Source organism: Coffea arabica, chromosome 2e (assembly GCF_036785885.1).
Source record: "Coffea arabica cultivar ET-39 chromosome 2e, Coffea Arabica ET-39 HiFi, whole genome shotgun sequence".
NCBI classification, from domain to species: Eukaryota; Viridiplantae; Streptophyta; class Magnoliopsida; order Gentianales; family Rubiaceae; genus Coffea; species Coffea arabica.
This window is the reverse complement of record NC_092313.1, coordinates 8,798,950-8,853,383: the sequence shown is the minus strand read 5'-3', so window position 1 is coordinate 8,853,383 and position 54,434 is coordinate 8,798,950. Positions and strand designations below refer to the sequence as shown.

Sequence of the window (54,434 nt, the reverse complement as noted above, 5' to 3'; positions counted from 1 at the left end):
AATTCATTAAGTTTTTCCTTCTACTCTTCTTCTTTAATTCCCTTGTAGTATTAAGCCTCATGTATTTGCGGACCTATTGTTATGGTCCAAGTTCTCTACCGTCTTCGGGAAACTGACCTTTCAACCTTCATCCTTGAATTGAATGCCCTTCAACCCTGCCATTTTAAAATGCTCTTATTTATTAATTCTTTCGTCTGAGGCGGCTTGCTTTATTTTTGGCCATTCCAATTTGCCAATCCACATCATTGAGAGAACCAATAATGAGCTTTGCGGCATGTGAGATGAAATAATTGCACCTCAGTATTTTCCAATTCTACAATTTCAGAGCCTGTCTGAATTGCTATTTTTTAAAGTTTTTATAATAAAATATATTGTGACGATTCAATATATATAAAATAAAATAATTATTGAAAAGTGTGTTCATGAAAAACAACGGAAAAATCAATCTGATTTTTGTGACGATAACGATAATATTTTTATAATCTAATTTATCTTAATTTAGAGCAGCTATAGGAGCACGATAAAAAGGCTCACTGTGCTCTGGCATGCGTATCATTTTGAACAGCAGTTGAGGATCGTACAGTTTCTTGTCGAATCGGTAGTCTCTTGACCTTTTCTAAAAAGAAATCTAGAAATTCGACTTTTATAAATCTAATTTCAGAAGAAATCTCAAAAGCCGACAGCTCTTGAAGTCCTCCTGAGAACTTATAAACCCAAACCCAAACCCCCCAAACCCAACTCGAATCGGTAGTCAATTCCCTGCAAAATTAATGGATCTAGGCAAAGGTGCCACGTTGGAACCGAGCAATTATTCATTGGAAGCAGTCAAAATCAGATCATTTTAGTTGTTGGAAACTTGGCATTCTTCAATGGTGGGCTGGTGGTTTATGGTCTTAGTCTTAGACGATGGATAATGAATCTTTTGACCATTCCCAAGTCCAGTCTATCGCCACTGACGATTTCTTTTTAGTTTTTCCTTCCCTGTTAAGCTTTTTGTGCTACCTTAGCTTTTCAGTGAGAGGAGTCCTAGTTTCTAGTAAACATACTTTTCAATGCATTGAAAAGCCATATATAAGCAAAAATAATAGTAAGAAAAATTGAAAGAACAATCTCTGACCAAAGACAGAAACCTTAGCCACCATCATACGATTTTCATCCATTGGCTGACTTTTCTTGTACAGCTGTACAACAACTGGGTCAATATAAGTACTTGTTGTACAAGAATAACGTGTTAAAATGTTGACCAAGTGTAGAGAAATAAAAAAACTACGTGTGAAAATGTGTATTTGCTTATTCCAGATCTAGATACTCAACAAATTTGTGCACCTCATTAATATATTATTGTTAAATCAGCATTATTTGACAAGAAGAGAAGACCCCTCTGCCTCTGGAAGCGACAGCCCTTGTAGACGAGGTCCCATAATGGTTGGAAAGGTACTGGTCCAAATGGGTGTGCCGTGTACGGTTTAAAATAAAACATCACAAAGAAATTTTCCTTGTTTTTGCTTGTTAGAATGGATTATGACTATCAATTGATTTTTAGTACTAGTGAGTGTGTTTGGATAGTAAAAAATTACACTTTATTTATATCTTATTTACACACACTCGCTTGTATCATCAACACATTTTTCAATCATTTTTTTATCTCACATACATCACATCAAAAAAGTGCTACAGTACTTTTTTCACGAAATTATCTCAAATAATTCACAATCCAAGTACATTCATTATTTTTACCAGCAGTTCAATTCAATTGTTTGGTGACAATTATTAGAGACGGGTCAAAACCATTGGAATTTTCGAACAATTGTGCGATTGTTGAACATTTTATATAATTTGACGTATATTTATATTTCTCTATCATACACATAATTTTTGTTCTTATGTATTACTTTAATAATTTAATACAATCACGATTACAAACATCCAACAACTTCTAAAAAAAATTACAACAATGGTACTAACTGTATAACGGGCCCAATTGTACGAATCCCTTCTCCCCAGTTCATCTGCACTTTTCGCATTCTGACAGCAAAAGGGTGCATAGATGAATGCCATTGTGTGCCAGAGTAAACATCCAACTGCAACTGCTTGGTCCACTGTCCACTGAGGGTATATTATTAGTATTATTATTATTATTATTATTTCTTCGTTGGTCGGATTTGCATGTTAATCAATAATTGCCTACATCCACAGGATAAAATATTTCAAACCTACTGCCTACATATTATTTGGAGTAATTTTTTGAAAAAAATACACTGTAACACTTTTTTTTTTGATGTGATGGGATGAGAAGGTAGTTAAAAAGATAAAATTGTGGTCGAAAAATGAGTTTATGATACAATTAAATAATTTTTTGCAAATAATAAACTATCCAACCGCACCAATTATTAATGATAACTTAGGGTCTGTTTGATTGGAAGTAAAATGTTTTCCTTGGGAAAATATTTTCCGTGGAAGTAATTTTCCATGAAAATCATTTCCCTTTCATCATTTTCAGGTGTTTGGTTAGCTTATTGAAAATATTTTTTTACTTCATTTTTCTGGTGTTTGTTTAACTTTTGAAATATTTTCACTTTTATCTCTATCTTTACTTTCTACACATTATAACTACATACTTCTTCCCATGCAAAATAAGAAAATTTATCTCATTGTTTAACTTTAAAAAATCTTGGAGAAATGTATATATGAATAAAAAATATCTCCTTAAGCAATAAACAAATTGCTGGCCATTTAGTGTCAAAAATCAATCATATGCAATGCTTATTGTGACATATATCTTGCACTCTCACTGCTGAAAGTTTCTCTAGAAAAGAATGTTCCTATTATACATAATTAATTACTAGCATAGGATGAGCAGGATGAGGTTTTTTTTTTTTATTTTGAATATACTAGGGGGAGGGTTGGGTTGGGTTGGGTGGTACGGGGGGGGAGTGTAAGGAAGAGGTCTTGGGTTCGAATCCTCCTGTTTACATAAAAAAAAAAAAAAGAACATACTACAAGATATTTTCAGTAAGTTTGGAACATACTACAGGCGGGATGCATGCATTTCGGAAAACAACTTCAGTAAGTTTGGAAGGGAAGTTGTTTTCTATAAGATGAGTGAAAATATTTTACATAGGAAAATGTTTTCAGTAACTTTTGTGCAACCAAACACGGGAAATTAGGAAAATATTTTCCTGAAAAACATTTTCACCCGAAACAAACGGACCCTTAATGACTAATAACCTTTCATTTTCTATATGATAAAAATCTCCCAACGTATACAGGCACTTTACCGTGCTAAAGGTACACATCAGCCACTTTAGAATTAATGCTAGAATTAAATCGGGGAGTATCCATTCTAAGTTGTAGTAATAATAATGATAGCAACCACTAGTTCTTTCCATCTTTGGTGGTGCAATTTGGGAATTGCCAGTTTGCCCGTGTGCCTCAGCATAATGTGTAACAGCAGATTCTTGTTATTTTTTCAGCTAGAGAAGAGAGTTGGGGGTTGATGCCTTCTTTATACAAAGTTGTAATATCCACCAACGGATGTTGATGCAAGTGGAAGGAGCTTGCATCCCTTAACCCTGAGGTCTCGGGTTCGAAATTCATGGGAATTAAAAAAAACAACGTTGGGAGAGCTTCCCCTACAAGGAGCCCAACCCGATTCGAATAGGATTAATCGCAGATCGATAAGACGGATGTATGGATTATACTAAAAAAAAAAAAAAAGCAAAGTTGTTATATCCTATATCCAATCATGTTGCTTAACAACTCATTTCTATATATCTAATGAGCTAATTCAAGGTCTCAGATGCCAAGTTAAATTTATAATATGCATCAAAGAAAGAAATAAATAAATGATATTCATATCCTTGTTGTAAAGGCAGGAAAAGTATCCAAGAGAAAGTGGCGAATATTCAATTACTCAAATGTGTCCAACGACTCTCTTCTTTCTGTCTATCTATTTTTAGGCCCCGCAAGGCTTTCTACCGGTCTAATTCCCCATTAATGATTGATCACTATGGTAGAGTTGTGGGATAAAAGGTTGTGGATAAAATTCGATTGGGGGATCTCGCCACATCCACATATGGTGCTAAGTGTTTTCACACTCACTCAAGAGAAGAATATGAATAGCATTTCCACCTCTTTCCCCTGACATTTTTCTTTCTTTCGTTTTCTGAATTGAACATCTTCGCAGTAAGACTAGTGGGAATGTATGGAGACATCTTTATGGGAAAATTTGGTCGTTTGTATACTAATGACCATTTTATTTTGCGCCTACGGAGAAGTTAACGTCAACATCAATCATGCTTTGCCCTCGTTGTCTCACAGGTGACACTTTAGGCTTTGTTTGGATTGTATTTTTCTGAATTTTTTACAGAAAAATTATCGCAACAGTTTGATATTTATGAGATAAAAAAATAATTAAAAAATATGTTCACGAAAAACGTAATAATTTTTCTTTGAAAAATTGCAATCTAAACACATCCCAATATTTCTATTACTTTGGCTCGAGAAGCTACAATGCATTTTCAAAGTGTAGTTATTACTCCCTCCGTCCCACTTTGATAGTCTTGTTTTCCTTTTTCGTTTGTCACAAATTGTAGTCCACTTTCTAATTGAAGAGTGTAGTTGTATTTTAATTTTCCTAAAATACCCTTATTCAATGTAAGTTGTTGTTACTATAAACCTACTCCATTTAATGAGAGTTTATTCTTTTTTTACCATCAATTTAAGTTCCCATAAAGTTGTACTCTAATTAATGTGAGGGTATTTTAGAAAAATAGCTACCTAAATTGATTGTTATAACAAAGTTAACTACTTTTTATTAAACTGTGTGAAAAAAGAACCAGAAGTATCAAAGTGGGACGGAGGGAGTATTATTATTATTTTTTTGGCTCTAACACTTTAAACGTCAATTATTATTATTATTATCCATTCTTTAAATTGCGTAAATGCAAAACTAGAATCCTTTACACAAAAAACAAAGAAAAGAAAGAAACAATTAATATTTTGATATTCTCAATAGTACAAGTATGGGAAATGGTCGAGCCACCTTGACCTGTACGACGGAATAACAAGTTCTAGTTTGTTTCTTCACTGCTGATGACATGAATGTCTCCTATTCTGTCTCTTGTCTTGACTCTGCGTTGGCTTTCCTATAAGCCACATTTTGTCCTCCTATCATCTCTAAAACAATTTTGTGAAATTGTAAATACGATTAACCATTATATGTCACAAGAAGAAAATCGTTCTCTTTCCTTGTTCACTCTGTGCCTATTACTATTAAAGTCCGTTTATTATTGTTATTTTTTGATAATTTTGTAAAAAAAAAAAAGTGTTAAAACGATTTAATGTTTATAAGGTAAAATAGTGATTGCGACAAATCTAATAAATATTCCAAGACACTTTTGAGTGTTCAAGGCTATTGGAAAGAGAGAGATGAAAATCTTTAAAAAATTTTCCTCCTCTTCTTCCACTAATGCGTTAAAGAATTGTTGTCTATCCCAAATCAATAGGCATGTCCAGCCACCTATTTTGACAAATCTTTCAAATGGATCATACTTGCTAAACCTCGCTCAAAATATGCTTCGATTTGTTTTCAATAACAAGTGCTGATGAAATGGATCTAGGACCGTCCACCTAGAGAAAATCAGAAATGAGAGCAAATAGTTGTACATCTATTATAAAGTACATCAAGACGAAGAGATGATGCCGTTTTCATTATCAGCAGGAGGGTTTGAATTATGCCCATTGGATAAGGGCTGGGATGCCAGATGCAAATGCAGCATCCATTAAAAGACAAGGACAATAACAGTTAAATTATGTCAGCATTATTAAAGGGTTATCAGTTATGTGCGACCCCAGAAAGCGTTTAGTTTTATGACTTTATCAATTTGTTCAGCGGTAGGATAAGACTGAATCAAATTGTTCAAATCGAAACTTATCGTTTCAGGGGAAAAAAAAAGAGAGAGAGAGAGAGAGGATAAGGCTGAATCCGTGCCTAACTCTTTACAGAACCATCAATTGTTTAACATGGGTCTGGAGATACTTTCTTTTTCCAAATTAAATATCTATATATACAAGTCCATCAAGTAATAAATCGCATAATAATAGGGGTGTAAATGATTATAATCAAGCCAAACACTAATGTCGTAGCGTTCAAGCTTGTTTGATTATTTTTTCAAGTTTGAAATTTTGTTTGTTCAAAATTGGCTTGTTTATCTGCCGAACTAAGTTTGAATGAGTTTTTTTTTAAATTATTGAATTTGAATGTTATCGAACATAGAACATTGTCCGACTTTGGTTTGATTAATTGGCGAATCAAACATAAAACGAGTTCTTACCAAAGTCAAATCTAATTCGAATATCGAGTAGTTTGATTCATCGTTCGATTCTAAAAAATAATAGGTATACTGAGTTTGAAATGTTTGAGTTCTTGACCATAATCGTTTTATCGCAAAACCAAGATTTACGGGTCAAAAAATAATTGTTTTGGTTCGTAATTTCCTTAATCAGCTGGAATTCTCTCATCGATTAGTAACATAAAACAAGTTTACGGCTCCAATGAGTTTCCATAATTCGGTTGCTGCCATTTTTCCAACACGCACGCTTTTCAGAGCCCTGGATTCCGTCCGTTGTTAGGGAGCTTACGGTTTTACGTTCTTTTTCACTCATCGACGGGCTTTGTGTCACAAAAATTCAGTGCTTTAAGCAAGGTAATATGAAACAATTCCAAAAAAATTTTTTTTTTTTTTTTTTAACGAGCGGCTTTTCTCTGTTCTTATTAACAAAAAAAAAAAAACAAAGAAGAAGACTTTTAAAGTCCCTACTGCGAATAAACTAAAGAATATCCAATTTCTCCACTCCGAATGAGTTTTGCTACATCCTCCTTGTTTGTCAATCCATCAAAATAGAACAGGCTTTTTGCATAGAGTAAACTCTAATTGAATGGAAATGGAACTCGAAACTAGCATTGTTGATCAAGAAAAAACAATAGATTATTTGAAATAATGGAAAAGGTTTATTCCATTCTTCTTCTTCTTCTTCTTTTTTTTCTTTTTAACTTCTTGTTATATATATATATAAATATAAAATAATAACGAGTATGTTTAGATGAGAGATTATTTGAAATAATTTTTTTTTAAAAAACACCGCAGTTCTTTTTTTAATGTGACGCACGTGATATGAAAATGTTGAAAAATAAACAAAATTGTTTAAAAACATGTATTTATAATGCAATCAAATAATTTTAGGGATAATTTCAAAAACTTCCCTCTGACAATTTAAATTGGCACCACTCAGCTTTAAAAATTATTAAAAGAACGTATTTATAATACAATCAAATAGTAAGTTTTTTGTATGCATATAAGAAGAAGCCATCCTTCATCGTGCGTGGTGCATGCGTTAACCAAGAATGCACTATCATTTGTGCTTTTCTAATGAAAAAGTCAGAATCTCTGATCAAATCGGATTTAATCGTTGGAGTCTGCTGTAAATATATCACCCCCACCAAACAAAGCCTCCCCCAGTGTTCCGGATCACCATTTGTCTTGTTTGTCACGCCTGTGAATTTCTCTTCAAAAAGAAACAAAAATTTTTTTTTTCTCTTCTGCAAAGCGGAGTCGATCATGTGAATAAACAATTTCGACAAATATTTTAACCCTAAACCGTCCTCTGCGTGGTAGTAGTAGTAGTTGCTGTCAATCTCGGCCCAACAAATCGACTTTGACCGGCAACAGACAAAATTGACGCAACCGGCAGATGATAGGAATAGCTCATTAATTTACTACTATCCCCAATTACCAGCATCAAAAGGCGCAAGGGTCCCTAGCCCCTGGGGGGAATTAGTTTAATCACGATTCGATAATATATATAGTGGGAGAAATTAGTTTAATCACGATTCGATTAAAATACCTGTTTTCTAGATTTGCATGCGTATTAGGTTGCAGTAGACTTCAGCAAAGTATTTGATTGATGTCATGCCTAAAGTTATTGTGTCCATTATCCAAGAGACTAGTTAGTGAGTGACATTTAGTCTAAATTTGTTGGGAGCATTTATTTGAGGACGGTGATCGGATTTAGTGTTGCTTAACAATTCGAGTTGAGGTTGCGGGATATATTATATATTCGAGTAGAGGGCGGGAAAAAAATATATGGAAACGGAAAATAACTACGTATAATTAATTACTATTAGTGTTTAGGATACACATGATGTGTGTCCAACTATAAAAAAAAAAAAAAAAAAAAATTAGGCCTTGTTTGGATAGCAATTTTTCAGATTGCTGTTTGGATAGCAAATTTTTTCAAAAAAAATTTTCACTTGCATCATAAACACATTTTCTAAACTACCTTTTTTATTTCACATCACATCACAAAAAGTGCTCCAGTAATTATTTGAAATAATGCTCTATCCAAACAAAGCCAGTTTTTTGTAAATATATTTCTCAATCACCTTTTTACCTTACATATATCAAATAGTTATAATAATTTTTCTACAAAAAATCTAAAAAATGCAATCCAAACATGAGATATTTATTGAAATCAATTTTTTATAAGAATTAGTTTTAAATTTTTTTAATGCATTCATAGAAAACTCAATTATTAATTTCTTTTTATGTTATTAATTTAACATGGAAAGGGGTTTCGAGTCTTTTAACTTCCCACTTCCCAGCCAAGTAACCCGGAATAAATGAATTGAAACGTTCAACAAAGATTGGATTCCATATCTTATTTTATTTTATTACCTTCTAGAAAAATATAGGAGCCGCAATTTAAAATTCATCAACTGTTAGTCTAAAATATTTGTGAACCAATTGTTAAAGGTCTTTCTAGAATCCGCGATTAACATTTGACGATTTAAAATTGATAATTTAGTATTTAAATTTTTTTTTCTAGGGACTGAAAAGTGGAAATTTCCATGCAAGAGCCGAGAAGCTTGTATGCAACTTCGTAATATACTTTTTTTTTCCCCCTTTCCATGACAAACTTCGCAATGTAACCTTGGAATAATCCGCGGGTGGGTGCTGCGCCAAGATTTCAAAACTTGGAAAAACACGTCCAGCGCAGGCCCCAGCCACACCAGCCGGCACGTGATCCATAGACTCGGTAGGGACCCTGGAGACATTTCACGATTCAAAAATGGATCAAACCTTTTCCTCGCCCCAATTCGTAAGCTGTTGACCGCCGAATCAATTTACCCACCTACCCTTTCCAGGAAGATTCCAACCACATAATGGTGGCTTGGCTTCCCTCGTTCCCTTGTCGATCACTATAGCTCTGTTTGGATCGCTGTTTTGACATGTTTTTAGAAAAGATTTTGTCTTAAAATTTTTTTTTAACAAGCATACGTGAGATAATTTGAAAGTTAGATAAAATGATTAAAGGGATTCTAAAATCTTAATAATTATCTGTGAATTACTAACTAAAATTAATTGTCGATCGTGACAAGCATAGAATTAGCTCCGTTTGGATTAGCTATTTTTGGGTTTGTTTTTCAAAAACACCACTGTAGCATTTTGAATCTGAAAAACAAGTCCGCTTGGATTAGTTGTTTTTGGGGTTGTTTTTCAAAAACTATATGAAAAACTTTTACTGTAGATTTTTTTGGATTATTTTTAGAGGTATTTTTGAAACATATTTTTGAGTATTTTTAGAATATTATAATTTTTATATTTTTATATAAATATACATTTATACATTTATAATCCATTTATATTTACAAATGTATAGATGTATATTATTATAAATGAATATTATATAAATGTATAAATTATAAATTATAAATTTTATATTTTTATATAAACATGCATTTATGCATTTATAATACATTTATAGATATTTATAAATAAATATATTTATATATTCATATAAAAATATATAAATGTATTATATTATATATAATACATAATATAAATATATTTATAAATGTATAAGTGTATATTATTATAAATGTATAAATTATAAATATATTATAAATTATAAGTGTATATTATTATAAATGTATAAATTATAAATGAATATTATAAATGTATAAATTAATATATTATAAATATATATTAATATTATGTAGAAATGTATTTATATAATTAATATAAATGTATATATGTATTGATATTATGTATAAATGTAAAATTAATATTATGTATATTAATATAAATGTATAAATGTATTAATATATATAATACATAATATAAATGTATATTTAAATGTATAAGTGTATATTATTAAAAATGTATAAATTATAAATGAATATTATATAAATGTATAAATTAATAAATTATAAATATATATTAATATTATGTAGAAATGTATTAATATAATTAATATAAATGTATACATGTATTAATATTATGTATAAATGTAAAATTAATATTATGTATATTAATATAAATGTATAAATGTATTATATTATATATTATACATAATATAAATGTATATTATAAATATACATAAATATTTATATATTATGTATAAATGTACATTTATATAAATGTATAATATATTATACATTATATTATATATAATTTATATAACATTTAATATTTATGTAAATATATTATAAATATATAAAAATATATTATAAATAAAATAAAATATTTATAATATGTATGTATAAATATATAATATTAGAAATGTATAATATATATAATATACATTATTATTAATATAATTTATGTATAATATACATAATTGAAATATACATATTAATATATATTATAAAACAAAATTGAATAAATATATTTATAAATTTATATATAAATAAATGTATTTATATAAATATATAATATTTATTTCAATTGATATAATATATATAATATTATACATAATTGAAATAAATATATTTATATTAATATAATATATATATATATATAATATACATAATTGAAATATACATATTAAAATATATTAAAATATAATTGAAATATACATATTAAAATACATAATTAAAATATACAAATTGAAATATACTTATTAAAATATACAAATTAAATATACATAATTGAAATATATTTGGAGTTGTTTTTGATATATTGTTTGGATATGGTATTTTTGAAGTTGTTTTTGAAATACACATTACTGTAGCATTTGGAATGTGAAAAACAGTTTTTCAAAAACAGGTGCAAAAACACTCAATCCAAACGCAGCCTAGATATTTCAACACTCAAAATTGTGAGTCAGTTACTATAAAAGCTAATGCTTAAGGCATACTCAATACGTGTGCAATAATAAATAAATATTTAAAAAATTTTAAAGATATTATTTGAAATTATTTTTATGAGATTTGGTTATATATATATTTTAGTACATATAGAAAATTGACATTTACATAAATAAAATATATAAATAGACTATTATTTGACAGTGAATAGTTATGAAAAAAGACGTAGAAGTAGATATGATATTGGGCAGAAGAAATAGAGGTAAATATGATAGTGGGTTTGAGAGACAAAAGTAGATATAATAGGGAGTAGTTATACTTAAATGGGTAATTTAAGAAAATCATAAAATGACAACTTTTTATTTACATCAAAAGACTCCCTACTTCTTTATATATTGTATAGATAGAGATAAGGATAAATTTGAAAACATATAAAGTTAACACTAAGTTGGTGTTAACTATATACACAGACTTTATTATTATAAAGATAATTTCGTACAAAGTTATCTCTTCTGCTGACAAGATCTAGTTATACATAACCTTATGTGCATGGTAAGTAAAAAGAAAACTTTAGTTGAGCCCGTTTATATAAGATGACTAATATATTATATATTATATAAAATGACTAATCCACCCACGATTCTATGTATAGGAGGTAAATTTAACCAATAATTTACATTTATTTACTTAGATTCGTTTGGGATTTTGGTAAAAAAGTATTTTTAGATGCTAAAAGTACTTTTAAAGTATTTGGTAAACATCGTTCGATAAAATTGAGAATAAAACTTTTGGAGTTAAAAATATTTTTAGTAAAAGCTCAATTTTGAATTTTTAGAATAGTTTTTGTGATTTAAAAAATAAAACATCAAATTTAATCATCCCATCCGATATGATGAACCAAATAAAAAATAAACACTTCAAAAAATTTTCAAATTACACATTATCCAATATAATAAGTATCTATTGAATTATGTCTCTAAATAACTATTTAAAAACACTTAAAATAGTTGATAAGTACTTTTATTAAAAGTTATACTAGAGAAGTATTTTTCAATAAATTAGCGCAACCCCAAACGGATTCTTATTTTGAAGTCATAATGGAAGAATGTGAACTTGGGTATTCTTTGAAACATGATAAAATGAGGGGTTCCAGTTGTTTTTGTTTCAAAGGGAAAACAAAACATATAAACAAGAGTGTTGGATAAATCAAGTGAATAAATATACATATTGCAACTAATTGACTGAGGATAAAACCAAACCCAAAAGTGGCTAACGCGGGATGACGGAGTATTCGGGGCAGCCTCATAATTCTCCAGTCGCCGGTCAACACCCCTTCAAATCTTCCAATTCTTCCTTCTCCACAACCCCCCGTCTGTATATATATATATATATATAACAAATATATACAACGCCGTTACAGTTGGGATGGGGAAAAAGGGAGGATAATGGACCTATCTAGCCTGTTGAAAGGTTCCAGCTAAATAATTTATCTTTAATTGGACTCTAAAAGTTTTGGAGAAAAAACGCAGTCACGGGTTGGACTAATACATCAAAAATTAAGGCCTAATTCTTCCCCTTTATATCCACACATGCTTTCTTGCACGTAAGTAGACCCAAAAATAATTCTTTCTTATTAATTAATATAAATAATCACAAAAAAAAAAAAAAAACAAACAAACAAAAGAAGACTCCGAGTTCTTGAGTAGTGAACTAGTACTACTATATAACAACGAAGCCCACCAGTACAGCTTCTCTGTTTTCTCTTCGTAACGTTCTGTTCTGTCTCGGACAAACAGTCCAAAGAAACCAAACACAGCCCCCGCTTCTTCCTCCTGCCACCTTTTCCTTCCCCACCGCACCACTTTCTTCAACTCCCTTTCCCAGTTTTCCAAATTAAATAAAACGTATACCCAAATTCGAATTCAAGGGCTCACACCGGGACTGATATCCACTGGCAGAAAAGATAGAACCCAGTTGTCATTTCTTTTTGTTTTTTTTGCTGAAAATCACAACAATAACAGCTAGTTGAGATTTTCTTGCCTTCTTAAATATTTTCTTGATTGAAAAAATTGATAATGTCAGTTGACATGCAAAGCTACCCAGCAGCGGCCGTGATGAGATCTTAGCCGGGAGTGCCAGCCGCTTGAGAGTTGACTTTTGACTTTTCATTTTAACAAGGGACTGTTTTTCTGTTTCTTTTTTCTTTTCTCTGTATTGAGATGGGGTCCAGCCCAATTGTGGTGTCGGGGTCAGGCGGCGGCGGATGGTGGTGGTGGTGCAAGTGGCAGAGATTTTACGGCAACAATAGCAGTAGCAAGCATAATAGTAGCACTAGTAACACTCTTTTGAGTACCAGTAGTAATAACAGCGGGAATAACGAGTCGTGTGTGTTGTCATGGAGTTTTGGGTATTTTTTGTTTGCATTTCTGATGCTGGGTTGGATTGCGAGCCTCTACGGGAGGTTGATGCTGACCCCAAATGTCCGTACTACTCTCTCCACTTTAGGCTGTCAAGAGGACGGTGAAGGTTCATGGTCTATCGGTGTGTTTTACGGTGACTCGCCTTTTTCCCTCAAACCCATCGAAGATGTAAGCTATTTTTTTTTTTTTTTTCCTTTCTCCCTTTTCCTCTCTCCAACCATTGGTTTTTCTTTTTCTTTTTTTGTTTTCCTTGGGTTTTTGGTTCTGGCTGTTTGTGGGCCCTTGCTTGTTTCGTATATTCTTCTTAATTTCTGAGAAAGGTGGTTCCTTTAAAAAAGGAATAACAAAAATTTGTCATTCCTGCTGGATTTTATGTTCAGAAATTTTCTGGGTTTTTGTGGGCCCTTGTTAATCTTGTATATTTTTTCTCAATTTCGAAGAAAGTTGTTGACTTGATCACTAAAATTATCATTCTTGATGGTTTTGTATTTGGATTTTTTCTGGGTTTTTACTTTTATTTTGGTGCTTTAAAATGGAGAGATACTGATAGGTAGTTGATTTCATCATTCCTTGTGTATGTGGTGTTTCCCCTTTTCTTGAATTTCTCTTTTTTTTTTGATATTTTCCCTTGGATTTGTCCTTTTTGTTGATTTTTTATTGTGAAAATGGGATTGCAGATGAATATATGGAGGGATAAGAGTGCAGCATGGCCGGTTGCAAACCCGGTGGTTACTTGTGCATCAGCTTCTGAGGCTGGATTCCCCAGTAACTTTGTGGCCGATCCATTTCTTTATGTTCAGGTGAATTTTTTGGCATTCTGGCCGTGTTAGTTTAAGCGCAATGGTTTGTACCTTTCCAGAAGTCTGTTTACACTGTGTATAAATTGGTGTTGTGATATTGTGGATTTTTAACTGTTAAATCACTGTACAGTTGTGACATAATATATATGACAGTAAGCATGAACAGTGGCATTGATAAGGAATGTGGGGGATAGCGTTTGTGGTGGCTTATATAATGGTCATCATCTTTGGCTGTTGATGTCATGTAGTGGAATTGTCACCCCAGGTTGAGCTAAATAATCCCTGTCAGTTGCTTTGTCATATACTTTGGCCTGGGTTATCACTACTTTCTTTTGGCGGATGGGGTCAAGGGATCAAACAATTGTATCCGGTTTTTGGAGGGGAGACAAATTTAAATTAGGGCAAGTGGGTTGAAGATGGGGAAAAAGCAGAAGAATTTTTTGATTTATTTTTTATGTGAAAACTTTTGTATGTAAAAGGCTTATTAGGGCAATTTCATAATTGTTTGCTCTGAAAGCTCTCATACCGAATAATCTTATTGCTGCTCATACACTTGGGGAAAAAAATGGAAGATATGTGGCTTTCAAAATATGATGAACTCATGGCAACAAGAGGAGAACAACTGAATCTTGTGGCTGGTTGTAGCTGTAAAATTGGTGCTTTGCTTAGAGTTAAGTATAAAATGATTGAAAAATTTTGTCACAAGTAAGTTATGGCGAAAAAGAGTGGAGTTGTCATACCATGAGAAATTTGGGATTCTAGTCAACAACGTTGTCGTAAAGCGATAAATTGAATATGAACCAAAATAGAGTACACAATGTGCGAGATTTCGAAGTTCAAGCAGCTTCAATGCACTACTAGGTTGGCCCTGATATGCTAGATGGTAACAGAAGGGTGGCACTTAGAATTTATGTGAGCACACAATTCTGATACTGATATAAGAGGTAAGGATATAGAACTGGTACTGGTTTTCTAAGGATATAGAGGTTACCAATGTGAGGTAAGGATATAGAGGTTACCAATGTGCGAGATTTTGATGTTCAAGCAGCTTCAATGCACTACTAGGTTGGCCCTGATATGCTAGATAGTAACACAAGGGTGGCACTTAGAATTTATGTGAGTACACAATTGTGATACTGATATAATAGGTAAGGATATAGAACTGGTACTGGTTTTCTAAGGCTTGGAATTGTTATAGATGATTGTTGTCTTACACAGGGAAAAACTGGTCAAATTGAAGTATTAGTAAGTGGTTTCAAGCTGCAAGTGCCACAAGGAAATACAGGATAGAGAATGGAGGTCAGCAAGTCTTGATGACGTCCTTTAATGATGCATGGAGTTTTAAATGGAACTCCATTGCTCCAAAGTCAAGATGGCATTTAGCTGAATGTTTCACATGATTCTACCTTCTTAGGTTTACTATTTGAGAATTTTGTGATTAAAAGAGTTTATACTTTCAAGTGATTGTAAGATGGTAGTACCAAGTCCAGTTCAAGTGTACTTTCAGTGGTGCATGACACTCTTTGTTTTCGAAAAATGATGATAGATTTAGAAGATTATATTTTGGTAATGTAGGAATTTCCTGCCATAGATATTGCACTTTACTTCTGGTTCATTCAGCAGGTACTAAATTCTGAATGGCTATTAGGTGCATATCAAGCCAATGAATATGTTTCTTCTCTTAGGCCGATCTAGCTTATTTTATTTATTTATTTTTCTTTTGATAATTCCTTTGTCTTGTTATTCCTAATCTTTCCCTCGCTCTGCAAAATAACTTCAAGCTTTTTATGTTAGGTGTCAATGAGTTGAAGAAAATTATAGTAGTTATAATACAAGTCACTAACAGTGTACGTTAATCGTGCTGATTTCTTTAGAGAGAGAGAGTGTGTGTGTATTACACACTATTTATTTTTGGGTGTCAACAGAAAACAGCTTTAGTTGTCCCTTGTGTTTGATAAGCAATAACATGTTTGGTCTAGCTGGTTCTTTAGTTCTTGCTATATTTCGGGAGTGCTTGACTTGTTTGTTTATGGAGTCTTATCAGCTTTTAAAATGTAAAACTTGCAAGGAACTTTGATTGTGATTTAAAAGCATCCGTGGAGTATGACCTAGTGCATCTTTTTCATCTTTTCTTGTGCTTTGCCAGATGCAGAGTGTGCATACAGTTAACACTTGGTTTAGACTTCAGAGTGATATGTTTATAATTTGATTGGAAATGTGCTAGTTTCTTTATTCGGGATGCATGCCATCAAAGGAATAATGGCCTTGTTCTCAACTGATTTTCAAGATCTGATTTTAGATTCTGATTCTAAGCAAGTTATTTTGTTGTGTTCTCAAATTCTGATTTTTTTATTTTTTTAGCCTGAAAAAGCTGAAACTCAAAAGCATCTATTTTGGTGCTTTTTTATTCTGATTTTCTAAAATCAGCTTTTACACAATCAGAAGCAGTTGAGAACAAGACCAATGTCTTTCACAAATCATAACAGTAGAGTCTTGTGATTTTTCTGTTTACCAAGAAAGGTTATTTTGCCTTTTAGTATGGTAATTCACAATGAATATGGCACAGGACTTTGGAGATTTCCAAACTGGCTATATTGGTTCAGTAACTTTTGTAATTCATGTAATTACACTCTTCATACCTTGAATTCTGAACTTTTGATGATGAAATCCAGGGGGATGTGCTTTACCTGTTTTTCGAAACAAAGAACTCAATCACCATGCAAGGAGACATCGGAGTTGCAAGAAGTGTTGATAAGGGAGCTACGTGGCAGCAGTTGGGCATCGCCTTGGATGAAGATTGGCATCTCTCTTATCCCTATGTCTTTGACTACAATGGCCATGTAAGACCTCTTTCTCTCACAGCCTTTTTTTCTGTAAACTGTGAATATGATATGTGGATCTGCAAGCATGCATCACTTTTATGAAAATTTTGACCTTAATTAGCAGATTAGAATATAGAAGAGTAGAGTTTTGAGAATAATGAACCCAAATGTGTAACTTGAACGCAATGAATAAATAGTATCGTCTTTGATTGCTGATATAGACATCATGTCTTGCCTTTTCATTGTGGTTACTGAAAGCCTCTGAAGTGGTTCAAGCTGAGGAAATTTTATCTCTTCTCTTTTGGAGCAGATATATATGATGCCTGAGGGAAGTGCAAATGGGGATCTGCGGCTTTATCGAGCTGTGAACTTTCCAGTGGAATGGACATTTGACAAGGTCATTATGAAAAAGCCTATGGTTGATTCCTTTATCATTCCTCATGGTGGAAAGTACTGGCTGTTTGGTTCAGACCACAGTGGTATTGGGACCAAGAAGAATGGACAGCTGGAGATTTGGTACAGTACTTCTCCTCTTGGTCCTTGGAGACCACACAAAAAGAACCCTATATATAACACAGACAAGAGCATGGGAGCTCGAAATGGAGGCAGGCCCTTTGTACATGATGGAAACCTTTATCGAATTGGTCAAGACTGTGGTGAAACATACGGGCGGCGAATTCGTGTCTTTAGAGTGGAAATTCTCACTACAGATGAGTTCAAAGAAGTTGAGGTCTCTTTGGGCACTGAAGAACCAACCAAGGGACGAAATGCCTGGAATGGCCTCCGCAACCATCATCTTGATGTTCAGCAGCTAAGTTCTGGGGAGTGGGTTGGGGTGCTGGATGGGGACAGAGTGCCCTCTGGAGATACAAATCGCAGGTTTGTTCTAGGCTGTGCCTCAGTCATGGCTGTTGCTGCACTTGTTATATTGGTTGGATTGCTTCTAGGGGCTGTGAAATGCCTAGTACCCCTAAGTTGGTGCCCTCACAATATGGGGAAGAGAAGCGATGCTCTCTTGTCGTGGGAGAAGCCGAATCTGTTATCCTCCAAACTGAGACTGTTTTGCAGCCGTTTAAACAGAGCGAGCTCAATTCTTCGTGCCAAAGTAAATCTGAATACTTGTACCGGGAGATTGGTTATAATATTGACAATCATGGCATCAATGGCCCTAATGTGCCTGGGGGTTGGATACATATATGGAGGCAGTGGTGCACAGGAGCCTTACCCGTTAAATGATCATTATTCTCAATTTACTTTATTAACAATGACCTATGATGCTCGCCTCTGGAATTTGAAAATGTACATAAAGCATTACTCCAGGTGTTCATCTGTGCGTGAAATTGTGGTGGTCTGGAACAAAGGCAAACGTCCAGAATTGAGTGAATTCGACTCGGCAGTACCAGTAAGGATAAGAGAGGAGGAAGAGAACTCGTTAAATAATCGATTCAAGATGGATCCAAAAATAAAAACTCGAGCTGTACTGGAACTTGACGATGACATTATGATGACTTGTGATGATATAGAACGGGGTTTCAAGGTATGGCGTGAGCATCCTGATAGGATTGTGGGGTTCTACCCCCGGCTCGTGAATGGGAGTCCCCTGAAATACAGAGCAGAGAAGCATGCTCGCAGACACAATGGCTACAATATGATTCTAACTGGGGCAGCTTTCATGGACGGCCGGATGGCCTTTGAGAGATACTGGAGCAAGGAAGCAATGGCTGGAAGACAGGTGGTTCAGAAGTATTTTAACTGTGAGGATGTGTTGCTGAATTACCTTTATGCAAATGCAAGCTCTTCCCAGACAGTCGAGTATGTAAGACCTGCATGGGCTATTGATACATCAAAATTTTCTGGTGTAGCTATTAGCCGGAATACGAATGCTCATTATCATGTTCGAAGCAATTGCCTGCGAATATTTGCAAAGATGTACGGGAGTTTGACCGACCGCAAGTCAGAATTTAGCCGGCGGAAGGATGGTTGGGATGTATAGTAGGAATGAAGTCTAACCAGAGGTGGTGAAAGTTGGTGGGTACATCTGTTGATCTTCGTTTCTCTGTGGCATAATTTTGTTCTATACCGACCCTGTAAAACTTCATTTGCCTCCCATTGTGAATCTTGCTTCGAGGGGGGATTCTGTTATTAATAGTTTTGGCAGTCAATTGTACATTAGTTGGTGGATCAATACTTGTTCATTTTTTTTTTGTTTTGTTTTCTTGGGGTGTTTTCTTTATGCAAAGCTTGGGATGTAGACAAAGAACACAGGTTTCATCCTTTACTGTAGCAAAGCCTACTATCTTTGTGGGGGTGATAAAGAGAGGAACCACAAATTTTGCAGCTTGCTTCCGTTATTGAAGGTTCTCAATTTGAAGAAAAGAAAAACAAAAAGACCTCTCTTGTTAATGAGTCGGATAGGGAATGTACACGAAGTACAAGGAAAGAATATACAGGTGCAGTGTACTTTCCAACAACATTCTTTGAGTTGGTAGTACTTCAGAACTATAACAAAAGATGGAGCAGATTATTATCTTCCCTGAATACTGTACTGCTGAGGAATGGCCGGTCCTCTAGCTACAAAGCAATAGGAGATGGGGCCTGGGAGTGGATAAGCAGAAAAAAGCAACCCCTCCCAGTCCAACAAGTCGCAAGTCGTAAAACTGGTAGCCATAATCACGATTGGTGTGATGGATAGTCATGGGACTGCTTGGGATGGGATATGTCGCTTCATTTCATTTTCCATGTGGATTGGAACATTCATCGCACCCAACTTCATCAAACGTTTCTGTCCCGCATGGCCCCCTCTCCTGTCCTGTCCTGCCCTTTCTCCTTGAGCTGCAATTGCAAGGCTCTTTTATTAGCTCTTATTTATATAGTTTCCTTCTCTCTTCGGTCTAATTTGACATTTTCTTTAGGGCATTTAAGGAGGGGCCAAAGCCTAATGTTGTTTGTCTCTGTCCCTCAAAATCAATTTACTAACTTAAACATGAAAGATTTCTAGTTCCTATAGAAGAAAGGAGTCTATTATATTCTTGTAAGATGTTAGTGTTTGCAGTAATTATAGAAGGGTTGTTTGCTTAAAGATAATTTCTTCAATTTTGCTCTACTAGTTGATAGTACTACTACTATTTTTCATACTTTTTTTAGACAAACTATTTGCAATTATGTAGTCTTTTTAGCATTGTTTGGTTCACAAATTTTTATTCTACCCATTTTGCTTTCCACCACGCTAGTTGAGTGAAATCATCACCTTTTTGTTTCTCTTGAAATTATCAAAGCATGCCATAATGCAAAGGAAACCCAAATTCTTAGTAGTCAAATACTTTATATGCTCCTAATGCCGAGATAATTGTCTTCGAGGATGAAAATTGGTAGTTTTCCAAGGTAATGATTTTTTCGAAAAAAAAAATGGAACTTTTCGATTTTCCACCGCAACGTAAATGGTTAAGAAGCATAATGCTCTCAAATGTTAATCAATACTAGTGAATTCATGTCATTGCATTTTTAATTTCGTACATATTTTGATATGAACAGTACCAATCACTAGAATGGAGGAATGTGAATTCAGCCTAACTTATATAGGAGATCCTACGCTCCTTTTTAGATATCATATTTTCAAGTTAAATTCACCATTACATATATAGTCAAATAAGTATTTTGAACCGTTAGATTGTATTAACTTTAACCATTTAAAATTTGAACCACTATTATCATTAAGAGCTAAAAAATTGAGAGAATCGTTCTTTAAAAATAATATTTCTTAACAAATTAGACCAAGTTAAGAACTTCTCAAACTTAAAATCATAGAATTATATTCAAGTTCAACTTAATTAACAAAGTAAAACATATATTCGCCTTGAAGTCTCTTAATCATATCACAGACCATTAATATTTTTGCTGACGCACTCAAAACTGGAAAAAATATAATAATATTTATTTATTTACATTATTAACGCATTTTAAATCATTTTTTATCTCATAAATATTATATATATATATTTAAAATTTTCTCAAATTATCTACTATCCAAACACAGTCATCAAGGAAAAAGAAACAAAGAAAGAGAAAAAGAAAAATACAAGGGCAAAAGGGGGAAAAAGTTAAAGGTTGAAGCTAAGTTGAGCAAGCTCCAAGTTCCACACCAGCCTTAATTTGACAGTAAAATGTTCACAATGGAATGGGATGCATGGTGGCAGCATGTCAGTCTGGCCATTTTTGAAGGTCTCCTTCCCCTTTCATAGGCAGCAATAGCATCAGTCTTCTCCCCATCTCTCACCCCCTCCTTTTTAGGATCCCTCTCCATACTGCTACAACTCATGCACATAAATTGAGACAGAGATTTGGAATAATATTAGAGTAACCAAAAGAAAAAAAAGGGAAAAACCTTTTCTTTTCTCATACAAACCAGAAAAAGGGAAAAAAAAAAACAAAGAGAAATTAAAACAAACATGAATCGCTCAATCAGATGATGTCCATCATTCATTCCCATGTGCTCTTCAATCCCTATATGAATATTTCATCATCCCCCACTTCATTCTTCCTTCCATCCATTCATTCCCTCTTTACTTAGTAGCTTTCTCTGGTTTTGTAAAATCAATAAAGTTGTCACCTTTTTGCAGATTATACAGTTATAGCAATACATACATCAACATACATGTAGTAAAGTATACATGTATTTGTATTAAGGAATCATTTGCTTTTTTGGGGGTTCCTTTGACATTGGATTGGCTTTATCAGATAGCTGTCTCTCAATTTTCAAAGCCAAAGGCAGAGAGAGAGAGAGAGAGAGGGAGAGAGAGAGAGAGAGAATCTGATCTGATGTGTGATGGTTCTGCTTGATTCTTCTGCTATTCAACGGTCTTACTTCACCTTTCATTGGAGGCCGTGAAAAACCCATTTCTTATTCCAAGGTTTTTTATTTTGTTCTTGTTCGTTGGGTCAGGGAAAAAAATAAGTTTCCATTTTCCAGAGGAAAATAAAAATTGTTACATGTATTCGTAGGTGATATGAATTTCTAAATGTGTATTTGTTTAAAGGGTTGGTGGGATTTGGGAAATTTTTGAGAGAGAAATGTTGACATTGGTCGGAAGTGAAGGAGCTGGAGCTACAGGAGGTGGAGGAGCTAACAAGATGGAGAAGGAATTTGATTCCAAGCTTAGGATTCAGAGCAGCGCATCAAATCCTAGCACTCAGAGATCTAAGAGCTTTGCATTTAGAGCCCCCCAGGAGAATTTCAGCATTCAAGATTTTGAATTGGGCAAGATCTATGGTGTTGGTTCTTATTCCAAGGTCCCAACTTTTGCCCCCTGGTTTCGCCTTCTGTTCTTCTTTATTGATTTCTGGACGTTTGTTTTGTAATTTTTTCTGATTTAAATTGGAATCATTCGGTTATATGTTCTGAATTCTATATAGTATTTTGGAGAGGTTGGTTTTTTTCGGTGGTGATTAGTGATAGATTGATTGTTTTTGTTTATTTTCATCTCCTTTCGTTGGTACGGGAGTTGGGAGTTGGGAGCTGGGGATGCATTTGCATGGAGTTGTTTATATGGGCAATTTCCTTTTTCTTATACTTGTGGCAGTTGGATGACAAATTATGAAATTTGAACCTGTGGGATTTTAGGATCATTTAGATACTACATTATTTTTTTATTTTCCATTTTGGTTTTCCTCAGCTCAATTCATTTCTTTCATTGTTGTTTTTGATCCAGTGAATCTTTATGCAAGTAAATTCATTTTTTTTTCTCTTTTGAGCTATGCAAATAATTCACCTGCCTTAGGGTGCTATGGCTGCAACATTATCTAAAATATCAGGTTTTGATTAGCTACAATTCTAAATCTATTAGAACTTTTTTATTTTATTGTTTGAAGGAGTAGGAATAGCAGGTCCTCTGGTGTCTGTTGCAACATGGTTTTTGATTAGCAATGAACCTAAGAAGAGACTCGACAGGAATAAACTTAGGATCCCCATCTGCATGGGGTGGTATTATAGTTCATTTTTGAAATGTTGTGAGATGGTCTGCTTGAAAATTTGCTTTTCTTTACCTACAGCTAATGCGCTCATTCAGAAAAGATCAAATGCGTCGTGAAAATAGAAGTGTTTCGTTTTCATCAATTAAGAATAATCAACAGAGTACTGGTTTTTGCATGAGAATGTATATCTATATGCAGCATATGGTTAGAATGGAATTCTGTTGTAAGAAAAGGAACTAGGTTCTGAAAATAGTTATCAATATTTTACTGGGTTTTTTTTAAAATTTTGTTTGAATGGAGTAAAAGTAACTTTTCAACTAGAAAGATGTTTTGTATCTGGGGCTATTTTCTGATGTTATTTTATGGCGGAGTTTTATTCTTGCCAATAAGGTTCTTATTATTATTTTTTTAACGTGGCAAAAATTTAGATGTTGAGGCCTTGGCAAGAAGAGTTTCTAAGTTCAAGTTTCATGGTATATTTTAATTTATTTATTTTTATGGATTCAATTACATATAGGTAGTGAGTTCATTGGGGTTAAAGAATAAAAGATAATGCTGGCGAATAAATGGGAAAGTAATTTGTGCTTAAACATAGGTAGGTGTAATTTCGTAAGATAATTATGCAGAGGCAAATAAATTGTGAGGTTTAGAGACCTGTAGGATGGGTTTTTGAGGATTTGGATCCTCTGCAATCACAGTAGTGATTGTAGGGTGGAATTGATGGTGTGTAGTGAAATTAGATGGAGAGAATTACATGTAGGTCACAAATTTCAATGTGTCAAAACTTTAAGCCTATTGCAATGTTATTTTTCTGGTGATAGCATGTGTTTTTGTCTTATTCACTTCAATGATTTTCCTTACCTTTTGTTGCGCTTTTATTTTTTGCTTTTTGATTATCAGAAGCCAAGAGAGGCCATTTCAAATTCCATCTTCTTGTTACAATTAGGTTTGTATCAGTTAGTTATAAATGGGAGTTTGTTTTGTCTAAGATCATAAGTTGCAATTGCTTATCTCCTTCCCTGATCCACTTTGCAGGTCTCCCAAAAACAAAGATTATTTGGATTGTTGTTGAGTATATACAATTTTAAGTGTAATTTATTATTGTGTAATGCATACTTTTGATGGGATTGAAGTTCATAATTTGATATTTAAGCGAAATTAATTCTATCCAATTCTTGATGCCTACAGGTTGTTAGAGCAAGGAAGAAAGACTCGGGAACTATATATGCCTTGAAGATCATGGACAAAAAATTCATCACCAAGGAAAATAAAACTGCTTATGTAAAATTGGAACGCATTGTACTTGATCAGTTAGACCATCCTGGTGTGGTGCGATTGTTTTTCACATTTCAAGACACGTATTCTCTGTGTGAGTGTTCTTGCTTCTTGGTGGCTTCCTTCAACCATGTAATATCACAGTGTTGGCTTAGTGTTTTTTTCCCCAACCTTTTCCATTTTGAATTCCATAGCTTTTTCATGGCTTGCTTAGTAATTTGACATAAGTATATTCTTGTTTTATTACATTTGAAGATATGGCACTTGAGTCCTGTGAAGGTGGAGAACTTTTTGATCAAATCACCAGGGTAAGTGGATGTCAAAATCTAGCTTATTATTCATTTAATAGTAGTAAAATGACATCAATCCTGTCCTTGATCCAAAATTCTAAGGCGCAAAATTAACTTTGACATGTGGCACGAAACAATATATGATGCAGCAAAATTTTTGAGCTACATGGATTCACTTATATAGCATTCCTCAACATTTTCAGACATAAAGGTTTATTTGCTTTGATCCTTGTAGATATAGTGGAACAATCTTATCTGAAATTTCATTTGCAAGATTGTTCTCCTATTTCTCTTTTGCTTATTTGGTACACTGGGGACTCCATAACTCACAAAGGGGAACTGGAAGGGGCAGGGGGAGGGCCTGAGACTTGAACTTGAGACCTGTTGGGTGCCCTGTTGAGCTGGGATTGTGAACAGTGTCGTATTTAAAGAGCATCTTTTCTGGCCTGCCTGGTCAGCTTTTCCCCAATATATCTTGTTTCTTTTGTTGCAGAAGGGTCGTCTGTCAGAAGATGAGGCCCGCTTCTATGCAGCTGAAGTTGTAGATGCTCTTGAATATATACATAGCATGGGGCTGATACATCGAGATATAAAGGTATTTTGCATGATATATTGCTCTTACATTGGAATATAGGAAATGATAATAATTTCTTTAATGGCAGCCAGAGAACCTGCTACTTACTGAAGATGGGCATATTAAAATTGCTGATTTTGGGAGTGTAAAGCCTATGCAAGATAGTCGAATAACAGTTCTTCCAAATGCAGCATCGGGTAAACTAACCTTCTGTAATTATTCATTCAGGAAAACTAAAACATCTTTCTTAGTGAAAATTCATTGATGGTGAGATTACTGATTGGTATGCAGATTAATGTAATGAATTGATTTGTTTATTTTTATTCCAGATGACAAAGCTTGTACTTTTGTGGGAACAGCTGCTTATGTCCCTCCAGAAGTTTTAAATTCATCTCCTGCAACTTTCGGGTAAGGTAGTTACCTCTTGGAAGGCCTACAACCTTCTTTCATTCCATTTAGATAGATATTTTCATGTAATGTCAGCTTGTTAAGTAGTGGACTACAAATTTGAAAATATGGCAAGAATTGGTTCCTCTATGTTTACTTAGTACTACTTATTATCATTCTATCTCTCTGGCTGCCTAACTTTTTTTATTTGACCCATTTGGTTATACTGAACCAGAAATGACCTTTGGGCACTTGGCTGCACGTTATTCCAAATGCTTTCAGGAACTTCTCCTTTTAAAGATGCAAGTGAATGGCTCATTTTCCAGAGAATAATTGCTAGGGATATCCGATTTCCAAACTATTTCTCTGCAGAAGCCAGAGATATTATAGATCGACTGCTGGTAAGCTCAGTTATTTGCATTTTCATCTAGTTCCGGATAGACCCAATTACCCCTTGATCTTTGTGAAATAATATAAGCTGTATTTTTTACTCTGTCTTCTATTTCATTTTTCATTTTAAGTATAAAGGCACATATACCTGTACCTATGCTGCCTATCCACTATCATTTTCATAATTTCATGCATAATTTGAAGTAAAGAAAAGTGGTTGCAACAGTTTTGCTGAATTTCCAAAGGTATATTCATCATGGTTTTCCCACTATCCTTTCTTTTATTTTGTAAAAGTCATATAGAAGGAAAGGCTGGAATAGTCCTGTATTTTCCAAACATATGCGTGCTTTTTTTATGGACAAAGTGTAGTTGACAGCTCCATTTTGCCTTCAAATTACATCAAGGGCTCAAATCTTGTCATATTCTCTCGTAAAATTATAGCGTAACTTTGGGATAATTAATTGCAAATTGTTCCTTTTCCTTTTTCAAGTTCGGATGTCTTTTCTTGAGGAACCATATATGTCTTAAGGGTCAGAACCAATTTTGAAATTGGTATATTTTGTCAGAACTCAGAGGTGTGGCTTATTCTTTTCATAGAAACTAATCTGGCCTTAGAGGCTATTTGGATGCCAAACTAATTAGCAGTGGTGGCTTTTGAAAATTGAAGCATGGAGCCAAGGTAAAAAAGGAATGTTGTTGAAAAGTGCTGGCGGAATAGCTCATTATGGTTTTTCTTTAGGGTTTTACCAGGTGTAGCTTAAAGGTATGAGAGCAAAACCAGTAAACATTAGCAATTCTTTTGCTTTTGTAGTTCACTTACAACAGTTGTCCTCCACTACTCCCTTATCTCCCTTCTATTGTTTGTTTTCAAATATCTTAAAATCTTTGAAAATTAAAATCGTTGTGTTTTGATGGATATTTCATCAGTGAAGCACCTAACATACGTGTCAATGGAACAATACAGGATATTGATCCTGGCAGGAGGCCAGGGGCTGGACCTGATGGTTATTCTTCCCTTAAGAAGCATCCTTTCTTTGAGGGGATTGATTGGACAAATTTGAGATCACAAACCCCTCCTAGACTTGCATCGGAGCTTAAAGTATGTGTTGCTATGACTCTCAACTGATTGTTTTGTTTTCATTGAATAATTCTCATTGCCATCTTATCTCTTTTTTAGGCTCCATCTAGTGGGCCTGATGGTCATGAATCTGCATGGAACCCATCACATGTTGGAGATAGTTCAGCAAAAACAAATGATAGAAATGGAGGTGCTGCCTCATCTTCTGAGTCTGGTAGCATAACTAGACTTGCTTCAATTGATTCCTTTGACTCCAAATGGTGAGTTTGATAACAGGAGTGTGATATTGCTCCACCAACAGTTGATTTTTTTTTTTTTTGGCATTTAATTTCAGTGGTGCTAGACAACTTACGTTTTATATGAGACTTTTCCTGTTTGCTTGACATGATGTTTAGAACCTAGAATTTGATAAACAAAGAAAGTTGCAACTTGAAAGGAGTGGGAGAGCAAATTGTGACTATCTAAAGCTGTGATGTGCCTAGGTAGTCAATTGGTATATGTATGTGTGTAAGTATGCATATTGACTATGTTTGGATATGTAAATGCACGTGTGCCTGTGTTGGTGTGTCTGAGAGGGAGGGAAGAAGTCAATGAGCTTATGGTAAAAAGGAGTGTCAGAAGACAATCAGAGTAGTTCTTTTGTTGGTTTTAAAATTGAAATTTGTTCAAAGGATCAGGAAAATATGCATCCAAAAAAAGTTGTTATTTTTTTAAATATCTATCGACCATATTGATATGCTCAGGACACCTTTTCAAACTTCTTTATTCTCTAACTTAAAGATCCTACCATTTAGGTTCTAACAGAAATCAAAGCATATTTTGCCTTGAAATTGCATCACAACCGTTATGATCCCGGTATAGCCTATAGATTAGACTATTGTTATGGTCTGGTTGGAGACTCAAAATAATTTTAGAGGGGGTGTATATTTTGATCGGCTAGGGGTGGAGAGAATAGATTTTTCCTTTATTTTATTCAGATGTGTTACCGCAACTATGTAACACTCAGCTCATTACAAGTGACAGTTTCCTCCTACCACCAAGTCTCATCTTATGGGAGCATCAATATCATTAACCGTCACCGTCACCGTCCCTCTTTTCTATTTTTTCCTTCCTTTTCTGCTGTCATATTTAGTAAAATCTCGCATTCTTATCTCTTACCAGGAAACAGTTTTTGGAGCCGGGTGAATCTGTTCTTATGATTTCTATGGTTAAGAAACTTCAGAAGCTAACAAGCAAAAAAGTACAGCTTATTCTCACCAACAAACCAAAGTTGATCTACGTGGACCCTGCAAAGTTGGTGGTTAAGGGGAATATAATATGGTCCGACAATCCCAACGATCTCAGCATTCAAGTTACTAGCCCTTCACTTTTTAAGATTTGCACGGTATGTTTGCCCTTGGGGGGCATGTCTACCTGTAAAATGAGATTTTCAAGTCCAATCATATTCCAATGTGCTTGCTTCTGAGCTTCTAACCAATACGTATTTTGTGATGATGCAGCCGAAGAAAGTCATGTCCTTTGAGGATGCAAAACAAAGAGCACTTCAGTGGAAGAAAGCAATAGAGGCCCTTCAGAACCGGTGAATTCTGTTATGATTTTGACAACATATTCTTTCGATGTAACGATATTGTAGAGGAACACGGGGATCTGAACACATTTGGATGCTCCAGAGGAACTTTATTACTATAAGAAAGTGATTAAAATTTCACATCTGCTTCTGTCTTGGTTCAACAAAATTCCAACACCCATCTTCTTTTGCTTCATGACTTTCAGTTAATGTGCAACAGAGTATTTTAATATTCAAGTTTGTACTACAGAATATGACTGTGTGCAAGGCTCCTTGGTCGGTTGGTGCTTCAAGAGTGTTTTCTTTCAACTAAATGCCCAACCTCTATATGCATGTAAGAACAAAGACAAGCAATGTTACGTGCATCCAGAAAGAAGGGTGGGCAAGAATTTAGAGTGCAGGGAGGGTTCTTAAGCCATCGCTTGAAGCTCTTTAATGTTCTGGGATTTGATTGAATTTGCTTGTACGCTTTGAAGCCAATGTATTTGCTTATTGTTGCTGATTGCGAGAATCTGTTCCTAAAGCCTGCCCTCATGTCAAATGTTGTCATAAATTGTCAAAAGTTGCTATTTCATTTTACCTTCTCCCTCGATGACTCAGACCTTTCCCTACTCCTTAGTAGCAGTAACGTATTAGTTCCGGACTGATCCAATTAGTCAAACTTTTGAATGGAAGATGTGGACTCATGCAAGTATGGTTGAAAATCCAATAAATGAGCCAAATATGAACTTGTCCTTCTTCAATGCTCAGATCTTTTTCGAAGATTTTTTCGAAGATTTGAAAGGGACAGACACGACTGAGTAATAGGCCTTGACTGCTTGAGCACAAAAGAAATCCCAAGCAACATTAGTTATCGTCTATGCTAAAAGAAATGCGACAATGGCTGCAAAACAAGTCACTGAAAGAGGATTAGTGATGATTGATCTTGCTTCCGCTCTGTTGTGTTGTCTGTCATTGTCAGCCCTTTTGTCATCAGCAGAAAAATTAGAATCTTCATTAACAATACTGAAGGAGGTTAACCTTAGGGGGCCTTATCTTGGTTTGATCACGGTTTATCCCCCAGAAGAAGATGCTTTCTTTGACACTGGTGCATTCAAACCACACCAAAAACACCCTTATGTCGACTTGTCAGGTAAAGTCCGTCCGTATATAACTTTGATTATTGAGGAAGAGGTCCTGGTTTCTACTATTCTCTTGCAGGCAGGCGTTTCCGAGTAGGGAAGATGGGAAAAAAGAAAGTCATTTATGTGAGATGCGGGGTTGGAATGGTAGGCTTCATATTTTCTCTAGTTCGCGGCTGAGTCAGATTATTCTTATTGTTATTATTGTTTTTTTAAAAGTATAGGAGCCCTTTGAATTGGGACATGAGAAAGTATTGATGCATTTCTAAAGGAGCTAAGATTAGATGCAGCGAACTGAACAATATTAGACAAAGAGAAATTTCCAACATAAAGTGCTTAATTTCTATGATTTATGTATTTTTTTTCCTGTACTTCGTCTTATTTTTTTGGGTTTCCCTTTTGGTCAACGACAACCTTACAAACATCATCCTGTTTCACTCAGGTGAATGCTGCAGCAGCAACGCAACAAATGTTAGATATGTTTGATGTAATTGGAGTAGTGCATTTTGGCATCGCGGGCAGTATTAATAATTCCATGTCCATAGGAGATGTTACCATCCCCAAGCAGTTTGCTCAGGCGGGCTTATGGGATTGGCTCGTAACTTCCATTTCTTGCTTTTAACATGTTAATACATCTGTTTTCGACTGATTTACATGAATCTTTTTCCTGAGCAGAAGCCTAATGCGACAATCCCAGCAGGTGATTTTACTGAATTGGATTTTGGAGCCTACAGTGAGCCTTCCGGAGGATATAATCAATTGGGGAGCATTGGATACAGCACTGAGCAGTTCTTTTCGAAGTCGGGAAAGCCCAATACTGCTCAAAGAAAGCTTTGGTTTCACGTAAGCAAGAATTGGCTTGAATTAGCACACACTCATCTTGAGGTAAGAAATGACTCGACACAATTCCTTCTCTTATCTTCTGTATTTTTCCTCTTCTTTCTCAATCGAAGATTTATTAGTATAGGACTCCCTTATGATCATGGTTCAAAGTCGCGGTTGCGGTCGCGGTGCGAATCGTTTTACATCAATCTTGGTATATTGGTTACGGTTTTGACAAACGAGACGTAAATTTTGAAGCATTTAATATTTTAAAAATTATAAATAATATTCAAAAATATGTTAAACAAAAATAATAAAACAATTGGCAAAAGAAAATTTGCAAAATGTAAATTTGCGAGTTGACTCGAGATGACTCGGGTCGACTGGGCCAAGACTATCTGTATCGGAGATTTCTCGATCGAATTCTCGGTGACTCGACCAAGTTCTTGGCGAGTCAAGTATCTTGGAGTCATCTCGTCTCGGTCTCGGCCGAGACTTCGAACCATGCTTATGATCCGTTGCATTCGTTCAGGTTCTGAAGCCTGAAAAACCTTAGCAATTATTAAGTGTCAAAGATACTCAAGACTCGTGCTATTTTTCCTGTTACAGGGGATGGTGCTGGAGCAGTGCGTGAACTCGAGCTCGTGCCTAACTCAAAGGCCCAAGCTAGTTGTTGGACTCAGCGGCGCAACTGCTGACATTTTCCTTGACAATGCAGCTTATGGGGAGTTCCTATACAAAACTTTCCACGTCTCCTCAGTGGATATGGAGAGTGTAGCCGTGGTCATGGCAAGTTCCCTTCTCTTGTCCGTGTATTTCAGCCATTACAACTCAGGCTTGGTCATGTTCTTGATCACCTGTTCTGCAAATCTGCAGTCTAAATTCGTCTTGACAAATGCAGAAACAAAGAAGTTGGATCAATTTTCACATACCTTTCAATTCTCAACAGATTTCAATCATCGTTTCTCAGAATCATTCCTTTAACAACCAAGATAATTAACTGTGTGTGTGTTCTGGCCTTTCAGACAAGTCTGTCAAATGGGTTTCCGGTTATTGTCATCCGAGGACTATCCGACCAAGCTGGAGCACAAGAAGGCCAGAATCCAATCGACTTATTTGGGCCTCTGGCAGCTTCAAATGCCGCCAAAGCTGTTGTTCAATTTGTGAAGGCATTATGAGCAGGTCATTTACAAGTTTTAGTCACAAAGATGCAAATAATCCTCATCAAAGGCCACCATATAAACATCAATGTGGTTTAAGGACTCGCAATATACTTGATGACATTAATATTGTTGTTTTCTGCCACACTGCATCGGGGGGCATATATAGAATTAACCGTACAAGACTTTCATTACAATATCCCTGCGAGCATGAAATTTTGCCATTCATTACGATTTTTATGAAGCTTGATTGAGATGGGAGCTTATTCTCCTACACAAAAAAAAAAAAAGGAAGAAAAAAAAAACTGGCCACAAGAAATCTGTGAATAAAGACTCCATCCAGTTTCATAGCATTCTTTGTTTAGGATGATCTCACATAAAGTGTGCTGAGCCACAAAATGTTTTCAGGCATTCCAACATAATCCCGTTAATAGTTTGGCAAATCCGGTTTACGAACAACATTATTGTCAAACACAATTAATATGTCTGGGCAGCAAAACATTAATTGGCTTCAAGCAAATCCGTTGTGCTGGGGAACAAATTGTCTGCAAATTCCAGTATCGCTCGTCATATGCTAGTATTTGCTCCATCTCAACTTTTGTCAAGCGTCAACAGTTTGAGCTGCTGACATTCAAATTTTTTTTTTCTTTTCTTTTCTTTTTGAACTTCGATCATGTAACTTAATGTGGTTAGATTATGACCAGAATCAGAATACGTCGAAAACATTTGACGTGCACGAAGTTTTATATGTGGACCCGGGGCAAGAACGATTCCTGAAAGTTTTGTGCATTTTACATGCAGTGTAATTTACTTTCAATAATGTGTAAGTCTAAATCAAAATTTGGTGAGTCTCACACGCACATTGTTAAAAAACGAGGGTCAAGATGAAATTTGAATCTTATAATTTTTTTTTACCAAATCTTAGCCAATGAACCGTTCCTGCCCCTCTTCATTTGTTATGTACAGCGTACGAAAAATTTCTAAAATTTTGAAGGCTAGTACACCTGGAGGAAACTCCCATGCGATATTTCACGTAAAATCTTAGTCTACGTTTGTTTCTCAGTTTATCCACGATTGGTCGACCTGGATTTCCTTATCTCCTTGTGCAATCTGAGGATAGCAACGTCTATCCACGTGCACGGTTTAATTTACCTATCCTCCCTCGGCACGTTGTATGTTTTCCTCGTCGGTCGGAAAGGGACAGCCCCCGCCACTTGGCTCCTCTATGGATGGCTTCTTTCTTTTCTTTTTTCTTTTTTTTTTTCACGCTTTTGTTGTGGCGAAAGTACTTTCAGGGCTCTTTGTGAGATGGGCTCTTATGCGGGCCAGGGTCAGGGCCAGGAGAAATTGTTTCCGTTCATTCTTACATTTGTACGATTTGTTTATTGTCATTGTTATTTTCACTTCAGGCCAAAATGTGATCAAATTAATACCTTTTATCTCTCACTGTCACCTAACTTTTTTCTTAGTAAAAAATGTCACTTAAACTTTTTTTTTTCCCTTAGTAAAAAGTGTCACACAACTATTAAAAACAACGCAACTTTTTGGTCATTCTTTTAAATTTAGGCCATAAATGCTACCAGAAAATCGCATGCATGATATGGACAAAGAGCTCCAGGACAAAATAGTCAGAGTCTCAAAAAAAAAAAAAAATCCTAAAAGCACAGAAATGATATTAGCTTCTCCTAGCTTCTAGTTTTCTCCTTGTGGAACAATAAAAATCCTAAAAGCACAAATAATCTCCTGTAGCTTAGGTGATGTCCGCAGAGAGCATATGAGCAGTTCTATGTATTTTAGTTAAAGTTCTTGATCCTTTAATATAACTAATTTTGACACTGAGAATATTGTTCATTTTTCCAAATTGTCTCTAAAAGAAAATTCGGACATTTTTACCCTTCAACGGTCTCTCGTGCAAGTCACGTGCGTTACTTTTCCATGGCTTTGATGCACAAACTTAACGTAATTACTGATAAGTTATCTTTAAATAGTTGAGTGATATTTTTAGTTAAGAAAAAAAAGTTAAATGCCATTTTTTAGCTACGAAAAAAGTTATGTGATATTTTTAGCTACAAAAATAATTAAGTGACGAAAAGCGATAAAAGTAATAGTTTGACGACATTTTGCTCCATTTACTCTATTCACGGCTGGCATTTTATGTCAAATACAATAATAGTTTTAAAACTTAACAATTTTGTTCAGCACTCTGTTCTTTAGCAATAAAGTTGCATTGTCTATACGTTCTACATCTAAAAGTATTACAGGATATTGTTACTACGTCAGAAAGTACTCCCTCCGCCCCTCCGCCCCAGAAAGTGTGTCTCACTTCGGGAGACTTGTACTCCATCCGTCCCACTTTGATAGTCCTGGTTCTTTTTTCACACAGTTTAATAAACTTTTAAATGATTTGCGTTTAATTTCCGGTAATACCTCGCCTGACTTTCAATGTATTCATACGAGATTGAATGATAAAAAGGCCACAAGGTATGATAAGACACGTGGAACCCAAAAGAATGAAATGTCTCCACACTACTTTAGAGGAAAGTATCATGCACAATTGTTATTTGCATTTCACGTGGGAGTCACAAACTATTAAGTGCAGTGTTGGTACTTGGTAAGTGCATAATTAGGTCCACTAAAAGATAAGAAAGGGTTGTCACGTTGAAGGGTATGTAATAGAAATGTGTGAAAGATTTCATTGCCAATTTTAGTAAGTGGCAATTATTTTAGGACAGATAAAAAAGAAAAATATGACACTGTCAATGGGACGAGAGAGTATATATCACTCTATTTTTCATTTTTTTCTTCTTCTATAGGTTTGCCCTATAATGTTCATATATCACAGGGGTAGCTAGGAACTATCGGATGAAGATAACTGATGGGCTTATAGATCCTGCATTTATACAACAGAAAGCCTTAATTATCTGTCAAAATTTTTTAACGTTTATCTATATTTGCCGCCTGCACAACTATCTATAACGAGTGAAAAAAAGGAGAAACAAACTATAAGTTGGCTTTTCAGAATGTTGAATGCAAACCACAAGTTCCATAAACAATTGCATAAACAGAAAATATGAACTGTTTTTACGGGTGATGCATATGGCCTATCTCTATCTCCTACCTTAATCAATCATTCACCAAAAAAAAAAAAAAAAAAAATCCTTAGTCATCAATCATCGGTCAGAAAGCCAGCCGTTTGCCTTCTCGAAAGCTCTGAAATTTTAGGCATACTTGTTAGTTTTTTTTTTTTTTTTAAAGAACTAGAAAACCATGTAGTTAAATGATGCATCAAAATCAAAAATTTTTTTAACAACACAATTCGATCCATGTTTAAGGAAGCATGTCTGAGATTACAGTATGGCTGGTTGCAAAGAACATGAAATGGTATCCATATTATGACTTGTAAGTAATGATATCTGATGATGGAGGAAGTGCTACAACTGGTGGACCTTAATTCTTGTGAAAATAATTGAAATGTTGGACCACATTATTGATTACTGACTTTAACGGTATACAATCAAGAACAGTGAGTTAATTTGGCCCCAGAAACATAATTTGGAAAGCGACAATATTAATAACGCAGGAGAGAATATGGTTTGTGGTGAAAAGTTAAAAGAGTGTATTTACAGATGGTAGCTGGCAAATCTTACCGCAATTTGTGCTATAAATAGGCACCATGCAGTCGAGTTGAGAGCAAGGAGATTAGAAGAGCGATAGAAAGAGCATAAAATGGCTGGAGTTCTGTAATAGCCAGGGGAACTTTTGATTGCTTTTATTTATATTTCGCCGTTTACACCAAAAAAAAAAAAAAAATAAAATGGCTGGAAAACAAATGAAATTGCTTTTACTGGTTTCAGTTGTGATTTCTTCTCTAGCGGTCAATGTTTTAGCCACTCCTTTGCCTCGGGCAATCGAGCAGTTGTCTGTTAGACCGCCTTTTCTTGGTCTTATCTCCGCTCATAGTTACAAACAAGCGACACCCTTTTCTGATGATGGTGCCTTCAAGCCGGATCCAGAACACCCCTACGTGGATTTCTCAGGCAAATATCTATATATATTTCCCATGCATTAAATCTGCTTCGCAACCATTAATTATTACTACTACTGTTTTTTCTTCCTCATGATAATGATCGAAATTTGTTGCTGACTTTTTATCACCTAATCATTTATTTCATTGCAGGCAGGCGTTTTCACATCGGGACCATAGGGTCTAATAGTGTCATTATTGTCGGATGTGGAACTGGACTGGTAAGCGTGATTGAGTTGCAATAGGTCCCAGTTTCTAGTTTTGCCGCCCTTCGTTAGTTTGGGAGCTTTTGTCCGAGTAAAAAAAGGTTTCAATAATTTTGCTTGGATTGAATTAATCAGGTGAATGCTGCAGCAACGACCCAACTACTGTTGGACTTCTTCCCAATTAGAGCAGTTATACACTTTGGCACTGCGGGCGGTGCCGACAGTTCCCTGTCCGTGGGAGATGTTGTCATCCCAATGCAGTTTTCTCAAACTGGAATATGGGACTGGCTGGTAATATAAATTCCTTTGTTTCTTTGTGTTTTTTTTCCCTTAAAGGCAAAACCTAAAGTTTCATAAAGCGCACACAATCAGTGCCAACTGCCAACAATTCAGTCAGTATCACTAAGAATTCGAATCACTACACTCAACTTGACAAAAGAACCGTGGAAACAAAACATTGAAGTAGGAGATTTTGGAATTATGATCTCTCGCTTACCAAAAAAAGAAAGAAAGAAAAAAAAAAGCGAAAAATGTGCTAATTACTGAAATTCGCAAGCAAGGCTTTTGAACCAGTTGCCTTTTGGATTTGGATGGTGCTTTTCTCCTCCCTCCGTATGCGGTAGACAGCAGCTCCAATTAATGGAAAGCCTAAATACCTGCTGGTGCAATTGAATTCCTCGTTTTCTTTATTTATTTATGTTTTTGCGAAGCGGACATAATTTTAGTCCTTTCCTTGCTTCAAAATTATTCTACGTGTTCTTTTTTTTCAATATTCGAGGAATTACATTTTTGCATGTATCTTCATCTGGGCATGCATGCATATTGCAGAAATCCGAGACAGCACCACAGCCAGATAATGGGGTTGCTGACCTAGAGTTCAGACGCTATCACATTCCCGGTGGCGGATATAATCTGTTGGGTCGCGTGGCTTATATGAAAGAGCACTTCTTTTCCCAGACAGGAGAGCCTGATGTTCCGGAAAGAAAATTTTGGTTCGAGGCATCCGAGTATTTGCTGCAAATCGCTTCCACTCTAGAGGTAATAAGGCACAGATTCAGATCTAGAATTAACATTCTCTTTACCTTTATTTTAAGTTGCCAAATTCTATTTCAAGCCAAAATAAAAAAACCCCTTTCACACATTTCAATTTAGTAAATTCTTTTTGATTCTGACGGTGGTAGTTTTGTTCAAACAGGGAATTGAGCTAGACCAGTGCCTAAACGGCGTTTGCCTCCCGAAACAGCCTAAGCTAGTTCTTGGAGTCAACGGCACAACTGCCAACTTTTTTGTTGAGAATGCAGCTTACAGAGATTTCCTCCACAACACTTTTCACGTTGCATCCATTGATATGGAGAGCGCAGCAGTAATGATGGTAATTTTTATTGTCTTGTTACCAGATCGAGTACTTTCATCCTCACTGCTTTTTCTGCTACTTTATTCTTTTGTAAAAGCTTTTCTTCATCAAACTAGAACCAATTTGAAGAATCTTCCCTGCAACTGAATATCTGATCTCAAATTTATCCTCTCAAAGAAAACAGTAGTGTATACATGGAAGCAGCAAGTTGACTTGTCTTTGGTTATGTGCAGACATGCTTGTCGGCTGGCGAGTCAGAAGTGATTTCCATCCGCGGACTGGCTAATTTAGCTGGATCAGAAGAAGGAGAGGATTCGAGCGAGAGTTATGATGCTATTGTTACGGCAAATGTCGAGAAAACCGTTCTTGCACTTGTTAATAATATACCGTCACCTCGTTTGGGCCGTATCTGTGGCAACCGTAAATGTTCAGCTTAATCAGGAGGAGCGCTGAATGAATCAATCAACGAATGTGCTTCTAATAATTTGCCTAGAAAGAATAAATGAGCTTCAAGACTAGAAGTCTCTTGGAGCAACGACGTTTTGTGTAAAATGTACCAGCAAATTATTGTGTGTTTGAATAAGAAGCGCATGCAATGCAATTCCTCCTAGCTGCCGAATGCTACTTGGGAGTTGGTCTATTTCCTCTATGATTGATTGCTCGAAATGAGTGAAAAGGCAAAGTTCAACTATTGACGTACCATTTAACCAAAAAATGATGGCAGATTTATACGTGCTTCCTACTTTCTTTCGAACCCCAAAGAGTTTACGTCAATTTTTACAAACCTAAATCCCGAGAGAACCTCAAAAGTCGGTATCCTTTGAAGTCCCACAGGAGACTTATAACTACAAACCCAAACCCTCCCAACCCCGATGTGGGATACATCTAAGGGGATGACACCCCAAACCTCCACAACGGGGAGCCTGCTGCTAACCTCCACAACGTGCTTCCTACTTGCTAAAGCTTAAAAAGGGCTTTTAAATGTTTCAATTACCATATATATTTGACCTGAATCAATTACTTTTGACATTAGAGTCTCGAACTGTGAAATGCCTAATGAGGATTATTTGCTGACTGTGAATAACACTTACACCTCCAAAGACAAAAAAGAAAAAAGAAAAGCGACTCAGTCTCTAAACTCCTATCAAAAATTGCAAGAAAATTTTATTCCACAGCTGCTGCCAGTGTTAGCTTAATGTAGACAGGTAGTTTTAAGTATTTTAACAATGAACTGCTCACAACCCACCTACTCCTTTAGCCCCTTGTCCATCATGGGACAAATGATTGAACTTTGTTTGGATTGTGAATTATCAGAAATATTTTTATTGTAGTATTTTTTGTGATGTGATGTATGTGAGATAAAAAGATAATTGAAAAAATAAAAAGGTGTGTTGGAAATTGTAATGATGATGTAAGCAAATATTTTTTGGCAAATAAACCGCAATCCAAACAAATATATATTACACAAGTATTTGTGACCTATATTACAAAGAAATCAAATCTTAAATGAAATAACGATATAATATTGTGGCATGTTTATAGATCAATATTTTGAATATTGTGGGACTGTTGTCCCTTTTGCTTCTACCCTCGTCCAGTTATTGTAAAGTTTTTACGATGATATATAAAACTATCGTTTCGACCAAAAAAAAATTGTTTATAGATACAGAGTTTTGATAGCAGTCACGGGCATGCGGTATATGATAACACAGCTATCTTTGTCAATCACTTTGATAAGATTGAAATCTTTGGCATTCTTATAATCAAATGCATATTGGTGTGGAAAATTGTCAGCCAAAACCAAGAGTATACGATCAAGGTTTTCACTGTCTGCTGTTCACCTTCTTTAGCAGTTCAATTCTGATGGTTCAACTTTACTAGGGTTTCTCACTCTTGTTTTATTCACCCTTCCTACATACGTAGGCCTACAATTGTTGCTGTACATCTGGACAATCATCTGTTTTTTGATGCCATACGGAAAGCAAAGTTGGAGTTTTTTTCTCATGGAAAAACTGAAAAAGTAGGGAAATTATGAAAGGGATTTTCTAATTTAAGTTAAAAAATTAGTGGAATTAAAAATAAGTGCATGCATTTGGTTGGTTTAATTTCATGTAATTTAGTTAATTTTTGTGCAACTAAAATTTGTAAATCGAATTCCTTTTTATTTCTCATACTAAAACATCTCTCTTGACTGCACTTGCATAACTTGTAGTACAACTTATATCTTCAGTAAAAAAAAAAAAAAAAGAAGTAAACTTTCAAATAACTTAAAAGCATTAATAAGAGGGGTTAGTTTGAAAAGTTACCATTACAATTAGCACAGATTCTGAAGAAAAAAAAAATAAAAAACTTTTCATTCAATTCTCAGTTTATCCACAATTGGTCGACCCGCGGAATTCCTCGTCTCCTTGTGCAATCTCAGGATAACGATTTGTCTATCCTTTTGGCTTTTGCACGTTTTTCAAAAAATAACGGACCCATACCTTTCCTTTCCTATCTCGGCACGTTCTATGTTTTCCTTGTCGTTCGAAAAGGGACAGCCCCGTCACGTGGCTCCATGGACAGCTTCCTTATTTCACACGCTCTTATGCGCGCCCGGGCCACATTTGTGCGATCAAATTATCACCTTTTATGAGTTTATCCAGATTGTTATTTTCACTTCAGGCCAAATGGTGCAAAATGCGATCAAATTATTACCTTTTTATCGCTTTTTGTCACCTAACTAACTTTTTTTTTTTTCTAAAACTTAAAATGTCACTTAACTTTTTTTTTTTTATCCTCAGTAAAAAGTGTCACCCAACTATTAAAAATAACGCGGCTTCTTGGTCATCCATCCTATTAAATTTAGGCCATAAATGCTACCGGAAAATCACATGCATGATATGCACAAAGAGCTCCAAGGACAAAATAGTCAGAGTACTAAAAAAGGATAGGAAATGAGAAAAATCACAACACCCAAGTTAAGCCATTCGATGCGGTAACTGCACTAGGAAGCTACTACATTTAGATAAGGTTCCATCCCAAGCTTTGTTTCATGTTATGCGAGCCATGTACATTTAGAAGTGTACAATCAAATTACCACTTGGACCCGTATGAGCATTCCTAGCTCGATCGGCCCTTCCCATCTTATCTTCGTCGGTCAGAAAGGGATGGCCTTGTCACTTTAGCTCCAAGGATAGCTTCTTTCTTTCGCATGCTTTTGTTGTGGCGAAAGTACCTTTAGGGCTCTTTGTGAGATTGGCTCTTATGCGGGCCACAAGAAATTGATTTCAGGCATTTTAACATTTGTACGATCTGTTTATTGTGATTGTTGAGTTGAATTCATTCGCAACGGATCTTCTATCATACAACTTGTATCACTCTCTGTCCTACTTTTATTATATTGTTATTTCTCCTTCACAAATATCATGTTTTAATTCTTTTTTTATTTTCTTAAGATTCAATAACTATTAATTGAGTAAAAAATAAATACAACAGTTTCAAAAAGCAATATATAATAGAAAATTAAAAAATACAACAGAAAATTCATAAAAAATCTCATTTTTTATGCATTTTGATTTTTTGAGTTTGTTAAATTTTGTGTATTACTCAATTAATAGTTATTGGATCTTAAAGAAACAAAAAAGAATTAAAATATGATATTTATGAAGGAGAAATAACAATATAATAAAAAGTGGCACAGAATGTGGGACAGAAGATCCGTTGCGGAATTCATGGCTGGCATTTTAAGGCTATTTCATTGCATAGAGCATCTTAGGAAACAATTTTGTTCAGCACATTGTTGTTTAGCAATAAAGTTGCATCATCTAAATATATTATAGTTACCAATACAGAAACTGTATCTGACGCGGATATCACTATTTTTCCTTCTTTCTGCTTCTGTGGAATGGCCCTATAATGTTCACAAATTACAGAGCCAGGAGCTCACGGTATCAGATGAAGATAGCTGATGTGCTCATAGCTCCTGCATTTGTACAACAAAAAGCCCTAGTTAACTCTTAAAATGTATCACATTTATCTGTATTTGCCATCAGCACGACTCTAATGAGTGGATGTAAAAGAGAAACAAACTATGAGTTTGTTGAATGCAAACTACAAGTTCCATGAATGATCTTGCATAAACAGAAAATATGATTTGTTTTTAAGGTTATCTTTCATTATGTAGTAGGAGGATGTGGACAGACAATAGTCAAAACAGCTGACACCAATGACTAGTTTGGCAGAAGGGAAAAAAAAAGAGAAAGTTTAAGTTAGAAAAGAAAAGAATAGAATAGCAAATATTGCAATATTTTTTCATGTTGTTTGGGAATTTTTGGAAATAAAGAGAATGAAATGATTCTTCTTTATTTGAGAGTGGAGAGAAGTAAAAGGAAAATATTTTACATAAATGCCCTTAAAACTTGAAATTCACATGACATCACAAAACGTTATATTAAAATACGAGTAAATCTTATATGCATTAATAATATATACATTATCACCATTAGATCTATGACATATGTATAAATGTTGAATTTCAAATTTAAATTTTGTACAGTTATTATTTATTCAGCTACTAACAGTTTTGGATTGACCATTTTGGACTAACAGTATTTTGTAGTTTGAAAGAAACGTGAGATCCCTCCTTTTATTTCTATTCTTTTCCTACAAATACTCCTAAATGCCAGAAATATTCTACTTTCTTTCTTAGTTCTTTCTTTTCTCACCAAATCTGTCACAACATCCAAGTTAAATAATTTCATGTACGTGGTAACTGCACTAGGAAGCTATCACATTTGGATAAGGTTCCGTGTCAAACTTGTTTCATGTTATGCGAGCTATGTACACTTAGATTAGTAGGAATATCAACTCCCTTGCGCCACAAGTTTCACTTCATTGCTTCAACTTAATATTTTCTTATTCAAGACCTACAACTATCAATGTGTAAGATAATAGAACGTGATTTAATTGGTAAAACACACATTTTATTCGTAATTGTGAGATCATGAATTTGAGTCATCAAGGAGTTAAATAACTTTAATTCTTTTTTTTTTCAAAAAAGAGTACTTACTAATTAACTAATATCAATGTGTGCCTTTATACAATGATTTTTTTGTGAAACATAACGTCTTCAATCTCCACGCTGAAGTTGGGCTTGTGTTCTACAGCTAACAAAATTGATGGTAATAACCAGCTCGATTGGTGTTGCGCTTGTGTTCCAGTTCTATAGCTAACAAAATTGATAATAATAACCAGCACTCAATATCTACTGGACGTGACATGTATTTAAATTTGATTAATTTTTTCCTAAGCTTTTCTTTTGCAGCTCGAAGGAAAAAAAATGGTGTTTTTATTCTTACCACTAGTATTTGTTGCTTGTGATGAAAAGCCAGCCGTTTGCCTCCTCGAAAGCTCTGAAATTTTAGGCATTCTTGTTTAGGTTATTTCTTTTTTAGAACTAGGAAACCATGTAGTTAAATGATGCGTCAAAAGCAAAATTTTTTTTTTCTAATGCTTAAACTTTTAACAACACAATCTATCCATGTTTAAGGAAGCATGTCTGAGCTTAGAGTATGGCTGGTTGCAAAGAACATGAAATGGCATCCACATTATGACTTGTAACTTGTGGATTCAAAACACCCCTATGTGGATTTGTCAGGCAAATATCTATATATATTTCCCATGCATTAAATCTGCTTCGCAACTATTACAACTGCTATTTTTTCTTCCTCATAATAATGATCGAAATTTGTTGCTGACTTTTTATCACCTAATAATTTATTTCATTGCAGGCAGGCGTTTTCACATCGGGACCATAGGGTCTAATAGTGTCATTTATGTCAGATGTGGAGCTGGACTGGTAATTGTAATTGAGTTTCTAGTTTTGCCACCATTCGTTAGCTTTTGTACAGGTAAAAAAGGTTGCAATATTTGTGAGCACTACAACAAAAATGACCTTTAACAACGTTTAAAGGTGTCAGTATAGATAATCTAAACTGACACTTTACCTTTTCTCACACTTCAGACGAGTGTTGTCCCTTCCAATGTGGGGATAGGCTCGTACTATTCAATGTGTCAGGAAAGCTATGCTATTATAGCATCCCATCTGCCAACAAAAATCTCTTTTCTTAACAATCAAAAGTGTCAGAATATTGTCGAAGTTGTTGAGCTATGCTAACACTTTTAACTGCCAGCAGTTTTTTTTTCTTTTTTTTTTAAAATAAAGAAGCAACCTGGTTGTGCTCCCTGCTATACATTCTGTCAATCAGATACCCAAAGGACTTGTAAAATTATCCCAAAAAATAGAATGCATGTAGTAATTTAAAAGCAAAAATCAATGTTCAAATATCATTTGTTGAACTAAAATCAGCAACAAGTACTAACATAGCTAATCAAAAGCCAAAACCAACACCAGCTAATATAACTAATTGTCTACACTGTCAGTATATAATAGCCAAAACCAACATTTAAAGTCCCAGATAGAAGTTCCTTTATCTCTGGAACCTTGGTGCTCAATGCGTTGTTAAGCAAAGTCTTGAACAGGAGCAGAAAGTTTTAGTTCATGTACGGCTTGGAAGTAATCTGCGGCTACTTGTTTCAAGCCTTGAGACTTGGATAGACTCCAAGAAGGAACCACGCATGGTGGTTTGTCGGCTCTAGTCAGAGAGCAGTCATCAACAAGCTTCTTGCAATAGGAAGATTCTGTCTACCCAATTTTATCAGCACTCCAGCAGTTGAGACAATGCTTGGTACATAATCTGGCTCTATGGAGAGTGAAACTGAGAATGCAACAAGAGCTTCCTTGTATTGTTCTTGAGCTTCAAATGATTTACCTGCAGATATAAACGCATCTTGTGATAATCAAAGGATATGAATAAACGCATCTTACTTTTTTTTTTAATTTTCGCAACTTCTTTTAAAATTATACATCATCTTACAATCTTACATGTTCTGAATCGCTTATTAAATGTTGTTATTTCTGGAATTGGTTAAGCGAAATCCCAGCTAACCACTTTGTCAGTCACTTCAATAAAGCAGGGGATTTAATTGAACAGAAGGAAAGAAGAAAAGTGCGGTAACACTTCCAATAATGACACCATATCAATTTCCAAAAGACAAAAGTAAAAAGACTATAATTCAGAGTACAAAATAATTGCATTGGAACGCCCTCAGTTAACCTTTTCTGAAATGGCATTAACCAAACATGCATCGAGATAGTATGAACTTAGACAAAAGCAAATAATCATCTGCAACAGCAAAACAATGCATCTAAGCTTCTTCATTTTCCCTTCATACAAATTAGAAAACAAAAGCCTAGTGCTTGTCTTGTTTGTACGTAGCATTTGAATTGCAAAAAATACTGCTGTCCATTCTACATTTGCCAGCCCCTAGTATTATGCCAGGCTGCAATCATGTTGTGGATTATTTTCAATTTTAGCCAGAGGAAAAACAAACAAAATACATGTCCTTTTGCCCTACTAGTTGTGGGATATTATGCCAGTTATTTCTACTACTCTGACAGGCACTGCAATGGGTGCATTGGATTTTTCCACCTATAATAAGAAGCTCTAAAAAGTAGACAGTGAGGGCTTTTGTCAGGACATTTTCTTTAGCTATGGAGTACCATTATTTTGTAGTTTTTCTTCGAGGAAAAGTCAAGAATTGAACTCATGATCTCCAGAACATGGAGCATGCATTGATTCCTTGGGCTATCAACCTCTTTTCCACGAGGACAGACTTTGCCGCCACTAATAACAGCAACAGGGGCTAAAATTAGTCATTGGCACTTTCTGAGAAGGGGCACAAAAGTTATCCACCACCATGTTTTAGTACCTGCAGTTTCAAGTAAAGAAATAATTAATTACTAAACAAAATGCATATTCAAACTGGATGTGACATGTTTTAGTACCTGCAAAGGAGGAATATAAATTCCAGGTGCAAATGAGAATGAAACAGAGACAAACCCAAGGAAAACGTACCATTCTTGGCAATTGAAGGAAAGAACGACGGGGAGAAGCCCAATGGCCACCACCCCAGTGAGCTGGGAACCTGACGATGAGTGGGAACTCATCAACGATGACGGTTTCATCTCCAAACGCAGGAAACGTCCCTGTGTCGACCTTCCTTCCTCCACTTCGGCACCGGGACTACCGGATCCGGCCGTTGAAGAGTAGAACCGCCGGCAAAGGAAGAAAAGAGCTCTTCTCAAGCTCAAACACAAGTACCGACAAGAGATCGAACAGTGGGTACATTTGTCAAACACCTTGAAGGACATGCAGAAAAGATCCCCAATTGTTATTAGTCAGCAGCAAAAATATCGACAACCCAATGACGCTGCTACATCGTCTGACCGAGCCACAGTGACTTCCCCAGTCCCTCCGGAACAATCGTCGGACTCCGCTTGCCGGCATCTTGTTGATGAACTTCTCTTGCAGGTGGAAGCCCAAAAATCTATAATTGGAGATGTAGCAAGGCTGTGCGATGTGGCCGAAGCCTTGTGTAGCGCAAGAGAGGAGAATTTTACGAAATCCTTCACCGAGCTGCCGATATCGGCGTCGAAGCCGCATGAGCTGATGACGTCACTCTACGAAGATTGATTTAGTTCAGGAGTAAATGTCTTTTTAAAGTTCCTTCTTCTACACCATTACAGACTTCTCTGAGATCCAGGAAGGCCGAAAGGAGGGAGATGACCAAGAAAGCCTTGGGTTGGGCACTTGTCCATAGCTGCTCTTTTGGATGGAAGAAATACGACCAAAAATGCCATGCCATGGGCCTTCTCGCTCCAGAAATTATGTGAAATTTTAAAGAGATTTGAGATGTAATTCATGTATAATATGACTGGTTTGATTGCTATCCTTTCTGGTTAAAAAAAAAGAAAAGAACGAGAAGAAAGAGAAGAATATGGAATAATCTAAATGAGAAAGAAAAAGGAAGGATGCAATGAGGGATTGGAGATTGGAGAGCCAGAAGAAGAAAGGAGAGAGCGGCGGAGGAGAAAACAAGAGGTGAACTTGTGTTTGCCCTACTTAGGGAAGAGAAGAAAAAGGAACACGTGCACCTCATATGAGTATGACGAAAAAACTTGTGAACAGTAACATTTTTTCAAGTGTCATAATAAGTAGTGTAAAGACACATTATTATTCTTATATCAGATAAAATAAAAAAAATTAAAGTATATATTATTGAGTTGATAATAAGTGTCATAATAGAGGTACTATAATGACAAAAATCAACAAATGTCCTTATAGACATGTCAGGAAAAGCCATTTTTGTTGTAGTGGAGTGAGAATTGGTGATTAATGAAGGCGTTTTGCTTGGATTGGATTAATCAGCAACGACCCAATAACTGTTGGACGTCTTCCGAATTAGAGGAGTTATACACTTTGGCACTTCGGGCAATGCCGACAGTACCCTGTCCGTGGGAGATGTTGTAATCCCAACGCAGTTTTCTCAAACTGGAACATGGGACTGGCTGGTAATATTAATTCCTTTGTTTCTTTTTTTTTCCCCTTAAAGGTAAAACCTAAAGTTTCATAAAGCATAAGCATCTAAGCGTTTGCATTGAGAATGATTCTCAAAATCAAGCGCACACAATCAGTGCCAACTGCCAACAATTCAGTCATTATCACTAAGAATTCGAATGACTACACTCGACAAATTAAAGAACAATGGAATCAAAATGCTAGAGAGGGAAGGGTTGGATTGTATTGTAAGATGGGAGGAATGATAAGTATAAGCACCTAGATTCATGACCTCTCACTTACGGAAAAAAAGTGAGAAAAAAAGTGAAAAATGTGCTAATTACTGAAATTTGCAAGCAAGGCTTATGAATCAGTTGTCTTTTGGATCTGGATGATGGTTTTCTCCTCCCTCCATATGCAGTAGACTGTAGACAGCGGCTCCAATTAATGAAAGCCTAAATACCTGATGGTGCGACTGAATTCCTCATTTTCTTTATTTATTTATTTTATTGTGCAGTGGAAAAAATTTTAGTCCTTTCCTTGCTTCAAAAGTATTGAACGTGTTTCTTTTTTTTTTTTCAATATTCAAGGAATTACATTTTTGCATGTATCTTCATCTGGGCATGCATGCATACTGCAGAAACCCAAGGTAGCAACACATCCAGATACTGATGCTGCTGAGCTAGAGTTCGCAAGCTATCACATTCCCGCTGGCGGATATAATCTGTTGGGTCTCGTGGCTTATTGGAGTGAGTACTTCTTTTCCGAGACAGGAAAGCCTGATACTCCTGAAAGAAAACTTTGGTTCGAGGCATCCAAGAATTTGCTGCAAGTCGCTTCCATGCTAGAGGTAATAAGGCACAGATTCACATCTAGAATTAACATTCTCTTTACCCTCATTTTAAGTTGCCAAATTCTATTTCAAGCGAAAATGAGACAACCCCTTTCGCACATTTCAATGTAGTAAATTCTTTTTGATTCTGACGGTGGTAGTTTTGTTCAAACAGGGAATTGAGCTAAACCAGTGCCTAAACAATTAGATTTGCTATTAACATGAGTTGGTCCAAGGAATAATTTTAAGTTATTAATAAAGATTAATCTTCTATACACTGACAGTATACGCACTTTTACAATTAGATGCATGACACGTAATCCGAATTTGAATTTGAAACTCAAATTTTACATATATGTCATATATTTAACAGTGATAACATATATACCATTATAGTATATAAGATTTACTCTATTAGAATAATAATGGTACACAAAAGCAAGGCAAAATTCAACTATTGACGTACCATTTTTCCAAAAAATGATGGCAGATTTGTACGTGCTTCGTACTTCCTAGAGCTTGAAAAGGGTTTTTAAATGTTTCAATTACAATGTCTAAATTTTGGCCGATGCCATATTGGACCTGAATTACATTAAAGTCTTGAATTGTGAAACTACTGAGAAACGTGCCTAAGAACGCTTCTCAACTTTGACAAATGAAGATTATTTGCCGACTGTGAATGACAGCACTAACACTCTTAAAAAAAATGCGACTCATTCTCTAAAATCCGATCAAAAGTAACAAGAAAATTTTATTCCTAGCTAATAAGCGCTTCGATGGTCTACAATAATTCTCATAGGTAGCGAAATCTTATATATATATATATATATTCAAGGATGCTTCAATTCAAAAAGAAGAATTCTTAAAAACCACAGCATCTGGCCATGTGCTGTTGTGTACACAATTGTTTTAGGTTTATTTAGTTTTTGATAGGAATTTGACAATTATAGGAAGTGGTATTGTTTCAAATTGGTTCATGGATATTTGTTTTTGGTCTATTAAGTCTGTTTCTGTCTTCCAAATGGCGCTTCCTCAATGTTAACAAGAACAAATTTAATTTCAAGTTTATAATGAGAATTTCCAATTTCCTTTTTCTTTAGATGACACACTAGAAAAGGAATTCTTTAATCCAAGCTTTCCACGGTAAAGTTGTTGGAGCAACATCGGAAAATCAGCACGAACAAGAACATTGGGCCATCCAGCCATCATTTCTTCTATTGTATTATTCAATATATTATGGATATAGACTAGCATATTTCTTTTAGGGTTAATCTTGTGCAGACTCACAATATATGTTATAGCGCCTATGAATGCATGCTACCTCATTTCAATTTTAATTTTTATATATGTGATATGCTACCTGCTAGTATATACATTATCAGTATATACAAAATTAATCGTTTCTTTTACGAATAATTCTTAGTCAAAATGCTAGAAAAATCTCCTCCAAAATGAATTACTTCTAAATTTTATTTTATTTTTGTTTAAGGAGTTACTTTAAGCATTATAAAGGAGAAAGAAGGTTTGAAAATCATGTATTGACTATTGACGGCACATGAGAAGCAGGTGATTCAAGAAATAGAAAGATATCTTAGGAATCTTATAAGATCTGTTCGTTCTTCCCCTCCCCCCAAAATAAATGGTCAAAATTCATCGGGATCTAAAACTAGTTGAGAGGTCTAATACATATTAAAATTTGTTAAAAAAAATAACAAGATGTTTCTTTTTTCCCATCGAAGTGATCAACAAATGAAGAAATGGTTAATATATTTAAAACAAGAGCAAATTGCGCGAAATGTCACTAAACTATTGCGAGGTGCCGGTTCTGATAACTAAACTTTTTTATTAGCCAAAAATGTCACTGAACTAGTAAATCTGTACTGTTTTAGTCATTCCGTGTATTTATGCCGTTAGGAGAGACGGAAAGTCACTTTTTGAGGGGCAATTTCGTCTACACAACTGTTAAAAAATTTATACTCTTGTTCTTTTTCACCCACAACCACCCATCACCTACATTGCCACCTATAAGTGCATAGTTTACGTGTTTTTAGTGTGTTTTATTAGTTAGTTTTGGTGTGTTTTAATTAGTTTTATAGCTAATTAACTAAGATTCTAGTGAAAATATGCATTTAGGGGTTTAAGTGTTAAAAATTGCATTTCTATGGATTTTTATGGTAAAAACTTCATGTTTTTGTAGGTTTAATGATTCAATCATCAAATGACATAAATTGAGAAGAGAATTGGATGATTGATGATGGTTTTAAATCATAAAAAGAGAATATGAAGTGCAAGAGATGAAATGCAATCAAGTTCTAAAGAAAAGGAGTTTCACAGCTTTGACACCTTGTGGTATTTTGGCAATATCTTGAGCGACAATAATCGGATTGAGGTGATTCTTATACCATTTTGAAGCCAAGAAATAGATCTACATTTGGTATGAAGACATTGAAGTCCAGTTCGGTGGTTTTCATAGTCAAAAGGTCGAAAAAGTGACTTTTCGTCTCTCCTAACAGCATAAATACACGGAATTGCCCCTCAAAAAGTTCGGTGGTTTTCATGTGCGGACGAAATTGCCGCTCAAAAAGTGACTTTCCGTCTCTCCTAATGGCATAAATACACGGAATGACTAAAACGGTACAGATTAATTATTGGTTCAGTGACATTTTTGGCTAATAAAAAATTTTAGTGATCAGAATCGGCGCCTCGCAATAATTTAGTGACATTTCGCGCAATTTGCTCTTAAAACAATAACGTATTTGCAAACCTGCCACTTAATTTTGGTCTTGGGACAATTACTTCCGAAGTTTGAATTTCCTGGTTCTATTTTTTCTTCACACAAACTGGATTGATATAGAAAAACCACCACTTCTTAGAAGTTCCAAGATCCCAATTCCCAAGCATAGCCCGTAAAGAACAAGTTTAATTAAATTTGGAACAGTTTAGTCCGTGCGGCCTTATTTCCAAACCCTCTCGCTGTCACAACTGGAGTTTGTGCTTTGTACTCAATCCAAGAAAAAAATTACTCCCTTAAATGCGTCGTCTCAAGAAAAAGATTAAGCTAATTAATAGATCCTTGTATAGCCTACTACTTTAAACTTTGAATGCTTTTTGATTGGATCGGCCATGGTGGTGCTTCACAAAATGTACTTCTAATGGCTGCTATTTTCAAGATTTGAATATTAAATCTAACAGAGAAAAAACCTGATCACAGGTCGATTTCAGTGATTAGTCAATGATCTTTTTAGGCAAAGCAATCAACAAAACAATTTTTATTTTTTTACCCTGCAATTAGTTTAATAGTAAAGCTTTTATTTTTTGAAAAAAAGTTTAAAAAATCAGGGCTATGTAAGCAGTAATGCTAGGGGGCACATGGATGTTAAAAGTTTGGTAGAATTTGGTCAAATCCCCTTTGGGATCGCGTCCTTTCGTAGCAAGTAGATTAAGCAGCTATTTTGGAGTAGAAAGCAAATTAAATTGTTGTTCAGTTCCCATCTCTCTGTACTAATATTTGAAGGCTGTAGCCCGTGGAATCTATATGGCTGATCATTTTTGACCTTAATTAGTTGGTCGAAAAGTGAATGCCCAGTACCTGTGTCCTGAAAGGCTGAAAGACTAGTGGAGTGGCTAAGATGTTACTTTTTGACCCTGCAAAGCTAGTAAACAATTTGGCGCATGAAAAACACTACTGCGTTTTCGACAACAAAATCGTCCCGTGGGATGCAAAGCACATGGTGCAAATATATTACTATTAAGTCGCATTGCTTCAAAGACATCACAATCATGTACACTTCATTTACTACTAGTATAATATGCTTGATTAACTATTCAATCAGCTGCAACTCGTAGACCTCATTTCAAGAAAATCATTCAAATCTATAATGAGGTTGGCATTAATAGTAATATATGATCTAAACATAAATCCCATGTTACTAATAAATTAATCAAATTATTTCAATTTGTTTAGAATCACCCTGGCATCTGTGCAGTACTTTGGCTCCATAGAATGGGAAGGCCGACAACCCCTACCATGATAAATATGTGTTTGATGTTCAGATCAAGGAGAACCATACAATGGCTGGAAACCAAGTCAAATGGCTTTTGTTGATGCATGTTTTCGTTTCCTCGCTTATTTTCTCTGTTATAGCCGTTTCATCCGAAAGGAAGGCAATCTCTGCTACTAGGACAATCAAAGAGCTGAATCGCAATGGACCTTATCTTGGTCTTATTACGGTTTATGCCCCAGAAGAAGATGCTTTTTTCGCTACTGGTGCCTTCAAGCATAACCCGAAGCACCCCTTTGTGAATTTGTCAGGTACATGATCAATCCCCAATACATACGCTTCAATATGGTACTAAGAGAGCAAGTGTATCGTTTATGATGATTGAAAATGGTGGTTGGTTTCTTACAGGGAGGCGGTTTCGCGTAGGGAGCATAGGAGGATCAAAAGTCATTTATGTAAGATGTGGAGTGGGAATGGTAGGTTCATTTCACATTCTTCTGGTCTGGTTATTACAGACAGTTGCTTGTAGTTGTTATGATTTGTGTCAGCAACTATGGTGTTTTAGTTCACTGGCCAATCTAGTTCACAAATCATAAAGTTGAGTTGATCGGTAAGGTTGGACAGAAGTATTTAACGCGTAAGCAAAGATACTGCTTGCTTAAGAGCTTCAGTGCTGGCAAAATCATTTTCATCTGCTCAGCTATTCATGTTGATAATCACTGAAGGATTTTTTCTGTTAATCACTGAAGGATTTGCTGGCAATAAAGAATTTTTCTATTTCGGCCATTGTTTTTTTTCTGTTAAGTAGTACTACCACAAGAAATGTCTAATTGTGGTACGCCCAGGTGAATGCTGCAGCTGCAACACAACAGATGTTGGATGTCTTTCGCATGATTGGAATTGTACACTTTGGCATTGCAGGCAATGCTAACAGTTCCATGTCCATAGGAGATGTCATCATCCCTAAGCAGTTTGCTCAAACAGGGTTATGGGACTGGGTGGTAATAATCATTTGGCTCATTTCCTGCCTCAGTAAATGCAGACTACGAGTTTATTTGCGTACAATCTCTTCATTTTGCAGAAATTCAAGGCAACAATACCGACAAATGATGTTGCTGAACTGGACTTTGGAAGCTATGATGTTCCCAATGGAGGAGACAATGAGTTGGGGAGCATTGGGTATTCGACGGAGTTCTTCTACTCTAAGTCAGGAAAGCCTAATGCTCCTGAAAGAACACTTTGGTTTCAGACAAGTCAGAATTGGCTAGAAGTATCTTCTAGTCTGGAGGTGAGTTGCTTATCGCTATTACATAACATCCTCATTCGCTTTGCAGCCAGCTAATTGCTGCTGCCTAAAACATTTTTTTTCCTCTTAAGTTGTCTTCAACTAGCCCTTGAATCTAATGGATGCATTTTCACTAATACAGGGGATGGCGCTGGAACAGTGCGTGAACTCGAGCTTGTGCCTTCCTGAAAAGCCCAAGGTAGTTGTTGGACTGAATGGCGCAACTGCCAACATTTTTGTGGACAATGCAGCTTACAGGGAGTTCCTCTATACAACTTTTCATGTTTCATCACTTGATATGGAGAGTGCAGCCATAGTCATGGTAAACGCCTCGCACCAAAACTAATCTGAAGAATATATCTGCTTCGAAACTCGGGGCGCATAATTACTAGTCAAGATAACTTGTTATGTTCATGTTTTCTGGAATTGCAGACATGTTTATCGAATGGCTTCAAGGTAATTGTCATACGAGGACTATCAGATTTAGCTGGAGCACAAGATGGAGACAATACTATTCGTCTGTTTGGCCCTCTTGCAGCATCAAATGTAGCCAAGGCTGCTGTCCAGTTTGTGAAGACATTGCGAGGATTTCACTTTCAACAGTCTATTTAGCCGCAACAGAGATTCAAGTTAATCAAGAGGAGTTTGAGAACTCATTTGCTAATAAACAAAGAAACAAAACTAGACTGACTTCATTGTGCACTGAAGGCTTTTTGGAATAAACATGTACCATCAAAGCGTTTTCTCACATTTCGAATAAGAATTTCTTGCCATTCCTCCAAGGCCAATCTTGGGTGAAGCATTTTTCTGTGTTTCTTTCATATTGAGAGATCTTGAAAGTAACAGGTATTATGGTTAGATTTGTAACTGAAACCTTCACAACTAAATACTTCTAGGACCATGATTATGTACTCCAACTAGAAAAAAGAATGAATGCGAAATTTACACAAGTATTTATGAACTACATTACAAAGAAATCAAATCTTGAATGAAATTTACAAGTTACTTATGGCATGTATAGATCAATATTTGATAAAAAGTTTCATAGCAGTCACAGGCATGCGGCAAAGGAAAACACTTGGTGTTTCACTTGATAAGATTATATATTCAGCATCCTTATAATCAAATGCATATTGGTGTGGGAAATTGTAAACCAAAACCAAGAATATACGATCAAGGTTTTCATTGTCTGTTGTTCACCTTCTTTAGCAGTTTAATTCAGATGGTTCAACATTACTAGGGTTTCTCACTCTTGTTTCTTCACCCTTCCTGTGTAGGCCTACAATTGTTGTTGTACATCTGGTTATCTGTTTTCCAATTTTGATGCCATATGGAAACCAAAGTTGGAGTTTTTTTCATATGGAAAACTAACAAAGTAGGGAAATTATGAAAGGGATTTTCTAATTTAAGTTAAAAATAGTGGAATTAAAAATAAGTGCATCCATTTGGTTGGTTTTGTTTCATGTAATT

General features: G+C 35.2%; 5 protein-coding genes and 1 long non-coding RNA gene across 8 annotated transcripts; 5 read left to right on the top strand and 1 right to left on the bottom strand.

The window, feature by feature from the left end:
- Window positions 1-12,870: 12,870 nt before the first annotated feature.
- Window positions 12,871-19,376, top strand: LOC113730736 (glucosamine inositolphosphorylceramide transferase 1-like). Its single transcript, XM_027255614.2, has 4 exons — window positions 12,871-13,737; window positions 14,247-14,369; window positions 17,042-17,209; window positions 17,502-19,376. Exons 1-4 carry the CDS (start codon window positions 13,369-13,371, stop codon window positions 19,182-19,184), a joined length of 2,343 nt encoding a protein of 780 aa, XP_027111415.2. The 5' UTR covers window positions 12,871-13,368; the 3' UTR covers window positions 19,185-19,376.
- A 1,957-nt stretch (window positions 19,377-21,333) lies between these two features.
- LOC113730734 (3-phosphoinositide-dependent protein kinase 2) lies at window positions 21,334-28,862 on the top strand. 3 transcript variants are annotated; one of them, XM_027255610.2, is made up of 12 exons: window positions 21,334-22,098; window positions 22,225-22,477; window positions 24,347-24,527; window positions 24,689-24,741; window positions 25,217-25,318; window positions 25,386-25,494; window positions 25,627-25,705; window positions 25,920-26,085; window positions 27,039-27,173; window positions 27,252-27,412; window positions 28,314-28,536; window positions 28,652-28,862. In XM_027255610.2, the coding sequence occupies exons 2-12, from the start codon at window positions 22,259-22,261 to the stop codon at window positions 28,733-28,735; spliced, it is 1,512 nt and encodes a 503-aa protein (XP_027111411.1). In that variant the 5' UTR covers window positions 21,334-22,098; window positions 22,225-22,258; the 3' UTR covers window positions 28,736-28,862. The 3 variants fall into 3 exon arrangements, with proteins under 3 accessions (XP_027111411.1, XP_027111413.1, XP_027111412.1); XM_027255612.2 differs by having other exon boundaries at window positions 21,334-22,477; window positions 25,220-25,318; XM_027255611.2 differs by having other exon boundaries at window positions 21,334-22,477.
- Window positions 28,863-28,999: 137 nt separating this feature from the next.
- Window positions 29,000-32,021, top strand: LOC113730735 (bark storage protein A-like). The gene is made up of 6 exons (XM_027255613.2): window positions 29,000-29,851; window positions 29,920-29,987; window positions 30,283-30,438; window positions 30,516-30,725; window positions 31,272-31,451; window positions 31,688-32,021. The coding sequence occupies exons 1-6, from the start codon at window positions 29,599-29,601 to the stop codon at window positions 31,838-31,840; spliced, it is 1,020 nt and encodes a 339-aa protein (XP_027111414.2). The 5' UTR covers window positions 29,000-29,598; the 3' UTR covers window positions 31,841-32,021.
- A 3,499-nt stretch (window positions 32,022-35,520) lies between these two features.
- On the top strand, window positions 35,521-38,016 carry LOC113730733 (bark storage protein A-like). Its single transcript, XM_027255609.2, has 6 exons — window positions 35,521-35,859; window positions 36,000-36,067; window positions 36,188-36,343; window positions 36,881-37,090; window positions 37,248-37,424; window positions 37,640-38,016. The coding sequence occupies exons 1-6, from the start codon at window positions 35,637-35,639 to the stop codon at window positions 37,841-37,843; spliced, it is 1,038 nt and encodes a 345-aa protein (XP_027111410.1). The 5' UTR covers window positions 35,521-35,636; the 3' UTR covers window positions 37,844-38,016.
- Window positions 38,017-43,705: 5,689 nt separating this feature from the next.
- Window positions 43,706-46,424, bottom strand: LOC113730732 (uncharacterized). Its single transcript, XR_003458389.2, has 3 exons — window positions 45,365-46,424; window positions 45,010-45,218; window positions 43,706-44,218 (listed from the first exon to the last, which is right to left on the bottom strand). It is a non-coding gene; the product is annotated as an uncharacterized lncRNA (long non-coding RNA).
- Window positions 46,425-51,749: 5,325 nt separating this feature from the next.
- LOC113730731 (bark storage protein A-like) lies at window positions 51,750-53,766 on the top strand. Its single transcript, XM_027255608.2, has 6 exons — window positions 51,750-51,990; window positions 52,088-52,155; window positions 52,525-52,680; window positions 52,761-52,967; window positions 53,107-53,286; window positions 53,397-53,766. The coding sequence occupies exons 1-6, from the start codon at window positions 51,750-51,752 to the stop codon at window positions 53,574-53,576; spliced, it is 1,032 nt and encodes a 343-aa protein (XP_027111409.1). The 3' UTR covers window positions 53,577-53,766.
- The last annotated feature ends 668 nt before the right edge of the window (window positions 53,767-54,434 follow it).

What these genes read in the sequence shown, in the direction of transcription:
- LOC113730736 (XM_027255614.2), top strand. Translation starts at nt 13,369, where the DNA reads ATGGGGTCCAGCCCAATTGTGGTGTCGGGGTCAGGCGGCGGCGGATGG. An exon ending in ATCCATTTCTTTATGTTCAG is followed by an intron (nt 14,370 to 17,041) that starts GTGAATTTTTTG and finishes GATGAAATCCAG; the next exon opens with GGGGATGTGCTTTACCTGTT. An exon ending in TCTTTGACTACAATGGCCAT is followed by an intron (nt 17,210 to 17,501) that starts GTAAGACCTCTT and finishes CTTTTGGAGCAG; the next exon opens with ATATATATGATGCCTGAGGG.
- LOC113730734 (XM_027255610.2), top strand. Translation starts at nt 22,259, where the DNA reads ATGTTGACATTGGTCGGAAGTGAAGGAGCTGGAGCTACAGGAGGTGGA. An exon ending in TTTTTGATCAAATCACCAGG is followed by an intron (nt 24,742 to 25,216) that starts GTAAGTGGATGT and finishes CTTTTGTTGCAG; the next exon opens with AAGGGTCGTCTGTCAGAAGA. An exon ending in GACTTGCATCGGAGCTTAAA is followed by an intron (nt 27,174 to 27,251) that starts GTATGTGTTGCT and finishes TCTCTTTTTTAG; the next exon opens with GCTCCATCTAGTGGGCCTGA.
- LOC113730735 (XM_027255613.2), top strand. Translation starts at nt 29,599, where the DNA reads ATGGCTGCAAAACAAGTCACTGAAAGAGGATTAGTGATGATTGATCTT. An exon ending in CCCTTATGTCGACTTGTCAG is followed by an intron (nt 29,852 to 29,919) that starts GTAAAGTCCGTC and finishes ATTCTCTTGCAG; the next exon opens with GCAGGCGTTTCCGAGTAGGG. An exon ending in AGAGTGTAGCCGTGGTCATG is followed by an intron (nt 31,452 to 31,687) that starts GCAAGTTCCCTT and finishes CTGGCCTTTCAG; the next exon opens with ACAAGTCTGTCAAATGGGTT.
- LOC113730733 (XM_027255609.2), top strand. Translation starts at nt 35,637, where the DNA reads ATGGCTGGAAAACAAATGAAATTGCTTTTACTGGTTTCAGTTGTGATT. An exon ending in TCGGATGTGGAACTGGACTG is followed by an intron (nt 36,068 to 36,187) that starts GTAAGCGTGATT and finishes TGAATTAATCAG; the next exon opens with GTGAATGCTGCAGCAACGAC. An exon ending in CTGGAATATGGGACTGGCTG is followed by an intron (nt 36,344 to 36,880) that starts GTAATATAAATT and finishes TGCATATTGCAG; the next exon opens with AAATCCGAGACAGCACCACA.
- LOC113730731 (XM_027255608.2), top strand. Translation starts at nt 51,750, where the DNA reads ATGGCTGGAAACCAAGTCAAATGGCTTTTGTTGATGCATGTTTTCGTT. An exon ending in CCCCTTTGTGAATTTGTCAG is followed by an intron (nt 51,991 to 52,087) that starts GTACATGATCAA and finishes GGTTTCTTACAG; the next exon opens with GGAGGCGGTTTCGCGTAGGG. An exon ending in CAGGGTTATGGGACTGGGTG is followed by an intron (nt 52,681 to 52,760) that starts GTAATAATCATT and finishes TTCATTTTGCAG; the next exon opens with AAATTCAAGGCAACAATACC.